Here is a 50626-nt window from a genome sequence, read left to right as displayed (position 1 = left end):
TTCTTTTTTCAATTTTCTTGTTAAAAACAGCATAAAAATTAAAAGTAAAATAAAATAAAAAATAAAATTAGAATTGAATAATAATAATAATAAAAAATATATATTGATTGGGCCCAAAGCCCACATTCGATTAATAATTATTGGGCCTAAAGCCCATACACAAACACTTTCAAGGTTCGACAATCTCAAAGAGATTCGGATCAAGAAATTGATCATATCCCGAATGAAAACGAGTGTCTATAGCCCTCAAGGCCTAATGATCCCAATGAAATTCATAGTTGAGAAATTGGTTGCATGTCTCGAACGAAAATGGGTGTCTACAAAGGGAATATGAAATATGGTAATTTATCGTATCAAATATAGATACCCTTATCAAAAAGCAATCCTGAAGAGAAGATTTTTTTCTTTTTGATTTTAAAATTATTTAAATATCTCATATGTATAATGTTACAATCAATTTTTTTCTTTTCATTTTTCTTTTGCTCTCTTATTTGTTTTTACAAGTTAAGCTCAAAATATATCATCTTACTACATCAAATGAAGTCCCAATGTAATAATCTTCATTTCCATAACCCACACAAAATGTTTATATAATCTTCATTCGATAAGAGATGAAATGAATGTTATTCAAATCAAAAGAAATTAGGAAACTTGGATAATTTAGCTTTTTGGTAAATTTGCCTTAAGATGTGGGCAAAAAAAAATTTTAGGGAAGGCAATGAATGAAAGAGAGAAAGAATGTTGCATAAATCAAGATATCGAATAAGGATAATGAAGGGATATGACCTTTGTGGTAATAATGCCTCAAGGAAGAAATTGAAAAGTTTGAGCTTTGTAAAGGAACTCAGATAGTGATGTGTTTGAAGTAACTTTGACACTTATCAAATTACTAAAATCTGGAATCTTTAAGAGAATGTCTCATCTATTGGCTTACAAAGAATTTTTCAAAAAATATTTTGCAAACTTCATTGCTCATAACCTTAATGAAGCTTATTAACTTTAAAATCCCTCTTTGTTAAGTGAAAATAAAGATTGTGGGACTTGAGAAGTCAAGCTTTGAGTGGTGTAATGCTCAATTGAATTGAAGTATGAAATGGTAAGTGAAGCAATAAGTATGACCATTCTTAATAATAATCACCAATTTTTTAAAAATTGTTTCCACAAAAGTTTTATTCTTTAAAAAGAACAATTTTCAGTCATGAAAAAAAATCATGTGGGTTTTTAATTGTTAAACAATCTTAAATTCAAAAAGATGAAAAAAATATATACAAATATATGTATTCAAAACATAATGAAAAACAAGAATTCATATTCAAAATTTATGTACTAAAATTGAAAAAAAAAAGAAGAAAAACAAAAATTGCCTTAAATGAATGAAAGAATATACATACAAAAATATTTACTTGGATATAACAATGCATATGTAAATATATGCATGCAATATATAGTAAAAGTAAGAATCCATATTTAAAACTATGTACAAAATTGAAAAGGGCAAAAAAAATTACTCTTTAATTTACAATTAGGGATTCACATCTTTTTATATATGAAAAAGTGAAATGGAATATTGCATAAATGAATGGACAACAAAAATATATATGTAAAAGCATTACGTAATAGATATGATCCTAAATCATATAACAAGAAAAATAATAAATTCTAATTCAAAATCTCACATATTTTTCTTTCATTTTCCAATTTTGTTTTTTTAAGGAGAAAAAGATAAAAAAACATTTTTATTTTTGTACAAGTTCAAATTATCTTAACAAAATATAAATAAATTTAAGGTGAGTGACAAAATACGTCCTTTCCTGTGTCTTATTTTAGGGTTTTCTATATAAAAAAGAATGGTAGGGTTCTAGCATAGGGTTGGATTTTGAGGATTTATTTACATGCTAGGTTTAAAGGCCTTAACAATTTAAAAGCTCCAAATTTGTTTTTTACATCATTGTCCATTATAGATTAGAGAGTTACCCCAATCCTTGCTCCCAATTAGGCTCAAATGAAAATGATTTAATTTGAGTAAGAGTTTTTGCTAGCTCACATGGAGGTTAGCACCTTATGAAAGTGTAGGTACTTGCTCCCTTCTAAAAAAGACAAAGTTTAGGTCTAGAGTTTATGCATGAATGTGCATATGTAGTGTGTGCAAGCATGCACATACCAGAAATCCAATATCCCAAATCAAGTGCTATTAAAAAAAAAAACAAATTGGTTAGTACATATGAAAAATCAAAATCTATACAAAATAAACAAATAGGTTAATACACATAAATAATCATAAATAATCACATAATAAAAACTAATCAAAATAAAACTTATGATAACATATAACTAACTAATGGCTTGACTCTCAAATGTCTCCAACAAAATTGCCAAACTATCGTAATGTTTAAGTTTGAGAACCAATCCATTAGACATAAAAATATGGAGTTGCAATCAATTTTTTATTTAAATGTAATTGGCCACCTATGTGAATATATCATTTTAAGGTTATTCTAAGTTTGATTAAAGATTCTTAAAAAGAATAGGTTCTTGTTTACATAGATAAAACTAAGTTCGAGAGTCGAGTACATATAGAAAAAGTTTTAGTCCGCAAAATGCCCAAAATTGATACCAAATTAATCACATGTTATATTATCTAAACCATAATCAAAGATAGTATTTATTACTTATTTTTATTAATTTTAATATTTAAATATTGAAAAAATCTTGAAGCTTTCACCAACAAAAAAATTTTGTTCACCTCAAGAGTATTTACGATAAACTCATTATTTACTTGAAAAGATTCTGTTATCAAATTTATTTAATATCTTATGACAAAGAAACCAATTTATTCACTTTTATTTATTTACAAATATTAATTACAAATAATGGTACAACATATTTACAACTTTCTAATCATAAAATAATATATTTACACTTTTCTAAAAATTCAATTCAATTTTTATTTTCATCAATTAAATAAATTAATCAATAGGAAAAAAAATCAAAATAAAAAAACAAATAATGAATAAATAAATATAGAAATAAATGAATAAGTAAAAAAACTAGCAAAACAAAATAATTTCATAAAAGAATTATTATCACAAATCTTATCCAAGCCACATTAGACAACAAATAAATATAACATCATAATAAATAAAAATAAAAAAAGTTTTCCTAACCAATAGTCCTAAATCAACCGAAAATAAAGTCTTCTGCCAAGAAAAATTTTGTTCTTCTTTATTTGTTTTAATATTACATGCATGACTCTTTTTCTTTTTTGTGATTCTTCTTAATTGCTGTTGATAGCTCAATTGCTTGTTACTTTCCTGAATTATCGAGTGTTCTTGTGATCTCTCCTTCTAGTTGCTTAATGATTTTCCTTTTCTCTTTTATTGAAAATTTTTTTCTTAAAACGCAACGTTTTATATTGCTTGATGATTAGGGATTGCATTGCTTCTTATTTATTCTGAGCTTGGAATAGAATAAACTCCTTATATAGGAATTTATTCCCTTTTTAATTTATAAAATTTTAATACTAACTGAATTTATCAATATTATGTCAAATTTTATTTTACTTCTTTGTAGAAATTTAATTTCCAAGAATTACTAAAATCAAAATCAGCCTTTAAATTTCGAATCTAAACAAAATCATAATTTTTTTAAAAAAAATCAAAGTTTATGACATTTTTTACCTTAAATAAAAATAAAGAATACTTTTGGATTTGTTTAATTTGGGCTTAAAAAATAATTTTTAAAATCCAATATTAAAATGTAATTTGAGACCTAATAATATGAAAAAATTTCAACAAAATTGGATTTTTAAAGATTTTATGTGAAAGTAAAAATTGCTTCTAAAATCTAAGAAAATTTTATTCAATATGAAACTTGAAATCCAAATAAAGAAGTTCAAAAATTGTCAAGAAACGTAAAAGTTTGTGAGATTTTGGAAACTGCCTAGTGCCAAGCCAATATATGAGATTATCTTTATTACCGTACAACTTGTTTCCGATGAGTTATGCTTCAGGATCTTCTAATCAACTAAGAACATAATTCTCGCAATGGCTCATAAACGTAGTTTCAAGGTTTCATTTCGATGCAACCCAACCTCAAATGGGTTCCGTTTGTCATCCAAAAATGTGTTCGTTTGGATGTTTATGGTGCGTCACGAATTGGGGGTTTTTGTCATTGCTCAAATTTGGTCAAGTGACTTATCGATTTTGCTTTTTTTCCCTTTAAATAATATTATAAATATTATCTTAATAATTTAATTCTTTCTCCGTTATTTTTATTTTAATTTTTATTTAAAAATTGTAAAATATTTTTATTAATTTCATAAAATAAAAAATTATTATTTGATATATAATTATTTTATTAATTTTTAATTATTTATTAACAAAATTATTATTCAGCATAAAATAATTTAATAAATTTTTAATTCTTTATTAATTTTATAAATATTAAATAATTTAAAATTTTTATTATATATAAATTTTTTTATTATAATTTATGTCATTATCATCAATTTTTTTAAATTTAAATACTTATCTCATCATCTATTTTAATATCATTTTATAATAATTACTCTCCCTTTCACAATTATTTTTAATTTAACCTTCCTTAGCCGAAGTCAACTACAGTGACGCAAACTCATTTCGACTAAAGAGTAAAGATGAATCCATGGTGACAAATCCGTTGAATGAAAGGAAACGTGTTAGGCATGTTTAGAGGAAAATAATATAAAAAAAGAGTCAAGAAAATTGGCGCACGGAGAAGATTTAATTTGTATTTATCTGAGCATTATTGGATGACATGAAATCCATAGTGAATCAGACAGAGGAAATGTTCAAAGTTCAAAGGTCTAGAGAAACTTGCTGCAGTTGTGTAAAAACTCAAGACTCTTTTATCTTTTGAACTTCAAAAGAATAACAACTCTGATCAACAGAAAACCTAGTTCTTAAACTTAAAACGTTCAGTATGTATAACTTCAAAAAGGGAAACAGCTCCCACATAACCTTACAGCTAAATGAAACCTCATAATCTACGCTGTTCGACCATTTTTGATATACATGATAATCTGTGAAACATTGATACAACCGGAGCCAATCAATTATGAAGTGGATTTGGTCCACCAGGGACAAGTCGATGCGAAACTGCGTGCACTGAGCTGACTTTGTTGGTGCCAGGCTTTCCAAGGCTACGGATGGCAGAGAAGCTTGTAAAGAATATGGGAGAATACTTGTCTCCTAATCTTTGATCGATTTGTATACTGGTTGCTTGGTTAATATATCGGCAACTGGTAACTCGAATAAATCCTAGGATGATGAAAAGAGTAAGAAACAGGAATAGAGAGTTTTGAGTTCTCATGGTGGGGAAAGAGCTAAGAAGAAGAGGATTAAATGAAACAGGTTGAAGAGAAGGTGCTTTTCTTGTTTGCGTGTGTTGGTAGCCTAGAAATCTATGTATAAAGGATTCAGCTGACTCTGATGAGCCAAACATTAACATTTCAACGGCTAAATATAATATCTCCAATGCACTCACATCCTCTATATTCCAAATGTCAAAGGTTGACTTCTGGATGACGTCGCTATCAGCAAAGAGGCTTGCTGTAGCACGCTAAGGATGAATTAATTATTCCAAACAGTTGTGCAAAACATGATGGTTTTATTTTTACTGTATGTATTCGAACCTAGTAAAAAAGATGCATTGAATAAAGTCCAAAAGCCCTCTTATTACTCAATAAAGAAAATCTCTCAAACTTCACAATTTCCAACAAAGAATATGGTGGTACAATAAAATGTGATTTTTAACATGGTTGAACAATTTCCCTCAAGCAAAAGATATCATATGCAATGCAATTCTAACCGTTTTCTTGTTTTTTCCAATAAACCATTGCTGACCACACCATCTGTTTATGAGAAAACCTTTTACAGTCAAATTTAAGTTACTTGCAATCTTGCAATACCACCTTATAAAGTCATAAGATAAAAATGCTGGCACTAGAATTTAAGTTCAAGCCAAAAATTAAATCCAAGACTACAATTTGGATTATGCCAATTAGTTCCTTTCTTCTGCCAGGCTAATCTGTTACTGATTGCCTGACCTACCAGTCTACAACTTGCGTAATGTTTATGCTGACAGAGTTGCTAAATTCTTTTATTATAGAGTTTTCTTTTTGTTAAAAAAATAAGTTGATAATAAAGCCATTTGGAGCTTTTATCATCATATATATGCATTGGCCAATGTTCATGCATCTCCTGTTACTGCTCCATTTTTTTTTTTTTTGGAGAAAAACCAAGTGAGATAGTATTATATGATTCTATCGTTTTCCGTCGGAAGACAATATAGAAAAGTTCCAAAAACAGAATGCCTGCTGGGGCAGTGAGGCACCTTGAAGAATAAAATAGATGAAGACCAAAAATAAAGAAAGAAAAATTATGCGCATACTAATAAATTTTCTTCATTATAAAATGTGTTTATAGCCAAAATATGGTGTTATCAGTGTGCAGGCTACTCTATTAATAAATTAAACAACATGGAAAGGACATGAGGGAAGAAAATTTAGTTTCTAATTTTGTTGTCAAATTTGAGATTTCATCTTTTCCAATTGTTTTAAAACTCTTTAGCAGTTGACTTTAAGGACGCCTGGTTACCTATGCTATCTTCTAGCATAGTTTAAAGTCTAAAATCAAAACAAGAAAGGGGACTCTCATCCCATACTCTCCGTCCGTACTTTGACTCACAATACGTTAGAGAATTTGCAATTAAGTTTCGGGGTTACTCTGGAATCTTGATCAAACATGTGAATTCAGGAAGTTGGTAGATGCTACTGAATTTTTGCAAAATTCAAGAAAAAAGAAAAAGGAAGACTTTTAAGTCGCAGAAATATTTTCCCCCCATACCTGATCAGTACCTTCTAGCCTCCCCTTTTTTTTTTTTTTTTTAATTTTTCATAGCAATAACCACTCTTGTTTAGGACTCTTTATCTTTTGGATATAAATTGCTTGGAGCAACTTCCTTATTTTTGATTGGTTATCCGAAGGCAATCAATACTTGACGTTTGCTTATTTATTTGTGCTCTATTGGTGGGAATCTATTCCAAATGGAGCATCAGTGTGAAGAAGAAATGCTGATAGATCAGCAATAATTTGAAACTTGGATTTTTCTTTTTTCAGTCAATACTGCTGTTCTTGCTGATACAATTCAAAAACCATGTTGCTTAACATGATTTACAATAAAGACTAATCAAATTCGTGAATACATGATAAGAGTCTTCAAATACATTATTCCAGCTGAAAAGTATCTCTATAGACAAAAGAAACTGCTCCTGATAATGTTCACTGGTACAAATGATTTTATATACTTGACGTAGTGAACAGCCAATTATAAATGCAATCCTATCATTGTAAATTGAACAGTTATTCACCTATGCTTATTGCATTTCATGAACGTTGAAACATGCTTTTAAATACACAAACTAATTAAAAGGATCATTTTGTTTCCTGGAAAGAAAGAATTTGCTTCCAGATCTACGTGGAGATGATGCTTTCAAGTGACATCCCTTACTTTCTACTCTTTCTTTCCAAGAACCAGCTGTATCTTTCTGCCTTCAAAAGGGAGGAGAACAGAGTTTTGATCAGTTGTGAAGTGGGTTTGGTCCTTCGGGGACAAGTAGATGCGAAACACCGTGAACAGCCCTGTACTTTTGGTTTCCAGATACAGAAGGAGAAGTAGCAGAAAAATGCTCTGGAAATGAAAAGAAAATCTTGGTTCTTAACTTTTGCTGTTTTTCCTGGTAGGAAGCCCAGGTGACTTGCCGACAACTAGAAAGATGGATGGTAGCTAGCATAATTGCGAGAATCATAAGTGGAAGAAAAGAACTAAGAGTTCTCATGCTCAGCTCTGAAATGACTGGAAAAATAGGACCTTCTGAGTTGGATTTCTAGGTTTGAAATCTATCTATTATAATGGTAACAGGCAATAAGTTTGTAATAATCACTGCTAGTATTTGGAATGACATGAATGCCCATATTCTAATCATTATTAATTAGGCCTAACCTCTCATAATGGATTAATCAGTCTTGCCTCAAATGGCATAAATTTAAACAACGATCCAAGAATTTGGTGGAGTTTATATCTGATCGAACTTCAGCTACAGATAAGTTTTAAGTCCGCATGTGTGAATGACTCCAGCAAGACTTCATAAGTTTCTGTTTTAATTTGCTAACATGCTGGAAGGCAAATTATTAATAAGGTTCTTGAGAAGAATGATTAAACGTGTGTCCTACCATTTTCAAAAGTAGCATGACCGGACAGGTTTGATAACATTTGGCTTCAACGAGAGGATAGTCGCCTATAGGGGACCAGGCATTGAATAAATTGTACATTTGATTGGATATGTCAAAGGCTTAATGGTTATCTCAACTGTCTGTCAGAGATTTTTAAAGTAAATTATGAGAAATAATTTTATATTAAAAAAATAAAAATAAATAGTTAAATTTATTTAAAATAAAAGGATAAATATGTTTAAAATAAATAATTATAATTATTCAAAATGTTATAACATATAAAGTCGTAAATTTATAGTTAAATTTAATAAATAGATTCATCATCAATCTTTTTTATTTAAGTGTAATTGATTATCTAATAAATCTATCCTCTTAAAAAATTATTAAACTTGACGAAAAGTCTCTAAAAGAATATGTTCAGGTCTACAAACTAAAACAAGATTCGAAAGTTTGGTTACATATGAAAAATGTTATAGTACCCTTACATGCTCATTCAAAAGATGATACTATTTTATTTTAAATTTATCATATGATCTTGAGTCTAATGGCTTCAAATTTTTATGTTAAATATTAGATGTCATAACGTGTAGATCCGGGGATCTATTGCTAGGCATTAACTTAAAGAGTTGTCATCAATCTTTTTTATTTAGTTGCGATTGACCACCTAAAGAATCTATCCTTTTAGGAAACACCTAAGTTTAAGGGTTCTTACAAGAATATGTTCGAGTCTACTAACCAGAACAGGATTCGGGAGTTCGGCACCACCTAAAGAATCTATCCTTTCAGGAAACACCTAAGTTTAAGGGTTCCTACAAGAATATGTTCGAGTCTACTAACCAGAACAGGGTTCGGGAGTTCGGTTACGTGTGAGGAAGGTTATAGCACCCTCACAACGCCTATCGAAAGATGGTACCAGCTTAATTTTATGTTATCCAATAAGCCTTAAAAATTTATCAAGTAATTAGTTGTTGAAAATTATTCTCAATTGACTCTAATACTTTTATCATAAAATTGAAAAAATTCCCTTACCTCAAGAGTATGCAAGTAAACTACTGTTTCACTTGCAGAGATTTCATCGTCGGATTATTTAAAAAGAAAATAAAAAGGAAGAAGAAAAAATGACTGCTTTTGTACAGAAAAAATTTATACTTTCAACTTTTCCCCAAAATATTTTTTAAAAATTTTAATCTCGAGAAAAATTGATACTTTCAATTTTTTCCCAAAATATATTTTGAAACTTTAATTTCGAGAAAAATTGATACTTTCAACTTTTCCTCAAAAACTTTTTTTGAAAATTTATTTTTAAGGAAAATTGATACTTTCAACTTTTTCTCAAAAACTTTTTTTTGAAAATTTATTTTTAAGGAAAATTGATACTTTCAATTTTTCCTTAAAAATTTATTTTTTTTTTTGAAAGCTTGTTTTCAAGGAAAATTGATACTTTCAACTTTTCTCAAAAAATATTTTTTTTGGATTTTATTTAAAGAAAATGAAATAATAAAACAAAATAAAAGTGAAAATAAAAAATAAAAATAAAATAAAGAAAAGTAAAACAAAAATAAAAATAAAATAAAGATAAAAATAAAGAATATTAAATAAACCTAATCTAATAATAATAAAAATAAAAAAATAAAATAAAAAAAACATGAAACAGTTCGGCTCGGCTTAAGGAAAAAAAAATAGCTCGAAAAAGCGTCTCAGGGGTGTCAGCTCGGCTCGGCTAACGGCTCGAAGAGTCGAAACACGCGCGAGTTGAAGGCGGGTCGACACTCGGATCGGGTCAGATCTTGGTAAAACGCGCAGATCCTCTAGGTTACTTAACGCAAAAACGACGTCGTTTTGAGAGGGTATATAAGGTTGGTTCCTTTATTTTTTCAGCAGAACCCTTCTTCTCTTCTCTCTCTTCCCTTCTTTCTTCTCTCTTTTCTCTCTAGAATCCGAAGAACTCCGGTTGAATATTCATAGGATTCTGAAAATTTTCGTCGGAATCTGGGTTTTTTATCAAAAAATTGGTCGATCTCTGGGAATTCTCATCGAAAATTGGGCAGCTGGCCGAAAACTTCAAACTTGACCGGAATAGTCGCTGAAAAATTTAACCTTCATCGAAAAATTCAATCGAAATCTGAAAATTTCCAAAAATTTCCAAAAAAAAAATCTTAAAAAAATTTCCAAAAAATTTTTCACTGATTCTAAAGCTATTCTAACGCCTCTAAACCCTTTTTCAACTTTCAAATCTCTTCTGTCTGCTTTTTTCCTCAGCTAGTAACTCTTTCCTCTATGTTTTTCCTTTTGTTCCAGTACCTATTTATAAGGATTGATCAGAAGAGTTTCTGCTCAATCTCTATTCCTTTTTGGATGGGGATTCAATCTTTGAATCCAATCTGGATTCTAATTGAATCTCCATTCACTGTAGGATTCTTCAAAAAAATTCAATCTCAGCCTAAAAAAAAAAAAAAATTCAGATAAATAAAAAAAATATTAATAGATAATTAGAAAAAAATAATAAGATAAATAAAAAATATTACAAGATAAATAAAAAATAATAATAACAGATAAATTATAATATATAAATGAATAAATAATAATAAATATATAACTAGATAAATAAAATACATATATAAATATTAACAGAAAAAGAAAGAAAAAAAAAGAAGATATATATATATTAATAAATAGTAATAATAAATAAATAAATAATAAATACATAAGATACAAAGGAAAATATATATATAATATAAAATAAAAATAAAAATAATAAAAATATAAAATACAAAATAAAAGCAAAATTGGGCTTACTCATTTGGACCAGGCCCAATTGATCCGGGCCTGAACCAAATTGGGTGTCTATAGCTGCCCCTCTTTGCACATTTTCTGTGAAACAAAAATTGCGCAAAGACGTAAACACCCAATCAAGACTCAACTCAAAATTTTTTTTAATTTTTTTTTGTTTAAGACTTGATCAAAACTCCTCTAATCAGAGGCCCAACGACTTTGAAAAATAAATAAAGCTCTTCTAATCAGAAGCTCAACGACTTTGAAAAGTAAATTACTCCTCTAAACAGAGGCTCAACGACTTTGAGAAGTAAATTGCTCCTCTAAACAGAGACACCACGACTTTGAAAAGTAAATTGCTCCTCTAAATAGAGGCACCACGACTTTGAAAAGTAAATTGTACCACGACTTTTAAAAGTAAATTGCTCCTCTAAACAGAGGCACCATGACTTTGAAAAGTAAATTACTTCTTTAAACAGAGGCAACAAAACTTTGAAAAATAAATTGCTCCTTAACAATCATGTCTAAAGGAGTTGAAAATTATGTTTGAAGGAATTTTAGGAGATTATGCCTAAAAGCCTTATAAATCAACCCCGACACCAAGAGACATCCTATTTCAAGGATTAGGAACTTACTTGACAAGTTTTTTTTTTCAATTTTGAAAATGTCTTCACATCTATCTCCTCTATGTGGGATTTTGGAATACCCCTGCTTATTGAATTTATGTAGTATATGCTATGCAATGTATATGAAATTCCATGCATGTTATGCAAATGTTGGCTAATTAACTCCTATTTAGTTTGTGGTACTCAAGCTTCTTAAGCTCTTTTCTTGGGCCCTGAACCCTTTGATTCTTCAAAAACTGGATTATGCTGCTCTTCTAAGATCGAGCCAGTGTAGTTCTCAATCACCTCTTTCGCTCGTATTCTTTCTGTAAAATTTTTTTTTTCCAAATTCAATGTCTTTATCGAGAACTGAACATCTTGATTCTGCCTTTATCACTTTTAACTTATTCAATGTAATGTAAAAATCTTTCATGCTGTTACTCATTCATCGATCATTATTTCAAACTCAAAAAGTAAGAATGCATTTGCACATTTCTTTTATTATAGGGTATTAAGAAGAAAAAAATATGAATGGTTGAGAAACAATTACTAGAAAAAAAACACAAAACCTTTAGGAAGATCACCATTTCGTATACAGCCAAGGTAAATATATCTAACCCCCGTTCTTCATTGGCATGTAACACCAGAAACTTATGAAAGAACTTTCAAGGTAGGCAAACTTGTTCTTATTTCTTCTTTGTATAAGAATCCACAACTTTCTTGTCTATCCCCATGAGTTGAGCCAGACTTTTACGAAATTCTGACTTGTATTTTTTGACATATATCTTGTTAGGAGCCTTGAGGTGCAAACCCAATAAAATAGAATATTCTTCGATGATGAGAATCATATCAGCTTCATTAAAGATGAAACACTTGTATGCAAGATCTTAGAATTGTGCTGCAGCTCTGATTAGTTGATCATCAATAACTACTGCTAGAAGGTGTGTTATATGACCATGTCTTTAGCAAAACTGCTCTTGTCTTGACGGACTCATCTTCTTTCAAATATCAACCAAATCCTCTAGATTGTTCTGTTCGAGAAGGATAGATTTTTCTTGAGATAGAGTAAAATTGTATCCGATTGGTAAACAATCCCACATCTTCAGTTGAATCTTTTTTGACTGGGCCCTTACTTCGTTGGGTGTCTCACAAGGTGCTAATACGGTTAAAGAGCAAACTAGTCGTTCATTGGAGTCCATGAAAAAAATTTGTTGAAGATCGTCTTTTAAGCAAATGTTCTTTATGCAACTGTATGATATGAGCATGAAGCAATGCAGAAGAATGAGAGAAAAGGTTAGCATACCCAGAAAAAGGAATAAATAAATAACTAAGTAAATTTAAACATCACACAAAGTAAAAGGAATAAATCATATGCTTTTAGTCAATTCTAAAAGGGAAGAGTGATGGCTTTATCTATAGGTTAGGCACTCTTAAGGTTCACTATATGTGATTTAAGGTCAAAGTCTAAAGGTTCCCAAATCGCTCCTTACATCATTGTCCATCACAGACTAGTAAGGCACCCTAATCCTCACCCATTATAGGCTACAAGCGAAAAAGATTCAATTTAAATGGGAGTATTTCGCTAGCCACTGCGGAGGCATTAGACCTCACGAAAGCAATAGGTACTTTACTTCCTCCTAGAGGGACGGAGCTCGGGTATAGAGCTCATATTATGCACATACATATGAATGACATAATTAATAAAGTAAATAAATATGAATGAATAATAACACATATATACAAAAAGGTTCAATTTTATTAGGCTTTAGGATAACACAAATTATTTGCTAGTCTGACTCTCAGAGTTTCCCAGTGGAGTCGCCAAGCTGTCATAACGTCTAGATCCGGGGATCTATCGCTAGAAATTGACTTAAGGAATCGCCATCAATCTTTTTTATTTAGGTGCGATTGGCCACCTAAAGAATCTATCATTTCAGGGAACATCTAACTTTAAGGGTTCCTACAAGAATAAGTTCGAGTCTACTAACCAGAACGGGGTTCAAGAGTTCGGTTACATGTGAGAAAGGTTATAGCACCCTCACAACACCCATCGAAAGATGGTACCAGCTTAATTTTATGTTATCCAATAAGCCTTAAAAATTTATCAAGTAATTAGTTGTTGAAAATTATTCTCAATTGACTCTAATACTTTTAGCAAAAAATTGAGAAACTCCCCTTACCTCAAGAGTATGCAAGAAAATTACTGTTTCACTTGCAGAGGCTCCATCGTCGGATTATTTAAAGAGAAAATAAAAAGAAAGAAGAAAAAAATGATTGCTTTTGTGCAAGAAAAATTGATACTTTTAACTTTTCCTCAAAAACTTTTTTGAAAATTTATTTTTAAGAAAAATTGATACTTTTAACTTTTTTTCAAAAATATTTTTTGGAAAGCTTAATTTCGAAAAAAATTGATATTTTCAACTTTTCCTCAAAAATCGTTTTAAAAATTTATTTTTAAGAAAAATTGATACTTTCAACTTTTTCTCAAAAATATTTTTAGAAAGTTTATTTTTAAGAAAAATTAATACTTTCAACTTTTCCTCAAAAATCTTTTTTGAAAATTTATTTTTAAGAAAGATTGATACTTTCAACTTTTCCCCAAAAATATTTTTTTTAGATTTTATTTAAAGAAAATGAAATAATAAAACAAAATAAAAGTGAAAATAAAAAATAAAAAAAAGAAAAGTAAAACAAAAATAAATATAAAATAAATATAAAAATAAAGAATATTAAATAAACCTAATCTAATAATAAAAAATAAATAAATAAAATATATAAAAAAAATAAAAAAAAAAACCTGGAATGACTCGACTAACGGCTCGGTTCGGCTCAGCTTAAGGAAGAAAAACGGCTCAGAGAAGTTAGATGATCTTGTGATACATTAGTGAATATTCAGTGGACTGATTTCATTAGTACAAAACATAGTCAATCACTATACTTTATTTGTATCCTCAAGGTTTATTACCTATAACCTTTTTACACACCTACTAATTAAATAATACGTTAGGGGCAAATAAAACCTTAAGGAAAGTGGTACCATTATACTTTTTGGAGTCTTTCCTTAAAATTTTAGATTTACTAGAAACAATAATTCCAAAATTTCGATGTTTTTTCTAACAATCTTAAGGTTTTATTCAATTCAACAATGGCTATTGAAGCAACGCTCTGAGAATTGGCTTTTAGTTTGTTAAATTGGATCATTTTGATAGTGGTAATTTTTGAAAATGACAAAAGAAAATGCATTTCCTGCTTTCAACTTTGAATGTTGTATATGTTCTAAATACTCTCAGGCTAAAAAAATGAAATAACGAAATCTATTACTGTAATAAGAGAGAGGCAAAAATGGGATATTGTAGATTACATGTGTAAATATCATATTCTAAATGGTTTGTCTGACAGCTTGTTTGACACTTACCAAAACGAGACTACCGTAAATGAGTTATAGGACAAATTAAAAATCAGGTATATGACTGAGGATGTAACAAGTAAGAAATTTTTTGTTAGTCGTTTCAATAATTATCATATAGTTTATGGACGTTCTGTGATTGAACAACTATATAAAATTGAAAGAATGCTTAATCAGTTTAAATAATATAATATGAGTATGGATGAAACAATTATTATGTCCTCTGTAATAGACAAATTTTCTTCATTATGAAGGACTTTAAAAGAAGTTTGAAACATAAAAAAGAAAAAATTACTTTTAAGGCTTTGGCTAATCATCTTTGAATTAAAGAGGAATATAGAAAACAAGAATAGAATTTTGATTTCGGTGATGTTAAAGTTCATGTTTTGAAGAAAAGATAGAATACAAAAGTTAACAAAAAAAAGTTCAAGTTCAAGTAGATTGCTAATGGGCCTAAATTCAAAAAGAATAAGAAAGGTTCATGTTACTATTATAGTAAGCCAGAAAATTTCAAGGACTAGATTTCCTTATGTTCATTACGGAAGGGACTAGTGAAAGCATGAACAATAAAATTTCTTATTGTTTTAATGTGGAGTCTAATCCTATTACATGTGAAGAAGCAATGAAGTTTTAAGATTTTACTTTTTGAAGAGAAGCAATAAATGATGAAATAGACTTAATAATGAAAAATAACACTTGAATTTTGGTTGACCTTCTATCAGGTTCTAATCCAATAGGTTGTAAATGGATTTAAAAAAAAAAAATGAAGGTGGATAGAACCATAGATAAATTTAAAGCAAGGTTGGTAAGCAAGGGCTTTACACAAAAGTAAGGGATGGACTACTTTGATATTTATGCTCCAGTAGTTAGAATTGCTACAATTAGGCTTCTAATTTCACTTGTCTTGCTTTATAATTTGATTATACATCAAATGAATGTAAATATGGCATTTTTAAATGGTGACTTAAAAGAGGAAGTATATATGGAACAACTAAAAAGGTTTATCATTCCAAGTCAAGAGCATAAAGTTTGTAAGCTTGTCAAATTCTTGTATAGACTTAAATGAGCACCAAAACAATGGCACCAAAAGTTTGATGAAATTGTTTTGCTAATGGTTTTAGAATTAATGAGTCAGATAAATGCAAGTATAGCAAATTTAAAAATGACAAAAGAGTCATAATTTGCTTATATATGAATGATATTCTAATATTGGGTAATGATTCAGAACAAGTTAAAAAATAAAAAAAAAATTTATCAAATAACTTTTTAATGAAAGATATAAGTGTGGCGGATGTTATTCTCGGAATTAGAATAATCCGAAATGATGTGGCATAACCATGTCATAATCACATTATATTGAAAAGTATTTAAAAAGTTTAATCTTTTTGATTGTATTCCAATATCTATACCTATGGATTCTCAATTGAAATTAGTATCTAAGACTAGTAGAACAATCGATCAATCATAATATGTAAGAGTAATTGGTTGTCTGATGTATACCATGACTTGTACAAGGCCAGACATAGCATTTGCTATTGGAAAGTTGAGTAAGTACACAAGTAATCCAAGTAACTTGCATTGGCAAGCAGGTAAAAGAGTACTTTGATATTTAAATAAAACAATTAATTATGGATTGTGTTATAGTGGATATCCTTCAGTTATAGAAAGATATTCTGATACTAGTTGGATTACTAATATAGAAGATCATGCTTCTACAAGCAATTGAATCTTTGTACTTGGTAGAGGTGTCATTTCTTTAGGTTCCAAGAAACAAACATGCATAATAGATTCCACCATGTTAGCCGAGTTTATTACATTAGCCACAACAGCTAAATAAGCTGAATAACTAATAAATTTATTATATGAAGTGCCTTTATGGCATAAACCACTTTCCCTAATTTCTATCTGATGTGATATTGAAGAAACTCCAGCAATGGCATATAACTAAGTATATAATGAAAAGTCTAGACATATTGGATTAAGATATAACTATGTTTGACAATTAATTTTAGATGGAGTAATCACTATAAATTATATGAGGTCAAGTGAAAATTAGGTAGATTTTTTAACCAAAAATCTTGCTAGAAAATTGGTAAAAAAAGACCTCAATATGGATGGGGCTCAAGCTCATGAAGTAAAGTCACCTATGATGGAAACTCGACTCAACGCTTGGTATTAGGTCAATTATTGAGTTCAATAAGACAAAGTACATCACCTGTATGTGACTACTAGCACTATAATAATATTTAATGCCATCTCAAGTAAAGTGCTAGGTACCTGCAATGGTAAAGAAAAGATGAGTAACATACTCTTAATAGACCCATAACATAAACATGTTGGAGTGTTATAGTGTTATAGTTACAAGAACACTCTTGATGGGAGCTACCTATGCAAGTGTAAAGTGTGACTGCTTCTAAGAGTTTAAGAGCTTGGCTCTAACAGTACTCATGAAAAAAGGATGTAGACACATGGCCATAAATATGTCATCAGATACCAAGTATTCATTGGGTGTTGAAATCATTGTGTGAGACAAGTTTTGTTAACCAAATGGAATAGCTAGTTCAAAGCATAGTTTACCATATGATTTTAGTTAACTTTAACTTGTTTTCACTAAGTGAAAGTTAAAATCAAAATATACCTTTATTTATATAATTGATTTCTAAGGTCATCATAAATCTGAATTATTTTGAAATTGATAGGAGATTGTTAGAAATTTTTAAAATAAAATATTGGAAATAATCCCACATTGAAAAAGAAAAAATAAAGACAGATATTTAAGTTTGCTCAAAATAGAGGGATAAATCTTTTCAAAATAAACAATTTTTGTCTATTCAAAATAGAGAATTATGTTTGTAAGAAAGGATAATTATTTGTTTATAAAAGGCTCTTTTAGTTTTTTGAAAAGATATAATAACAATTCTTGAAACTCTCCCTTTTTCTTCAAACTTCAAAATTTTTTTTATAAAAGTTTTACTGCAAAAGATCTTTATAGAAGTTTAGTGATCGTATAATACGTCGGTAAATACTTGATAGACTAATTTTATCAGTACAAAAAGCAATCAGTCACTAAACTTTATTTGTATCATTAAGATTTATTACTCAATTCTTTTACATACTTACTAATTAAATAATATTATAAAAATAAATAAAATCTTAAAAAAAGTGACATTGTTATACATTTTGAAAATTTTTTTTAAAATTTTAAATTTATCAAAAATAGTAATTCTAATTTTTTAGTGTTTGCTTTAACACTGCCAACGTTAGAAAGTGAAAATTTATAGCTTAATCAGCTGTCCTTTCACCTTACCCTCCATTGCAACTACGCTGTTCCCTGGCTAGAGGGACCAGAGTAACAGGAGCTTTTAAGCAGCGGATTTAGATGCACCACCACTGATGATCATGATCCTATAATATAAAGCATCACATTCATATCTCGTGGAGGCTACGAATCACTATCGTCACCGAACAGTCTTACTTAGGTTTCAGGAGCTAATTTTATCTTTTCTCAAATATAATGAAGGGTTTTTAATTACCTGTTACAATCAATTGTACAAAGGCCTGAGAGACAGGCAGTGTACGTGAAAACGGTTGCCACAGAGGTACCTACAATAGTGAGAGCTGGCCTAGGTCCTTCCGGGGCTCCGTCGAGCGGTGTGAGCCACTTTTCACGCATCAGTTAAAAGCTTTGCGAAGTTATCCTAGTTCATGAGTCGCCTATAAATTTTCTGACTTCTAAACATCCATAGGCGTTCCTGTTTATGTCCCACGTCTGCCGTGGCATACATTCTAGTTGGTTCCCGTTTTTAATTTAAAAAATGCGTTTATTAAGCAGAAAAAAACTCATAATTTATGTCTAAAATTATCTTTATTTTTAAGTGAAATTCATGATATTTTCTTGTCACCGAATTATGCAGCACTTTCATTGCACTAGCTTATTCGTCCACACATATATTTTTTTACCTTGATTTAGATCTATCTTAATTTTGATACCTTGATTCAGACTTATCATATATTCACATTTTCAATTAAAAAACATGTTCATTAGATAGAAAAAATCCATGATTTGTAACTTCAGAATCATCCTATTTTTCCAAGTTGAAAGTGATATCGATTGACAACTAAAATTTATTCTGACCATAAATATTAAATTATGTTTAATATATAAGATGATAGATAAGATATAATAATAATAATTTAATTTATATTTAATTTATTTAAAAAGTGATAAAATTACAAAGAAAATTAATCATCTTTTTTATATAAAATAATTTAATTCTCTCAAGATGGAGAGGGTTATTTTAAATTCATGAAATTTAATTTATATATCCTATTATATTTTTAAAAATTACATCAATAATTTAAATTATATAAATTTTGAATAAAAGATAATTTTAATCAATAAATAAATTATTTTATCTTAATCTTTATACACATCAAATATAAAATAAAATAATATTATTTAATCTAATTTTATTCATAATATCATTTTAATTTATCTTATTATAATTTTATATACCACACACATCTTTAATAGCCAATCTTTGAAAACTAATGCAAAACTTGAATAACACAGTCCACTCAACCTCTAGCCCCGCAAGCCCTCTATCTATCGAACTCCAGAGCATGTTAAACGTTTTTAAGAACAAAATACAAGTAATCTCCTCTCCAATATGGCTTCGTTCCTACCAACATAGGAATGTAAAAGTAAATTCAAAATACATCATATTCAGATCCGTTAAAGGTCAAATAGATACTGGAAATGAATCCCTGGTTAGTTAAACGCTGATAAGATCCCAGCATTCAACGGACTTATAGTTGGGAAAAGTAGAATTATCAAAGTCCGCCTTTTTTTTTTTTTTGAGCCGAACAAATTCTTTTGGGTTTAGCAGCTCTCGAGCAATTAATTGGCGTCCAAAGATTTTTTTTCTTTTTCATTCTCTCTTATCTCTCATTTCCTCCAGCCACAAAAATTCAAAGGCCAGTTGCAGGCCACTGGGCCTGGTTAGAGATGAGTGACGTTTGAAAACCAAGTACTTCCAATCCTTCCAGTACAGTCGACCCAAAGTCGTAGAGCTGTAGTATGACCACTCGCAGATCATCGGATGATCGAATGCCCAATGGATTCTCACTGTGTCTGCAATTCTATTTGACTCCAAGACTCGAGCAATCGAGCTACATACCTTTTATTTGCCTGAGATTCGAGCTATATACTTGCCACATACCTTTATGCACTCGGCACTCTTCACTAATGCATAAACCCTTGATCAACCAAATGAAATACTTGGGCAAAACGAGCACCAATTTGCCCCACAAAACTTGCATCGAAAAGCTTGGAACTCATAAACTCACCATTCATGCATCAGCAGGCACTTCAAGGGACAGATTGTAATCCCCGGTTGAACTAATTCATCAAGCATCGAGAGAAAGGAAAGGACCCCTTTTAATAAATAGCTTACAATTCAACTACAGCACCTAGGATGCCGTTGAACAATGTCATTCCTGGCCACACACATCAACCAGCTCAAAATAACTAGTATCAGTTTGAATCCCCAAAGTTTTAACATCCGGATTTAATTTTGATGAACCAAATGTTGTAGCAAGTTTGTTAAAAGAGCATCTACACTAATGTAAGCTTATATATGGAATAAGATTCACAGAATAATACTCATTCAAACATCACTCCATATCTTCCGGTATCTCCAGTATAAAGAGTGATCACCCATTTGAAACAGTATCAGCTAAGCCCAATTATATCCTCCTCTCTAGCATCAGCAGCAGAAGATTTTTCCTCCTTTCCAGCAACTGCACTTTGTGTTGGACCATCTTCAGATGGCTTAACATCACTTTCTGTAGTTCCTGAGGCTTCACCACTGCCATCCCCTTCAGTTACTGGAACTGTCTTCTTGATGGTTCCAACCTTAACATACTTCGTCATGAACTTGTACTCCCAATCCTGCAAAGCCTCCAATTCAAATGGACCAAGACCTGAGATATCTCCAGTTAAATCTTTTTCTTCAAAAGACATCTTTGCAAGAGCTCTGCTAGCATCCTTTCCAGCAAATAATGCATAAGGTCCACCAGGTCCATAAAACATTCTGCAAGAAATATTACATTCAGGTAACAGCTAAGAATTTTCTGATTCATTTTAATGCATGATTCTTGCATACATATGATTAACCAACCTCTCGCAAATTCCAAAATCATAAAGAATTTCAGCACAAATTATGTTAAAGTTCACTTGAAAAATTGATACTCAAGTGTTCCCAACACATTATGTGTAGTTCGTATGTGACAAAAATATCATCAAACCAGCATGGCATTACAATAAAAGTCTGAAGCCACAAAATAAAGTACTATCAGTGGTACTAAATTTAGTCACTTACAATGTGAATTACTCTAAAACTATGCAAGTTGATAAACTTTTTGACATTATAAATTAAATTTAAATAAACTATATGACCAAAGAAGCACAAATAACTTAACAGAATTCATGCAAATCACATCAAATAGGAATAGTTGAAGACAATTTAAGCTACAAAAACTTCTTTAGCCTTAGAAGTATAAATTATTTCAGTTAAAACGAACACAAGCACATTGGTTAGGAATAAAGTTGGGTCATGTCAGATCAAAAGATTAAGCTTAGTCAAGTTCAAGGCTTACCTCAAACTCTCTTTCTCGACTGTGTGCATGAGGTGCATGTGTGTAGCTGCATTAGAGAGAGAAACAGGAAAAAAGGAAAACACAGGACAGAGGCGTGATCCGATACATACTGAAATATAGTGTTCCAACTATTAGTTGATGAGATACAAAGTTCACAAAACAGACATAGCTGTTTATCTTTTGCTTAATTGAATTGATTATATACTACTTCCTAGGAATTAAAATACACTTATATCACTCAAGGTACAATAACATGTTAATGTCCGTGATCAGAAAGACAGGTTAAATATCCAGATGAAAGGGAACGGCACCATATTGTTCAATTTTCATTTTTTTTTTCACTCGGTCAAAACATGTGATTCAGGGTCAAAAGCCTAGAACTTTTAATTACACAAGCAATCGTGTAACAGAAACTTTACTTGAAATTAACTTGTTTTATGCATCTCACAATTTTGGCACTAATTATCCAATATTAAGAAATGAAATGCAACCCATCACCGTAATTAAATGGACCACCTAGCTATTTTAAATTTTATCAATCATAAGCGACTCAATTATTGAAAAGAACTTAATATCCATCAACTTTAAGTTAAAAGAAACCAGCAGAGCAGCAAAAAGCTGCAACCAAGACAGCTTTCAAGTTTAACTATGACTTAGAGCAAGTGTTAAGTAACATAGAAGAAAAAAAATAGTCATTTCTAGAAAACCCCAAAAGCAATACTTCATAAAAATAAATAAAAGCCCCAAAATTTTCATACCCAAAAAGCTACCATAACAAAGCTGACTTTCCAACACATCCTTTGAAGCACCCCCCCCCCCCACAAAAAAAAAAAAAAAAAAAAACACAAAATCTCAACTCAAAATAAAAGAAAGTAGCAGCTTTAAACCTGCTTTCAGAAACATCATAGATCTGGGCCTTGATGGCCATGAGGAGTGGTTTCTTGGAATCAGAACCATCATATTGCTTAAGTTCCTCCTCGGTAATCTCGCCGAGCTGAACTGGAGGTGGGAGCGGCTCCATCTGCTCCTCAAAGGCCCTAGTCCGTTGGTGATGATCATCGGACGACCCAAATAATCCTGTTATTACATAGTAAATGGCCCACAACAGAGCAAGAACCGTAAAGAAAGTGGCCGGAGATAGACCCGTATACGCCCTTATTGCCTCCATGAAAGTCTCCCATAGCTGTAAAGCCATCGCTTAGAAAATATCTTTTCTTTCTTTGTTTCTTCTGTTTGGCAAATTTTGTCTTAACTCAGAGTCTTCGGTAGTTTTGTCTGCTCAACCCAACGGAGAATTAGTGTGTTTGTTTAATTCCACACCGAAGCAGATCGATGGAATTTTGTTTTCTTGACTTCAGGGTAATAAGGTGATTCGATGGCAGGGCAGGAATATCAAGTGTGGCAACGTCCATGACAAGAAGGAGCCCCTCCACCAACTTCTTTCTTCCAAGATATTTTCTTGGCATAAATAATAAAAAATTCTGATGAAAATTTTTTTGTAGAAACTAATTAAACAGAAGTATTTCATTTCTATTTTCAAAAAAAAAAAAAATGCATATCATTTCTTCTATCCAAGTCCAACCACATGATTCAAACTTAATATATCAAAATATGAGTTTTTATTTTTTTTTTTCGTATACATCGGGGGATATTTTATTAGAAAGGATCCGTTTTTTTTTTTTTTTTTAAAATTTTATTATTAGATATTTAATTTTAATATTTAATTTAAAATAATTTAATTTTGAGAAAAAAATGACATATTTTTAATAATATTCAAAGTTTTAAAGTAAAAAATTTACTTTTTTTTGTAATATTCTAAGATTTTATGGGAAAAAATTATGTTATTTTTAAATCTTACCTAAATAAAATTATTAAATAATTATTATTATTTTAAAAAATATGTCTGAAAGTGACTATAAATTAATTATAAATTTTTACTATTAAACTTTTTTTATATTACAATTAATGATATTTGATATGAAAAACATCTTAAATAATCATGTTTAATTTTTTAAGATTATTTAAGGTATTTTTAGATAAAAATGATTTAAATAATCTTATTTTATTTTTTTATTATTTAAGTTATTTTTAACCAAAAAATATTTTAAATAATTTTTTACAAAAAATTGAATAAGATTATTTAAGGTATTTTTTAAACTAAAAATGTATTAAATAATTTCAAAAAAAATTGATCAATATTATTCAATATATTTTTTTGATAAAAAACACCTTAAATAATCATTCAAAAAAAAATAATTTCCAAAAATAAATGCTAAAAATAAAAATTAAATTTATAACTTTATGGTTAATAATTATATATTCTAACCAACTGAACTACTTCAATTTTTTTATATTTTATCTCTTAAATCTTATAAGTAATGAAATGAATTATTTAAAGTATTTTTAGTAAAAAAAATTTAAAATAATATTATCATAAAAATTAAAATGTATTATTTAAGATATTTTTAGACCAAAACCACTTTAAAAAATTTTTTAATACATTTAAAAAAATTTATTTAAAGCATTTTTAAATAAAAAAACTTTAAATAATTTTTTTTAAAAAAATATTACTATTAAAAGTATTATTTGTCGTTTAAATATTTATTCTTAATAAAAATTAATAAAAAATTATTATCTTATATGTTAAAAAAATTATGATAATTATTCAAGAATTAATATATAATAATTTTTTCAAATAAATAAATAAATTTGAATACAAAATTTTTAAAAATAAAAAAATTTTAAAATATCATATTTTTTTTAAAGATAATTTTTTTTTAATTTTAAATTTCGTTAACCAAATTCGCTCTAGAAGAACAGAGGATGATGAAATTGCCGAGAGCCTTTGGCCTTTGGATTCCTACGCGAGAGGTTTGGAATAAGCTAGGCAAAGCCTACTTAAGAAGGTTCAAAAACCATGGCTTCCCTCTCGGCGTAGTCTTTCTACTTTATATTTATATACTCTGATGAGTTCAAGCTTTATAAAAAAGCATGATAAGGCTGAAGAACATGTGGTCAAAAGTAAAAAATTCCTTGCACAATTTAGAAATACCATTTTTTTTTTTTACAGTTGTCAGCTTCCGAGATTATATATACAGATATAGTGATATAGATAATATTTTTATATATTTTTTAAATAATATTAAAATTTTATATAGTCATATATTATTAATTTTATATAAATATATAAATATAAAATTTATTATATTTTAATTTATTTCAATATTCTAAATATAAAACACATTTTTTTTAATTTTCCGTACTTCAAATACGTCGCTTTCTTTTTTTTTTTATTTTATTTTTATGTGACGTCATCGATAGTGTCTAAAATTACCTCGTGCACCATGTACCAAAATTTGCACTCCCCCAGCTTCGTTTAAACTTTTACCTATTTACTTTTGCCTCCCTCATTGTCTCCTCTCTCTTCCATCTTTGAACTTTAGAGGTTATAAAGAAACGATTTTGCCGCCAGAAAAAGAAATGTTTCAACGGTTCGGTAGATTTATACGGTTAAAGCTTTTACGATTTCGGAGTGTAATTTTGGGAGAGGAGAGAGATGGTAACGTCACCGGTGGTGAACACGAATCCATTGTCTAGCTACACCTTTGGCACCAAAGAGGCTAAGATGGAGAAGGACACGTCCGTCGCGGATCGCCTTGCTCGCATGAAAGTCAAGTAATTTTATCACATTCTCCATTTTATTTTTCTTATTTAATTACATTTTTTTGAGGATTTTTAAAACCTAGATAAACCCCAATTCTCCTTTTCGTTCCCGAGAATGCCGAGCTCAAGTTGGTTTTTTTTTTTTTTATGCGGTTAAGATTCCTTTGTGCTATTGAGTTTCACAAACATGAAAAAAAAAAAAAAAAAGAAAAGGAGCTAATTTTGAATTGCGTATGTTGGACTGTTCGAATTAATTCAGTCAATGATCTAAGATTCGATTCTTCGCTATTCTTAGACCATATTGGGAAGTGAGGGGAATTTGTAGTTTAAAACGAAGTTACTGATAAAAACAATATAAGATTTGAACTGAGCTTTGGATTTTGTTTCTCATGTTTTACATTAAGGAAAAGTGTCCACATTTTTTCTATTTTTGGGGAAACTTTGAGCTTTCTTAAATTTCTGTGATTGTTTTTTCTTTTCTTTTCCAAAACCCCAAAGCAAAACCCAAGAAGGCAAAGTTGAAGCTATTTTACTGGTACGTTAACGTGTTTCTGTTTGGCCATTACATCATAATAGACCAAGCAGAATTTATCGTGAAATGTTTATGCTTCATTTACTTTTCTGAAACTTTGTGGTTGTATTTTTCGTCCCTAGTTTTCTACACAGAGTAGTCATGCTGTCATGTTTTAATGTTTTTATTTTGAATTATTTATATTGATAATCCTCTGTAGCCTGCTTTCTGTAGATTTTACTAGTAACAATGTTTTTTTTTTTATAAAAGATTCATTGTGTTGAAACTTCAGAAAGACTTAATGCTCTAGTTGTATTTAATTTTTCATAACAAATCTTTCGCTATTATGATAAATGCATTTTATTGCAGACTTAGTGCATTTTTCTGAGGAGGAAAAATTAGAATACCCTGTAAATTTGAAGTTTTTATGAGATAGTAACTTAAACATTTTGGCCTGTAGGAATTTGAAACTACCATATTCTGAAAACTGCTAAAGGTTTCCGTGTTCCATATTTGGTTGAATAATAAATTGACTCCATTTAGAAAGAAAAAGGTCATTCAAATATGTGATAAAGCTTCTAATTCTTACTTTTCAATTTAAGGCCATTACTTTATTAGTCTGTATGATTGTCTGCTAGTTGTTTAACAAACAAGGAAAGGCTCATTATTGTTTACCAGCTTTTCATTTAGACGAATGCTGCTCCAAAATCACAGCTTGGTTCGTACTTAAGCATCAGCAGTCAATATATCTGTGCTGTTGCTTTTTATCATGGAAAGGGAGGTTGTTTTTGCATCTCAGAGGTCTCTAGCTTGTAACGTGTTTACATATGACCACAATAGTCAACCTGACAGAAATTTGTAACTATGTCATACATATGTAAAGAGGAAATTGTGGATCAAAAAAAGAGGAATGACATCCTGATACATGAAGGACTCCTTTTCAGAGATACAGAATTTTATATGTTTGTTTCATTATGATTGACTATGATAATATCTAAAGGAATTAGCATTCTTTTTGGCATTATGAGTTTTTGTTGTACTTTTGCTACTTTCCTCCTCCATCTACAGCTTACCAAATACCATTATCATTGTGTGGTTTACAAAAATTTGGGTTATAAGGTGACTATTTTAGTGCCTGTTCTTCCACTTCTTCTGCTATTTTCTCATGCAGGTCCAAGAACATAATCATCCTCACATTCTTCTTCTGCAAATTGGGAACACATTCTGCAAACTTCCTGGTGGACGCCTGAAGCCTGGAGAGAACGGTATCATTGTACTTCTAACTTTTTTTCCTTAAATATCATAATGTTTATCTTTCTCCATGCATCTTTTCTGCTTTGCTATTTTGGAGATTCTATGTTGGTTGTAACACCTATTCTCTTCTCTTTTGGCTTCAGAGATTGAAGGTTTGAAAAGGAAGCTGACCAGCAAACTTGGAGCTAATTCACCTGCTCTTACTGGCAGGTACAGATGTGTTGTAATTATCTTACCATGATGAGGAGGACATGTTATCCTCACATATTCTTTTGAACTTTGACTGTGATATAGTTTGTAAACAATTTCTTTTAATGCTTAATTCTGTCCCTTATTATGTTGTTGCAGATTACTGAGTGTGTGGCCATCTGGTGGAGGCCCAACTTTGAGACAATAATGTATCCATATTGTCCTCCCCACATCACAAAACCCAAGTTAGTGTGCAGTTATTCTTGATCTTTATGTTACTTTATGTGGCTATTTATGAGCTATGCTTATTTTTATCAACCTTCTCTATTATTGATATTGCAGGAGTGCAAGAAGCTTTTCCTTGTTCACTTGTCTGAGAAAGAGTACTTTGCAGTACCAAAAAATTTGAAACTTCTTGCTGTGCCGTTGTTTGAGCTTTATGATAATGTTCAGGTAGTGTGTATACCTACTCTTAATCCATTCTTCAACTTGATTTTTAATTTGAGTATTGCAATTTTCTATTCCTTTTATTTTAAAATTTTTATATTTGAGTTAATAAATATATGTTGGGGAATTCAAGATTTAAAAAGCTTGGTAAAGGGGAAATCGAGAATGAATTGTGGATCTGGGGCAAATTACCTTGGCAAATCATATGTTTCTTCTCTAAGATCATGTCTGCTCTTAACAGCCAACTTTATTTCCTTTTTCCTTTCCTCTGTTTTTCTACAACTAATTTCCTGCATTTTAGTGAAATGGTAAACAGTTGTTTTGCTGCTTATATATTCCATACTGTTTCTACTGGCGCTTAATAAGAATAAGAATTTTTATTTTTTATCTTTATTGCTCTTCTGGTTCTTTCCTCTAACAAACAGCACTAAAATGTTGAACAGAGATATGGACCTTTTATATCAACCATTCCTCAGCAGCTTTCAAGATTCCAATTCAACATGATTACTACATGAGATTGGCATGGATGTCAAGAGTGTGAACCTTATTGCTTCATCCTGACAGCTAAATCCTTAGAATATTGCTTAGGCTTAAAGAGCTGTAGCCTGATGGTATTTAATGAGACTTTTTTGTTACTTGGGTTTCCTAAGTTGATTAAAATGACTGGAACATGACACTTTGGCTAACTTTTGCACTTTAATTTGGTTACAAACCAATTTATTAGCTTTTATATTAGGTTATCAGGATCTATCTTGTCTGGGTTCATAGTCAAATAAGTCTCCCTTAGATGGCCTAATTTAACGACTTTATACACTTTAAGAATGTTTATTCTTGTGGGATCAAAGGGTTGTTTATATCTTGGTTATCAAATATGTCTGCTATGTTCCGTGTAGAACTGGTGTGCTCCTTTGTAACGTGTAAGGTGGATAATTGATTATATCTGGCCTGGTGTTTTTGCATCTAGATTGATGGTTGTTTATTGAACAAGCTTACAAATTACAATGCAATCATGTATTTGAGTCACATAAACGAAAAGTTAATGCTTGATGTCGTATTAAGTAGTTTGTTAGTTTTTGAGGGAGTTTATTATTTCTACTTAACAGAATGGAATTATGGGCAACTGGACTGCAGGTGTGGTTGGTTATTTAGCGACAGGATGATAATACCGAAGCCTCGACTATCTGGATCCCGATGTAAATTGTACAATTTTCATTCAACATAAATGTACAAGGAAATGTGAGAAATTATTCAGTTTGCTCTTCATTCCCAAATGCTTGGGGGTCAGGAATGACTAAAATTCACTTTAAGGGAACCCTTTAGCTCAGCAGAAGTGGTAATAGTACAAATCCCAGGCACGATTGAATGATGATTGATCAAGATCAACTGTCATTCCGAAAATAAATTAGCTAAAACAAAGTCTTGTTGATTGCTTTTAAAGTTTAGGATTTCTATAGCACGAAGCTTTTTCCATTGGGGATCGATTTCTTACATGGAATTTCTGTTAGCATGTTCCATTGTTGTCCAATGTCCGATGTAGCTTCAATATTTACCTCTCTTACATCTTTTCTCTAACATTCAGAGCCTCAGGCCACTGACCCTCCGAAGCATGGATTTTAGACAAGAGGACATGGACTCCTGATTCTTTTGATTCACAGTAGCCTCAGCCTTATATGGCATCTCCCTCACTAGAAGCTGCGCTTCTTCAAGACGACCATTTCGGCTAACTAAATCTACAAAACAACCAAGTGTTCAAGCTTTGGACTAACTCCAAAACCTGTTTCCATACTATAAAAGATTTTTCGACCTTCTTCTACCTATCCTCAATGGCTACAAGCAAACAAAAGACTCGTAAATGTTGAATCATTTCGTTTCAATCCATCCTTTTGAATCAGAAAGAAAATCTTAATCGCACCCTTCGTTCTTCCATATGGATAGCTAGTGATTTTATCTTAACATTCCAACAAAACACATCATTCTTCTTCATTTTGATAAATAACGTAAAATCTCTGCTAATATCCCCACACTTAGCATACATGTCAATAAGGGCAGTCCTTACTCTAACCCCCCAATGGAGGCCAATCTTGGATCAAGTAGCGTATCCCTTTCCCTAACTCGAGAGCACCTAAACCTGGACATGCTGACAGAACAGAAACCAGTATATATACATCTAAAACTATGCCTTCTAATTGCATTTGCTCAAAAAGATTCAATGCTTCTTGAAATCTCCCAAGTTTAGTATAATTGGAAATCATCGAATTCCAAGAAACCAAACTTTCTTAATTGCGGTCTCAAGGTCTCCTGCATCAGCATATGCTCCAATCATGTATTTTCGTGTGTATATATATATATATATATATATATATATATATATATATTAATATTAGCAATAATGCATGTTTTCTAAAGTTTTTTAGGTGTTTTTATAAGATTTAAAGTTTAGAACTTAAAGGCATGTGTTAGTGTAGAAGAATAATATTTGGAAATAACATACACAGTTGTGTAGCTTAAAAGCATATTTTTCTCCAATCATAGTATTCCACGAAATTGTCCGGCATCGAACCAAACAACTCTTTCCAGGAACTAACATTACCATCACAACCGCTTTGGTATGCCATCTGATTCCACACTTGCAGGGGTTTCACATGCGTACCATCAAAAACTTACGAGCGTCACTTAATCCATCCTTCTTCCAAATATCTACTTCAAAAGAAGCTTGCATTTTTGTATACAGACTAAAAAGCGAATTGGAAACTTCAAACCTTGATTCGAACCCAGATTTTAGAATCCGGCAATGCACATTTTACGTTTTCTAAACAACCCCAATTTGGAGCAAGAGTTTAGCACATATGGGAAGGTGTAATTATCAGGTTTCAACCCTCTATGAGGCAATTCATGAAACAGAAATGCAATCCTCGAGGGGTCTATTAAAGGCATAGCCTCCAACCATGATACTCCAGGGCATAATTTGTGAGTAGAAAGGAGTAGCCATTTTAGAGAAAACGAGATTGGAGTAATCCGTGGATCCGAACTCGGTGGTTCGACGAAGAAATTTGAAGAAAATATGCAAGTTTTGACAAAGTGGAGGATGAATGGATTTGTTTTAGCTAGTTGAAAGTGCAATGAGGCAATAGATTTGAGATATAATACGCCGTTCAATACAACATACATGATGATAGTAATTCGTATGTATTGAAGATCAACTGTTTTTCAAATAAATGGGCCACCCACATACGACGAGCCAAGTGAGCGCTATTTAGAACGACGTCGTTTGCTAGTGGATTAATTGATGGCAAATATAATCTTTTCTTCCATTCATAATAATCTTTTTTTTTTTTTTTTGGTCTTGAAATAATCTCAGTTGAGCATTCCTTTAGCTAGGCAAACTTGTTATTTGAATAATGGATTTCATTTTGATTATTGTCACTTTATGTTGGCTTTTGTTATTTGCAATTCTTATTAAAAAACAATTATTTTTTCTATTAATAAAGTCATTTCACAAAACTACAAGTTCAATTAGATGAACACAACTAACTATACATATTTTACTGTTTCAAATAGCTGTATATATAAATATTTATATGACAATCGGTCGTTAATCATTAGGAATAATTGATGTTACAATTCCATTTTTCATCACTGACCTGTCATGGTGACAAGGGCTCCAAGGCTTCAAGGTCAAAGGTCGGTATCTGGTATTACACAAGTATACAATAATATGATATAGTATAAATATATGCAGCATGTGAACGTAGAGATGTACGTATATCTAAAATATAATGTAAGAGTTTATCTAAGATGTAGCATGTAATGTACGAGAGGGGCTATATATAGCTACTGCACTACTGTCTCATTCCTTTCCACGGGCCATCGCACTCAAAATCTATCTCTTGCTGATTTTGATGTAAATTAATTAAATTGCTGTTTAACATTCGAAGCTTCTCCGTTGGTTCCCTGGTTTAGGTACGTAATGATGTGGATGGATATATCTATATATTATCCTTTTGAAAAGATACATACTCCACAAGTTTAGCCATCCATCGATCCAACAAGAAATTTTTTAGATTATCGACTCTGTACAAATTGTTCTTTCCTATTATTTTGCATAAAGAATTGGGGAGAGGCGTGTAACAAGCTGCTAATATTCTTCCTTCTAATTAATTAAGGTTGATATCTTGGGGGCGTTATGCATGCCTCTTGTCTAAAATCACAGCCTAATTTCACAGCCACGTATTAGGATTAAAGTCTTACTTTTAAAAAATGATAATAAATGCAAAAATCTTAAATCATTCAAATTTATAATAACTTTTTTCCAAATGTAAAATTATGTTCATTTGCAGCCATTATAGATTTTAACTATGATAAAATTAAGAGAAATTACAAAGCGTGATTGCACCACAAAACTGAAGGCCCTCTAAGCATAAATATAGCTAAGACATTCAAATTATTTAAAAAAAAAAACTCAAAAATATCATTTTTAATATTTTCTTATATAAATATATAAAACCCAAAGCTTTTCACAAAAAGTGAAAAATATCTTATGTGGAAAGCTTAAAATGTTGACATATGGATAGTCTTAAAAATTGTTACGTAACTTCTAATAAATGCATTTTATGTTATTTAATTTATTTTTAATTTAAAAATAATTTTAAAAACTAAATTGATTATATTTATGTTTTTATTATTAACCTTAAATCACTTTCAATTTAATTCATATTAAAAGTATTAAAATTTTAAAAATTTCTTAATTTAACATATTTTCTTAATTTCTTAATGTATTTCATGTGTTAACATAGAAAGCAAATATATCAAATTAATTCTTAATAATTAAATTAATGAAATAAAATGTTTTATTAATTTATATTTGATTGATAGATTTATATTTCATTAAATATGATTTCATTTGATTTTATTTGATAAAATATTAATGCACGTTTGATTTTATTTAATAAAATATTAATACACATTATTTTAACTAATATTTAATTTGTTTTATTGTCATTATTAAATATAATAAATTTAATTTGTTTTATCATTCTAAATTAAGGGATCTCTAAATGTTAATGGTAAAATAAAATATTTCAATATCAATCAACTTTTTATTGTTAGACCATTATTTACTCACAATTTTTATTATTTCAATATCAACTTTCATAATTTAAAATTATCTTATTAATTAACCTATAACACATATTTTATATAAGTAGCTCTAGGTTAAGCATAATGCATATTTAATCACTTTTCACTAATTTTATATCTTTTGATTATTACTCAACTCTACTTAAATTTTCTCTCTAATTTTCTCTTTGCATTGTTTTGTAGTTTGTGTTGTTCAAATGTTATTCTCTTTTTATACTTATATTTTACATTTATTTAACTATGATATTAGCTTTCTTTCTTTAATTTTTTTTGGTTGTTTCTTAAGCATCATTTTACCTTTATTGCAAAATTATATTTGGTTTTATTTGATCTATATATATATATTATTTTTTTGCTGGATTTATTTGATTTATTTAATAAATTATTTGTAGTTTACCGGTACTAAATTAGGTTTATATATATAGTATGAACATCAGATTAAACAGACAAAAGAGAAAAGTAATTTTAACACAAAAGCAATGTTCACAACATATTATACCACGTACGTCTGAAAATAGATTTTCAAAGTCATATTCTATCATGGATGTTGGAAATTGCTCTAAATATCAATCAAGATATACTCAAGCACCACAAAACATCAAAAATATTTTAGGCAACAATTCTATACTCTCGACAGAAAATATTCACCCAAATTATAATCTTTACTTGCAAAGCAATATAATCAATATCGAACCCAACTGAATAGATCTCTACTTACTCCTATTAGAAATGATTCTATTAGCATATGGACAAATTCTGACAGGTTTCTTCCACAACACGCATCCAACCGAACAAATAATAAGACTTTACATTAATTATTGTCTCCCCAAGTGATGAGAAGTCAAACAATTGATAATAATTTTATATTAAACATTTATTTGATTGCCATACTTTTAAAGGTAAATTTTATATTATTACTGTATTATTATTCTTTTATTGCATCTATATTAATCATATTAACATTCAAAATTTTAATTCAATAGATAAAAGATACCAAAAAATCATATGGGACAAAAAGTATTGAATCAATTGTTAGAGAAAATGCCCACAAAAGTTATATTTTTTTAATATTATTTAATTAAAAGATATGTTAATACATTAATTTTGATGTCAATTTTATTTTATTTTGTAGGAAATATTTTTAAAGTATGGGATTTTGGAAATTCAATTGGAGTGTACACTTACTATGATGCAATACTTTGGTATGAAAAACTTACAGTAAAATAAAAAAAGCCATGACAACCTAAATCTCATTATGTTGTTCTCAACGAAAAGTTAAATTGTTGCTTTTAAAAGAGACTCGTCCCTTTTTAAAAGAATTGTTGGACTATAATGGAAGTCGAAATTCAAAGCAATCATATAAAAATATATAAAAGTCAAAATTTTTAATAAAAACAAGAATTTATTTTATATAAATAATTTAATTTTTAAACATGTGGAATGTCATAAATAAATGCCATTTATTCTCTAATTAATGGATTTGACTTGATAAAATTATATTTTAAAATAATTTGTTATGTCAAAATTAATTACATTTATATTATTTAAATATCAATATTCTTACCTGCTATAAATATCAATATTTTACATATCTTCTAATAACTATTTATAATTATATAAACATATTAATTTACTAAAACAATCTAATATATATAATAGCTTTAATATATTAACTTTTGACAAAAAAAAACCAAATAAGTCAATATATATAAGCTAATATTTTATTCATGAATAATCTCAAATGATATTATATGTTTTTATCTTAATCAACAATTTTTTCAATTTCTGTCTAAAAAATTATTAACTATTCAATAGCTTTAATTTTAGTTTTAAAAAACATTTTGATTATGAATATTTCTTAATTATTTTTTTACAAAAGTTTTATTGAACATTCAATATCTTCAATTTTTGTTTGTATTTGTTAAAATTTTTCATACTTACATTATCTTAATTTTGGGCAATTGATTGTAAAAATAGAAAGAATTGATTGATATGTCAACTTATGTATTTAAAATTTAAACTTCATAATAATATGTAATTAAGGAAGACAGAAAATTTTCATGGTAATAAGTTATTGATTGATGACTCAATCTTTGTGATTTAACATTTATGAGTATATATGTGTTGTATATAAATATAAGGATGATATGACAAAGTTGACAAATACATTTGTTGTAAAAAAAATTTTCATTTGTATTCTTCTACATTTTTTCCTTTTTCTTGAAACATTGTTTAAATATTGGTATTTTTTTTATATTTTACACTAATTTTTTATATTTTATAATAAGCTCTAAAGGGTGGTGTAAGATTATAACTTTATAAGTAGTAGTAGTAGTAATAATAATAATAATAATAATAATAATAATAATAATAATAATAATAATATTATTATTATTATTATTATTATTATTATTATTATTATTATTATTATTATTTGTAATATGTTCTTTTATTTCTTTTATTTAGTATTATATTTTTGTAAATATATTTTTCCTTTGAATTAATGTATTAACTTTTATATTATGAAATACAATGTGTATTTTATATAAAAATCTATTGCAATTTGATTTTGTATAAAAATCGTCTTAGCCAAAGTTTATATATAATTGATGTTAAGAAATCGCATGTTATTGTATAGGCCCAAAAAATTAATTATTTATTTTGGTTAGGGAGCTTAGTGATTTTTAATGATTTGATTTGATTCTTTCTATGATTATTTGTAATTATGCAATTTTTCTCTAAAAAAGATTTCAAAAGAAGACTCACTTTACACACAAAATTTAGAAACTGATTAAAAAAGATATAAAAGTAAAGCTTAACAATTATATAAGAATTACCAAGGATGCTTTTAATATGGCATTTTTGTCAAATTTTGAGCATCACTCAAAAATATTTGATTGATTTTTTTTTTTTGGTAATTTTTAAATACAAATGAGATTTCTTTTTTTTTTATTTTATGTTTTAGTGTTTTTTTTTCCTTTTTAGAAGTTACAGTTGATTTGATGTTTCATTTTTATATAGCCGATTTATCTTATTAAATTGGTTAACTAATTTTTTTAGTTATCCAAAATAATATGAATATGTGTAGTGTTATTTTAGTTTTTATATAAAAGGAAATACTATTTTATATTAAACGGTATATGTATTATTAATTGATTTTTTTATTGTAGTTATTTATTAAATTTTATATAAGATTTTTTTTTTCATTTTTTATATTAAGTTGTATTTTTTTACACAAATATGTTTGGACGATGTGAATTAATTAATTTAAATACATTGAATATGCTTTATTATTTTTCATGAATTGACTATAACTTTCTATCATTCACCAATTTATTAACTTTTTTTAATATTATTATTCATTCTATATATGATAATTTGTAAAACATTTTAAAAATTTATTTTTTTAATGCAACATTTCAAATGAACTTATATATAATTTATGTATTTTTGAAAAGTAAACATAAGCATGATCAATAGTGTTTATTTAATTTAAAATAAATAATTTCTATTTGTATGTATATTTTTTAAAAATTTATTTTTACATTTAATTATATATCCCACGTACTTAAAACTAGTTATATATAAAATTTAGTCCAAAAACTTTGTCCCCTGCGTCTCCGAAGGGAGGTTTAGCTCCGTCTCGCCGCGTGTTAGCTACAGTTCGAAAATACAACTGCTTAACAATATCAATAATGCTACATTGCGTGTCTGGTGAGTCACGTTTTTTTATTTTTTAATCTCAATATACAAATAAATATATATAATTTATAATTTTTTAAAGTATAACTTGGTAGCTACCTAACTATATTATTAAAATGACCAACAAAATAATTTGGGTTAATATGATTACTTGGTTAAGTAACATATATTTAGATAAGCTTAATCAAATGATTTTGGAACACACTGCAAATTCCAATTGAGCAGCCGGCTCTGCTAATAATAATTAATTTTCTATGCACCCCTATATTTTTTAAATTCCTCAGCCTTTTCTCGTTGTACCCAAGTGATCACAGCATCAAATCATTATAAACAGTTTAAAATAGCTTAAAGAGGAGATAAATTAATATATTCGAGCAAAAAATAAATTAATAATATCTATGAATTAAACTAATTAAAGTACCAAAAAAAATCAATTCTAATTACTTTCAGATTTATCGATATGATTGAAACCAAGTAATTGTCTAATTCCATAAAAAAAAAAAAAAAAGGTCTCATTGTTTAGTGAGGATCTAGAAGCATTATAGTTTTAGAAAGTTTTCTTTTATTTCTTCTATTTTCAGACAATATGATTTTAACTTTGATCATTAAAATTAAAAATATAATATTTTATTAATAGATCATATTATTGTTAACTTAAAAAAAAAAAAAATCCTTTCAACTTTGAGATTTTAGTATTAAATATTGACGTGCCTTGTGAATGAAAATGCATAATGTGTACATGTATGTGTTATGGATAAGTGAGGGTAGAGCACAAAATTTTTCCATTTAATAAAAGTAGCTCCCTATATATATCAAACTCCGAGGGCAATGTACCGACACTTGATTCTTCCCTCGCGGGAATAAGTTAAAAAGCCCTATTTTGACTTTAATTATCTCACAATATTTTTTAAGAGAGAGGTAGGTTTATGTCGAAGTTTTCTGAGGTTTCGTCATCTGTGAATTTTTATGAAGTTTGGTAGCTGAGTTAAGCGATTGTGTAGGTTAGCAAGACAACAAGTTTACTGCAAAGAAAAGTTAACCACATTACATGACTCTGCATATGTAAGGTCGGACTATTTTTAACAGGATATTAGTCTCTATCGTGTAATTATGGTGGCAAGTGGCAGTGATGTTCTGGCCTAGTGCATGGAAGATGAATTTCAACTACATTAGGCACCCTCACCCAATGGCATCGTAATTTCTTCACAATTATAGTAAACAAGACCCAAGCCTCTTCCTTCTAGTTTCATGCATTAGCCATAAGTATAACTTACATATAGAAGTTAATTATTAATATTTACCAACATATCTCTTTCTTTTATTTTTCAGAAAATTGTAAAAATAAATTTGCATGAAAAACAACATAATTTAGTTAAAAAATAGGGAAAGAGTAGTATTGAAAGTTCATGCATGTTTAATGGCTAGGGTTCCTTCTGATCAGGATATATGGTTTTCTAGGAAAGCAATTAAAAATCTCTGATCTATTTCTTTAAAATTCTACTCTTAAGATAATGGCAAATATATGTTATATGTAGCTTTCATATGATAACAACTTAATCAAAATTTTAATCAAGAATCTTCGAAATTAATTTTGAGCCTGTGAATGATATACATAATCATTGGTTGCCAAAGGAATCCTACCAGACTGATTGTTTTATTTATTACAATTTTGACATTAAATAATGCAAGCCATATTCTTTACATCTTTAATTATCAGCTTCAAGGGAGCATAGAATATTATATTATATTATATTTAACATCTGCTTAATCTCAAATTCTGTTTTAAAGGGAAGTGTTAGGTTTAACATCAATTATATATATTAGTTTCTGTAGAAACAAAATCCACTAAAAGACTTTTAAAATGATTTATTAAATAAAAAAATAATAATATTTCATAACTTAAAAATTTTTCAAATTGAAATAATGATTATCAGCAATGATCTCGTCTGGTTGCATCCAAGGGAATAAATTTAGAGAGAGATGGCATATTCATGGACTCTAAGGTTTGGTAACAAATTTCAATTAATATTATCAATCCCTTCCATTTTTTTCATTGTGCACCCGAAAAAGCTTGTATTGGACAGTGCATTTTTGCTAAGAGACGACTTTATAAAATAATCAAAATTAGTAGGACAACAAACATAATTTAATTTGTCAATTATTCAAAGGACAAATTAATCGGAACATGAATTTGACATAAACAAATTATTTTTATTTAACTTTATTAATATGAAATATGATATTTTAAAATTTTTTGCTAATCCATTCGCGACAACTATTTTCTATTCATTTAACTTTTATTTTTTTTCAATTTGAAAACGTAGATACAATCTGTCAAAAGACGCTTAATCTTGCAGCAATTTTTTAATAGAAAAATAATTTGTTTAAAAGTTAATACGCGTTAGAACAATTGATACCCATGAGGATTAGTTCATTTGGTGTGAGAAGAAACTCCCTTTTTTTTCATCAATTTGTATTCAATTTTTGTGACAAGTATTTTAAAAATAAAATTATAAATGCATGAGAAAATACATCTTAAAAATTGTTCATAAAAATTTTCTCATTTGATAAAAAAGAAACTCTTTTTTCATTAATTAAAATTCAATTTTGGTTGGAAAAATTCTAAAAATAAAATTATAAATATGTCGAATTAATGTAAGAGAATACATCTTGAAATCTTTTAAAAAAAATTAAATTCAAACAAAACTTGAATAATACATAATCATTTTTAAAAAAGTGAACAATCAATAATTGGCAATGATTGACTAATGATTGCGTAATGTTCATCCGACCAAGTAATCGGACCATTCATACAATTCAAAAGCAAAAAAAAAAAAAAAAGTAGCAATTGATGGTTTAAGTCATAATCCTGACAGCCAGATTTTCTGAGACAGAGCATATGATAGGCGTTTTAATTATTTGCATAACACTGTTTGATTAACCCAAAATTATTTTCTTTATTCAAATCACAAAATGGATGAATTGGATGGTCAAATTTATGCAGCTATTAACAAGGCTTGAAAATTCACCATTAAATTAAATTAGGGCTTCAAATGATTGCATTGTGTAAAAGCTCAAACTGTCGGTATAAAAGGAATCAGGGAATTACATTGTAAATTACTAAAACGAGTTCACTTCCTCTCTCTTTGTTTTTTTCTTCTCTTAAATAAAAGAAGCACAAGAGGAGTATTTTATATGCAACAAATTAAAATACTATTGGTTCCACCTAATCCAATCGGTTACATCCACTGATTAACGAGTTAATTAAATTTTTGACATATCAGTTCATTCGAATTTATTGAAATATTTAATTTTTAATTTTTATGATCAAAATTTAAAATTTGATCTTTTGAAATAACAAAAAAAATATTATTACCACTCATTGGTTTTGAGTAGATTAATAATGTTTAAACCTCTAAAATATTAGAATAGATGATATTTGAATTCGAATCTCCCTCTTATCTTCTCTTTTTCCAAAATCTTACGTAAATTGTAATAGATTAAAAGGTTTTTTTTTTTTTTACCATTCAAGAGGGACAGAACCCTTCATTAAGGGGAGGGAGAAGGTTAGAGTTCGAACCTTAATCTTAATGTCTTTTTTAAAGTTGTCTTGACCACTAAATCAAGCAACCGAAGAAAGATTAAAAGGTTAAGATATTATAAATAGAGTAATTTTCATTTCTCACAATTGTGAAACAATTAAGGCACTTACATAAATACTTATAAAGTCAACTAACATATTGTTTTCCCATTTCTAAATATATATTGTTTCTAATTAATCTTGAATTTGGCACTTATTCCCTTGAGTGAATATAGGTTCTCTATTCTCAAACCTATGGATTTTGGATTTAATTTTAATTTCATCCATACACGGATTTATTTCAATTTTATATCCATTTTTTAGTTATTTGTTATTTTATTGATTTATGTATTAATTGGCTTTTCTTTTTCAGTACTTAATTATTATATTTATAATATTATATATTAGTATTAAAAAATTGGTCAAATTTGACAATGGTCCTTATATTCTATCAAAATTTAAAATTTAATCCCTCTACTAATATTTATAATAAATGTAATTATCATATTATTTTGATTTTATAATTTTAATATAATCATTAATTATGTTAAACTTTTATAATTAAAAATACTTATTTATCCGTTAATTTGATGATATAGGTGTTAATTTTTCTAAAGTAAATTGATTTTATTAACGTGACAACATAGATGAATGAAATTAGTTATTGAATAATACAAATGATCATTGTACTCATACAATTATTAATTTTTGTATAAATACAATGATCGTTTAAATAATTTGACAACTAATTTTATTAATTCATGTTACCACATCAATAAAATCAATGTTAAGTTAGTAAGGATAATGGCACATTAGCAAGGTAAACTCTTACGTCATCAAATTAACAGTTATGTCAACACTTTTAGGAGCAAAAATGATTATACTAAAATTATTAAATTAAAATAATATAAAGACTATATTTTTATGAATTATAATATAATAATTAAATTTCAAATTTTAATAGAATGTACAGACCATTAGTCCATTATCATAATTTGATCTAAAAAATTTAATACCAAAAATTGAAAAAAAAAATACTGCTTGTGAAAATAGCTGCCGTTATCTCTTAATCCACACGTCAAATTGAACCCAAATTAAAATAAAATTAAATTAAAAAAAAAAAAAAAAACTAGTCAAGAGTATTTTTAAGAGTGTATGTGAATTAAAGCTATTAATTTCGGTTACTTCTCATTCAAAAAACATTATTTCAAATTGAGCTCTCTTATTTTTTTCCCCTCAAATGATTAAGGTGTATAATAATAATAATAATAATAATAATAATAATAATAATAATAATAATATATTTCAGCTCTTTTTAAAATAAAATAGGGGTAATGTGGGTATTGCAGAGAAGTTATTGGAATTATGATTATCATCCTTACAATTTTATTATTACACATTAATTTGGGTAGTCCTTAATCGCCTTTTGGGGTGGAGTAAATTGTTTTTGAGTGAGATTATTGTTATTATTTTCATTAAATGGGATTATTAGGGTGGGGTAAATCAATATTTTTAATGGAATTATTGTTACTTTTTTCTTTTACATTAAATGATCTTAAATATAATTAAATAAATAGATATTATAGCTTTTATTGTATTTTCCGTTACAATTTTGTGTATTAGTGTATTTTAATTCTTGGTAACCTTAATTTATTCATTAATATTTTTCTTTTCAATACACTTTTATGCATGTTGTCCATAAATAGTTTTTCTTTTATAAAAGATGCTGCATAGAAATAGAAGAAAAAGTTTAATAAAAATTAATTGATATTTGATTGGATAGATTTAGCCCATTTAGTTTTAATTTAAAGATTTTATTAAGTTCTATAAAAACTTATATGAATCTCACACTGTTAAATAATAAATTTTTATATAATTTATTATTATGATTAATTATGATATAGTAAAAAAATTATAATTGATAAAAATAAGTAAGGACATAACCATCCAATTGTAATGATGTAAATATTTAATTACGTTCTTCAAAAAATTATTTATCATAGCAATAAAATAAGTTTATTTATCGTAACAATAAAATAAGTTATCCTTTCATTTTAAATTAAATGTTTATATATCCATTGTTATTTTGGAACATTCCAAAATTATATTCGTTTTATTCGTCTTTAATTTTATTTTTTCTTTTACCCATTAGAGGTTATTTAAAATTAGAAAAACCATTTAAAATTTTTTCATTTCCAGCTAAAAACAAAATATATATTTAATTTGACAAAAAATAAAATAAAAGGAAAATTGCTGGAAACCATGATACTAATGAAAAAAAAAAACTTAAGGGGAGTGTTGAATCAAAAAGTCCGCAGTTTCAACAAAAGTATAAAGAAACAGTGCTTACCTGGGAGATACAAGAATCAACTATTCCTATATACAACAAAAAAAAAATTATACATATATTTGTATTTAATTTAACCAGCTGAGTGGACCAAGGCTGCTTAATTTTTTTCTTAATTAAAGACTTCTGAGGTTAGGTATCACAAAGTCAATAAGATAGCAATTAAGCAATATTACTTTTAAGAAAAATTATCATATCCACTATCCATAAATTAAAAGGATAGCACATATTGTTACAATATAATAAAAAATAAAATAACATCACCCATTAAATTAAAAAATTTCATTAACAATCTATCAAAAATAAACTCTGCTTTTAAACATGATAACATTGACGTATGTGCCACTTGAAAAGAATTATTCTTTCTTTTGCAATGAAAACTTAAAAAGAAAACGAAAAATGGTAAAAAAAATTTTTTTTTTTTACATAAAAATAGACATAACTAATAAAAAAATTTTATTCAAAACTAAAATCCATAATTTTTAGAAAATTTCTTAACCACTATATAAAAAAAAGGACAGAAAAGTCCCTTGATTCGTTCAAGATGAACTTCTTAGCTGATAATTAAGTACTAGTAGAGTAGTATTAATTTCTTTCACTTTTTAAAATTAGTAAGCTTACAACTAATGTTAGCTTTATTGTTCTAAAATATTTTGGGTCGGCTATTTATTGCTTTTGCTGCTACTTCTGTAGACTGCCCTTAAATCCCATTGCTTTTGGCGTTTGGCTTTTGGCTTTTGGCTTTTGGCTTTCGGCTTTGGTCTCTCTCTCTCTATCTCTTTGCGTCTCTCATAAGCCAACCTTTTAAGCTGTAACAAGGCAGGCACGGTTTATCTCAGTTCGGGCAGAACATGGGTTGCAAGTCATCTGACATGCCAAAAGCTAAGCACAGGAAGGGCTTATGGTCACCTGAAGAAGACCTAAAGCTTAGAAACTATGTCCTCAAACATGGCAATGGTTGCTGGAGCTCTGTTCCCATCAATGCAGGTCAGTTCATTGTTGCACTTCCTCATTCCTTTTCAGATATTTTTACACCCTTTAACTAATTTGTAGCCTTCAAAGGACCAAATGGCATGGCATTAAACAGAATGAACCCTTTGTCATATTGATATTGAGTCCTCACTACTCTGCAGTATTTTGGAATTTTATTTGTATCCAAGTGCATTGGCGATGGCATTCTCTTTGAGGGTTGTGTATGCTGTTGATTACTGAAGTGCACCTGGGTTTTCTTTGCTTTGACAGTTTATGCAACTCATGCTTATTACTACTATTCTGAATTATGCCAAACTGGTACATGGGAATTAGAGTAAGTTTGATTTTACCGGTGACAAACCGACACTTGCAATACAAGTGATTCAATGTAAGATTATGCCAAGTTTCAGGACCAAGTTGTTCTCTATTTTACTTTTTCTTCTAACTATTGAGGGAAAAGGGCTGTTCTTCCAAGGTAACTTATGTGTCATGGAATAAAAAATTTTAGTGCTTTGGTTTGCATGTCTACCCAAAACATTCAAGAATTTTTGTTGTGCCGCTTCGAGTCAACAACAATGAGTTTGTGGTAAAACTTGAGTTAAAGGACCGTGATTGATTCTTTTATTGTGGGTGAGAAAAGAAAAAGAAAGAAAGATAAAGTGAAAGTGAAAGTGAAAGTGAGAGAGATTGATGATGACTCCCAATGACTAAAATTGCCTCTCAGCAGCTTACCTTCGTTTTGTTCTGATGTGTTGTAAACTTGTAAATTGTAATTTTACACCCAGGTTTGCAGAGGAATGGGAAGAGCTGCAGATTAAGGTGGATTAATTATTTGAGACCAGGATTAAAGCGAGGGATGTTTTCGCCACAAGAGGAGGAGACAATCCTGACCCTTCATCATTTGTTAGGCAACAAGTAAGCAAGAAGGCTATTCCATTAAACTTGTAATAACAACAATCTTGTAATCATGCTAAGGGATAGTTTAATTTCTATTTTGCTTGTTACTGCCTCCACCAAATTTTCAGCTGAGGGAAGTGCGTACTATCTTTTTTACCATGAAAAAGGCTGTTCCAAAGTCAAATTGGAGCTAGAATTATTAATGAGTTTGAAACCATTATGATGAAAACAATGATGCTAACAAATGCGATTCTTGCCAGTTAAAGCCTGTTGATTTCTTTAATTCAATTATAATATTCCTAGACTGCTTTATAATCCTAAACAGTTGTGTCAACCATGAAAGCATCCTCCAGTTTTACAAGCAACTAGCGAGAATGACCTATTTTTTATTGACTAGGTGGTCCCAAATTGCACAAAATTTGCCTGGAAGAACTGATAATGAGATCAAGAACTACTGGCATTCCTATCTGAAGAAGAGAATAGCAAAAGTTGAAGAATTGGAAGCTCAGTCTAGAACTCAATACACCACTTCAAGCTCAGAAAATACAGAGTCTACTCTGTCTCCTCAAAACCTCATAGACCAAATGCCAAGCTTTGAATCCTTCCAGCACTTACAAAAATCGTCAATAAGTAGTGATCAAGCTGTTCCACAGCATTTTGACTTCTGTAAAGAGCCTCGCAGAAGCCCACTGCCAAAGCTTTTATTTGCAGAGTGGCTATCGCTAGATCAAGGTGGAAGCTTTGCGAATTCACGCAATGCAGTGGCTTCCTCAGATGGATTTATTCATGGTTCAAGTTCTAACTTCCAGGATCCCTTCATGAATGCATATTTATTAAATGAGGGAGCATTTGGCAGTGATCTTCATGATGAACTAAGCAATGCATCAGTAAATGAAATGTTTAGCTCACAATTCAAGTTTGAAACCCAGATTTCAGGAAATGAGTTTGTTGGTTCTATATCTGGGAATGACATATGTAGTGATTTCAATATGAACAATGATGTAATGTACATATAAGGGCATCTTTCCATGGCAACTTTCAAGGGAGAGTAATTTCTAATTACACTTACTGGTATATTGGCAAATGTTAGCAAAAACCTGAAATACACCAAATAGGGAGTCTCAAAGTTTAATTAGTTTGTTATTCTTCCATGCTGTTGTTCTTGGAGCACCCCTGGTTGTGTCAAAGTACAGATTCCAACAGATTGTATCTTAATATTGCTTTTATGTTAACAGGAAAACTTTATATTTATGAACTTTCTGATTCCCTCTCTGGGTGCTGAATCATTTGGTGGCCCTTTTTTTCGTATTTTAATATGGGAAAAATATTAAAGGCTAGTACCATCTATCATATTAGTAAATCATTTTTGAGAAGAGTAGGAAATTTTTAGTTCCGTTGACTTTCTAAATAAATTCAATTCTTAGAAACTTCAATTGCAGCACCACTGCCATTTTGCCAGGCGTAGGTATGTGGAAGGAGCCAAACTTTGCCTTACCTCATCTTCAGGTTTGTTTATATCCATTAGGCCAAGGAGGCTTTGTTTGTCCTTCCGAATGAGATCAAATAGTAGTACAATAATTTACCCCAAAAGTCAATGAATTTGGTCCTTTAATTGATCATGCAACTTTGCCCAAAGACCTAGGCTTTATGGTTCAGTTTCTGGCGTCATGCGGGACATGGGGGACATTGTGGAAGCGTCAGCCACAGCATGTAATGCATGGTAAACTTGCATTTTAGCTTGATGAAAACCTGGATTCTGAAATTGATCAAGGAATCAAGAGACCCAGTCTAACAAGTTCAACAGCAACAACAGTGTGCCTCAAACACCCTCTTTACTGTTTCATTTGATATCTATTTCTTTTCATCTTTATAAATGGATACTACATAAAATACATGGTTGTCAACGATTTACATGCAATTAAAAGCTCCATGGCTTATATATTTTCAGTTCTTGCATTGAATCAAGCTTCTTTGATACTTTGGCACCTCGGCTTATTGCTCAAATCTTCCAAATGCTGATGCAAAAGTTCTACAATGTTGATATTAAGAAGTCGCCTGTAAGTACTAGGCTGACCCATAAAACAACTGAAGCAACAATAGCAATGATTTTAATGGGTGTTCTTATCAAAGGAATAGCATGCTAACAAATGTAAGTTATCATTTGCAATAAATTTAACCAAGAATGAAAGAAATGTTGGAGAAATAAAAAATTTTGCCCTGTCTCAGACAAATTTGAGATATGCATTTCAATCCAATTAACAATCAGTGGAGAACCCCAAACTAGGGAGGAAGTCAGAGGGGTAGTGGTGTCTCAAATATTTCTGTACAAAACAAAAATTATTTTTGTGTTCATTATTCATAAATCAATCGAGCGGTAAATTCATTAGCACCAACGCTGGCACAGGCACGTGGGTAGACGTACCTGAATTTCGTCTTCTTTCTATAATACCGGACATGTTTTCAGTAGTTATATCTAGTTCTTGGCAACGATTGGCATTCAGCTTTGATGGATTGGCTTGTGTTCTTTGTATCAGTATATTGCTTTCTAATATCAGCAATGATACTATCTGCAAGCCAAAGCAGATATAGGAAGGCAAGAAAAAAAATTTTATTAGACTATCTAATTGTGAACGATAGTCTAATTTCCACCGTCATTAATGTTGAAAGGAAAATGGAAACTTCAAATCAATATGTTGATACAATTACATTGCAAAATTGCTAATATTACCGAATCTAATAAAGCTGTATGGCGTTGTAATTTTCTCTATGAGGCTATGATCAAACTTGTCAAACTCCTTTTGCAAATCCTGCAGATAATCGAAAGCTAGTTTTCTTGGATATGAAGAATCGCACAATGTGATGAAGCAGATTCCATTCATGACCACATAGCTTAAGTTTAAAAAAAAAAAAGATTAAGTAAAATAAGTGGTTGTAAATGATTTAGAGGATGATGAGTAGCTTAATTTCAAGGAGCCATAATCATCATTTGCCTCAAAAAATGATAAAAAAAAATCAAGTTTTATGGATCAAGAAATGAAAATATGAACATATATTCTAGTTTTTGAATAATTAAGAAAAGAAAAGGATACTTGAAAGAATGGTGATCAACGCGGATTGTCATTTTGGAAAGTGGTAAGGCTAGCTCCTCTGGAGATTTCTTTTCAGTATGAGTTGTGCTTGTTGCTTTTAATTAGATGAGAAGTTGTCATTCTCTTTAGTCACGTGCCTTGCTCCTTGTGCCAGTGGCAACCCTGTCATTCACTCTTCCAACAATTGTTAGCTTGACCATTTTCTAAGGAAAATTCTCCTTTAGATATTTTAAAGCAATACTTGAAATTTGACTCACTCTTTATGCCTTAATGCAGATACATAAGGGAAGCGAGCCAAAGCCTCTTTCGAAGGCAAAGATAACAGGTGGATATATGGAACTTAGACATGAAGTTATCCCCTTAAGCTGTGTGCAATGCGAAAGCAAAAGAAACCCTGTGTGTAGGTACAATCAAATGGCAGCGGTGGCAATAAACTAAAAAACATGAGAAAGAATTTAACAATGGCTTTCATGTGACTCCTCACTGAATTATAAGTAACATGCATTGTTCACTTTGATATGAAAAGAGAAATTTTGAGAGAGAGAGAGAGGATATTTGTCCTACTCCAAAGTTCCAAATATGGATAACTGTACAGCTTATGTCTATTATAGCTCAGCTTTGTGGAAATATTTTATGCAAAATGTTCTAAAGTCTATTTGGATTAGAAGAAAATTGATATGAAGACATGAAAAATAACGATGGATATAAGATTGGTTAATATAATAATAAAATTAAAATCAATAATATAATATATATTTGAATGCAAAAATAATTGTGGTAATTAAATAAATTGTGACGAGAGAAAATAATCGTTAAAAACATTAACTTAAAAATTGTATATAATAAAAATTTTAAATTATTTAATATTTATAAAAATTATTTGTTATATAAAATTTGTTAATAAATATAAGATTTATTTATTATATAAATTTTGTTAATAAATAAAAAATATTAATAAATTTTATAAATATTAAATAATTTAAAATTTTTGTTATAATAAGATTTATTTATTATATAAATTTTGTTAATAAATAAAAAATATTAATAAAATAATAAATTTTATTTAAATTATTTATTAATATATTATAGAATAAAATTTACTTATTATATTAAATTAAAAAAATTATTTCATAATTTTTTAAATAAAATATCAAAGTAAAATAAAAAAAAAGTTGTATGGACATTTTTTGCATAATAATATAATTTGAAGTGTAAAATTTACAAAAAAAAAAAAAAATGACATGTAAATGGTGCCAAAAATGGTCAATTGGTCACTGGCACTTATCAAGTTGCTGTAAGCACTAACTCAAGATTATTGTATGAAAATTATAACATCATATATTACTTAAAGAGATTCAGCATACATGTTTAGGTAGTCATTATGAATTTGCAGAAGCAAAACAATGGTTAGGTCTTCTTCTTCGCTTTTATCTTGTTGGGGGCACTAAATGGGCAATTATTATATCTCGTAAAAGCGAAAAGGGGACTTTAGCCTAATTAATTAAATAACCCTAAAAACCTTTCCATTAAAGGTTTACTAAGCTAAAGGCATACACAACCGCCAAACCACACGATCTAGTAAGATATGTAAAGCTCACACTTAGGTAATCACATTAAATTAATCGAGCTCTTATGCTTGTCTTCTTTTAGGACAAAATCTATTAGCTAGTTTCATTAAATTATTAAAATCACTAATTAATAATAGCCCATTTATGAAAAATTCTAACATTCTCCCATTTTGACAATATTAATTGGGCTATTTGATTTTAAGAAAACTTGACTTGAAAATAAAACTCTAAGCTGATTTACTTTACTTTGATATGGCCATAATTTTAAAAAATAGTTTAGCTCTTAAGATAATATCTTAATGATCCTGTCCAATAAAATCATTTAATACCGAATTATAGCAATTTTTATGGCTTTTAATGACATAAGACCAATCCACAGTTACAAGTACTAGTGACTTTATTGACAATGGATCTCAATGTGGCTATGTAGCAAAAAAATAACATCAGAATGTGATCTCAATGTGTTATTTTCATTGTCAGTCCTTTTGTCGATACCTCTAAACTAGTTGAAAAATCTCTAAGGCATCTATGTATGCCTATATGTCTCTTTAATATCCTAGATGTTACTTTTTGGTATCATTTATGAGACATACCTAAAAAACATTAAAGTTGTACTTAAAACAAATACCAAGATTTAAGATTTCACAATGCATATAGCAAACTTTAATTTTTCAAGCATAGAATCAAAGATCACATAGATATTTCAAACGTAAAGAAAAAGGTCCAACATAAAAATAAACCATGATGTGTGGTTATGAAATACAAATGATATAGTCCTACTAATGAACTACATCAAAAGACCCTAGAATACTTATGCTCACAACATATTTACTAAATACTATGAGTCTTAACCCTTTAGTCAAAGGCTCAGCAATCATGTTGTCAATCTATGTTCGACAACAATTGGATTAAATCATTGTTACTTCCAATTATTTTGAGGTTCCCTTCGATTATAGTCTATAATATTTGATTGGGGGGAAAGTCATGGTGAATGTGCTTGGGGATAAACATTGGTTTGAAAAGTAGGTGTCTAGGTTTGCACTGGTTGATAATGGTATGGGTTTTGAAAAATGTTAAAAATGGTTAGGTAAGAAGGTTGGTATACAGGATATGAGTGGTATGGGATAAAAGATCTTGGTTTTGGTTTTTCAGTGGTGACAGCTTGCATTTCTGCTTTTTTCTTCTTGGATGGTCCTCTTTTCTTTAATCCAGAAACATCACCTCCATCAATCTTTTCATTTTTAATGGCATTTTCTATTATTTCTCCCGTAATCACTATATCAACAAAGTTTTTCGTGACATAACCAATGAACTTGTCATAGTACGATGCTCAAAGAGTATTGATGAACAGAATAGTTATTTGTTTTTCGGTGAGAGGAGGTTGAACCTGAGTGGCAACATCTTGCCATCTTTGGGCATATTCTTTAAAATTTTCATTAGCTTTCTTTTTCATGTTTTGTAAAGATAATCTATCTGGAGCCATGTCTGTGACAAGTTTATATTGAGTAATAAATTTTTTGGCCAGATTTTTTCATGAATGAATACAACTCCTATCTAA

General features: G+C 29.1%; 3 protein-coding genes and 1 pseudogene across 4 annotated transcripts; 2 read left to right on the top strand and 2 right to left on the bottom strand.

The window, feature by feature from the left end:
* Positions 1 to 20474: 20474 nt before the first annotated feature.
* Positions 20475 to 23191, bottom strand: LOC111281210 (membrane steroid-binding protein 2-like). 2 transcript variants are annotated; one of them, XM_022868881.2, is made up of 3 exons: positions 22601 to 22734; positions 21714 to 21822; positions 20475 to 21148 (listed from the first exon to the last, which is right to left on the bottom strand). In XM_022868881.2, exons 1-3 carry the CDS (start codon positions 22671 to 22673, stop codon positions 20788 to 20790), a joined length of 543 nt encoding a protein of 180 aa, XP_022724616.1. In that variant the 5' UTR covers positions 22674 to 22734; the 3' UTR covers positions 20475 to 20787. The 2 variants fall into 2 exon arrangements, with proteins under 2 accessions (XP_022724616.1, XP_022724608.1); XM_022868873.2 differs by lacking the exon at positions 21714 to 21822 and having other exon boundaries at positions 22601 to 23191.
* A 2300-nt stretch (positions 23192 to 25491) lies between these two features.
* Positions 25492 to 28740, top strand: LOC149514004 (pre-mRNA cleavage factor Im 25 kDa subunit 2-like). Its single transcript, XM_089745737.1, has 7 exons — positions 25492 to 25504; positions 25823 to 25911; positions 27059 to 27152; positions 27285 to 27351; positions 27490 to 27575; positions 27673 to 27783; positions 28221 to 28740. The coding sequence occupies exons 1-5, from the start codon at positions 25492 to 25494 to the stop codon at positions 27536 to 27538; spliced, it is 312 nt and encodes a 103-aa protein (XP_089601863.1). The 3' UTR covers positions 27539 to 27575; positions 27673 to 27783; positions 28221 to 28740.
* A 14377-nt stretch (positions 28741 to 43117) lies between these two features.
* Positions 43118 to 45674, top strand: LOC111288170 (transcription factor LAF1-like). The gene is made up of 3 exons (XM_022878944.2): positions 43118 to 43529; positions 44300 to 44429; positions 44809 to 45674. Exons 1-3 carry the CDS (start codon positions 43394 to 43396, stop codon positions 45425 to 45427), a joined length of 885 nt encoding a protein of 294 aa, XP_022734679.1. The 5' UTR covers positions 43118 to 43393; the 3' UTR covers positions 45428 to 45674.
* Positions 45675 to 46023: 349 nt separating this feature from the next.
* On the bottom strand, positions 46024 to 47963 carry LOC111288161 (25.3 kDa vesicle transport protein SEC22-1-like; annotated as a pseudogene).
* Between the last annotated feature and the right edge of the window lie 2663 nt (positions 47964 to 50626).

The sequence above is a fragment of the Durio zibethinus genome, chromosome 17, assembly GCF_047325235.1.
Source record: "Durio zibethinus cultivar Kanyao isolate XHJ-2024 chromosome 17, ASM4732523v1, whole genome shotgun sequence".
Lineage (NCBI taxonomy): Eukaryota > Viridiplantae > Streptophyta > Magnoliopsida > Malvales > Malvaceae > Durio > Durio zibethinus.
The sequence above is the reverse complement of the archived record's forward strand: the minus strand, read 5'-3'. Positions and strand labels throughout refer to the sequence as shown.

Coding starts and splice junctions, on each gene's coding strand:
- LOC111281210 (XM_022868873.2), bottom strand. CDS start 22,908: ATGGCTTTACAGCTATGGGAGACTTTCATGGAGGCAATAAGGGCGTAT. Junction 21,149..22,600: donor TATGATGTTTCTGAAAGCAG/GTTTAAAGCTGC, acceptor TATTTCTTGCAG/AATGTTTTATGGACCTGGTG.
- LOC149514004 (XM_089745737.1), top strand. Junction 25,912..27,058: donor AAGTTGAAGCTATTTTACTG/GTACGTTAACGT, acceptor TTTCTCATGCAG/GTCCAAGAACATAATCATCC. Junction 27,153..27,284: donor CCTGAAGCCTGGAGAGAACG/GTATCATTGTAC, acceptor TTTTGGCTTCAG/AGATTGAAGGTTTGAAAAGG.
- LOC111288170 (XM_022878944.2), top strand. CDS start 43,394: ATGGGTTGCAAGTCATCTGACATGCCAAAAGCTAAGCACAGGAAGGGC. Junction 43,530..44,299: donor CTCTGTTCCCATCAATGCAG/GTCAGTTCATTG, acceptor TTTTACACCCAG/GTTTGCAGAGGAATGGGAAG. Junction 44,430..44,808: donor CATCATTTGTTAGGCAACAA/GTAAGCAAGAAG, acceptor TTTATTGACTAG/GTGGTCCCAAATTGCACAAA.